The sequence below is a fragment of the Arvicola amphibius genome, chromosome 5 (genome assembly GCF_903992535.2).
Source record: "Arvicola amphibius chromosome 5, mArvAmp1.2, whole genome shotgun sequence".
Classification (NCBI taxonomy): Eukaryota; Metazoa; Chordata; class Mammalia; order Rodentia; family Cricetidae; genus Arvicola; species Arvicola amphibius.
Window position 1 is genome coordinate 111,461,598 of NC_052051.1, and position 64,668 is coordinate 111,526,265.

The window sequence follows — 64,668 nt, forward strand, 5'->3', positions numbered from 1 at the left end:
ACCACTTCTCCTAGAGGAACCAAGCCATCAGTAAAATCAGAGCTGAGCCCTATTACCAGGCAAACTTCCCAAATCAGTGGGTCAAATAAGGGGCCTTCGAGATCAGGATCTAGAGACTCCACTCCCTCAAGGCCTACACAGCAACCATTAAGTAGGCCGCTGCAGTCTCCAGGGCGAAACTCCATCTCCCCTGGTAGAAATGGAATAAGCCCTCCTAACAAACTGTCTCAGCTGCCCAGAACGTCGTCGCCGAGCACTGCTTCAACCAAGTCCTCAGGCTCTGGGAAAATGTCCTATACATCCCCCGGCAGACAGATGAGCCAACAAAACCTTACCAAACAAGCAGGCTTACCCAAGAATGCCAGTAGTATCCCGAGAAGCGAGTCCGCATCTAAAGGGCTGAACCAGATGAGCAATGGCAATGGGTCCAATAAGAAGGTAGAACTTTCTAGAATGTCTTCAACTAAGTCAAGTGGAAGTGAGTCAGATAGATCAGAAAGGCCTGTGCTAGTACGCCAGTCTACTTTCATCAAAGAAGCCCCAAGCCCGACCCTAAGGAGGAAGCTGGAGGAGTCTGCCTCATTTGAGTCCCTGTCTCCATCTTCTAGACCAGACTCTCCCACCAGGCCCCAGGCACAGACCCCAGTGCTAAGTCCCTCCCTTCCTGATATGTCTCTGAGCACACATCCATCTGTTCAGGCTGGTGGATGGCGAAAGCTCCCACCTAATCTCAGCCCCACTATTGAGTATAATGATGGGAGACCAGGAAAGCGCCACGATATCACACGCTCCCATTCTGAAAGTCCTTCCCGACTGCCAATCAACCGGGCAGGAACCTGGAAGCGAGAGCACAGCAAACACTCCTCGTCCCTCCCTCGAGTGAGCACTTGGAGAAGAACTGGAAGCTCATCTTCCATTCTTTCCGCTTCGTCGGAGTCCAGTGAAAAAGCAAAGAGTGAGGATGAAAAGGTTGTGAACTCTGTGCCGGGACCCAGACAAGCGAAGGAAAACCAGGTGCCCACAAAGGGCACGTGGAGGAAAATCAAAGAAAGTGAAATATCTCCCACAAACACGGTTTCTCAGACCACTTCCTCAGGTGCTGCCCATGGTGCTGAATCAAAGACTCTGATTTATCAGATGGCACCTCCTGTTTCTAAAACAGAGGACGTTTGGGTGAGAATTGAAGACTGCCCCATTAACAACCCTCGGTCTGGAAGGTCTCCCACAGGTAACACCCCTCCAGTGATTGACAGTGTTTCAGAAAAGGGAAATCCAAGCATTAAAGACGCAAAAGACAGTCAGGGAAAGCAGAGTGTGGGCAGCGGCAGTCCTGTGCACATGGCGGGCCTGGAGAACCGCCTGAACTCCTTTGTTCAGGTGGACGCCCCAGAGCAGAAAGGAACGGAGGCAAAGCCAGGACAGAGTGGCTCTGTGCCTGCAGCAGAGCCTGGTGAGACGAGTGTAGTCGAGCGCACCCCTTTCAGCTCAAGCAGCTCCAGCAAGCACAGCTCACCTAGTGGGACTGTTGCTGCCCGAGTGTCGCCTTTTAATTACAACCCGAGCCCTCGGAAAAGCAGTGCAGATGGCACGTCAGCCCGGCCCTCGCAGATCCCAACGCCGGTGAGCAACAGCACCAAGAAGCGGGATTCAAAGACTGACAGCACGGAATCCAGTGGAGCCCAGAGTCCTAAGCGCCATTCTGGGTCTTACCTCGTAACATCTGTTTAAAAGAGCTGGAAGGACAAACCTAGAAAAAGCTGGTCTTATCACAACTGCTGTATAGAGACTTTATTTCAAAGAAAACTTTAAAGGTTGAAAATTTTTGTAAATAGGTTTGACTCTCGTTAGAGGGGTTTTGTTCTGGAAACCATGTTTGATAGTCCACTTGGTCCTCACCGGTCATTTTGGAAGGCACTCTTGTTAGGTAGGAAAGAAATGGTAAAGCCAAGTATATTTGTACAGTATGTTTCACATGTATGTAAGTGGCATCCATCCCATCGTCCTTTAATCATCGCTTATCTTAAAATAACACTACAGATAGATGCTATATGATATATTGCTGTTATCAATCGTTTCTAGATTATAAAATAAACTTACATCAGGGAGAAATTGGTATTTATGCAAAAAATAGTCCTCGTGAATCCATCTAATGTCATAATTGATCATGTAGCTGTGAAATTCACAGTGATATGGTTCCCAGTGCACATGTTTACCCAGCCTGCTTTGCTTTCCTGCATGAATGAAACTGATGGTTCAGTTCCCGTGGTCACATGGTGTGCATGGGGTAGCTAGAGTGTGGCAGCTCACACATTTTTACCTGAACTAGAGTTTATCGAAAGTAGGTAGGATTTTTGCTATGCTGTAACTGTTGTATATTCTGGTATTTGAGGTGAGATGGCTGCTCTTTTATTAATGAGACGAGCTGTGTCTCAAACTAAATGAACATTTCAGAATAAATTATTGCTGTATGTAAACTATTACTGAAATTGGTATTTGTTTGAAGGGTCTTATTTCACGTTTGTATTAATAATTGTCAAAAGGGCCTCTTTTAAAAGCTAAATGTAAATTTTTTCTTGAGATTCTATGCATTAAGAGTAAAATTCCCTCTTACTGTAATAAAGACAATGAAGAAGATTCTTGACACTTACCCATTCCTAAAATTTATTTTTATGTACTTAGCACCTCTCAATGCTTGATATCCCTCCACTTCTTTTCTTATACGCTGGAGTCTGATTAAAGCAAATGCCTGAAATAGCACAAGACGAGGAGAGATCGGCCCACTTAGAATAATAGCTCCTTTTCCTTGATAGGATTCATACTTGAAACATTGGCTTCTGACAGGTGTCACTTGTGTCTTTCGGGCTTTACAGTGCACTGTCTTACCCGTCACCTCCATGTTGATACTGGGTCTGAAATTGATGCCTGTCACCACTCTGTATGTTAAAGTAGATTGTTTGTGACCAGGCATAATCAGTATTTTCTGATGCTCAAAGAATACAAGTCAGTGAAATGTCAGAGATAAATTTAATGCTGTTACAATAATTTTTAAAGAAAGACAAAGGTGATTGCCGTCAAGCCTGAAGACCCACATGGTCCCTAAAGCTGCCCTCTGACCTCCACACACCTGCCATGGCACATCTGCAAGTGCACACACAAAGCTCATACATTTCCAAAGGACTGCCTAGGGCCAACAAGGTGGCTCAGCAGGTGACGTGGAAGCTGCCCTCTAACTGCCACACATGCACCATAATTAATAAGTCAAAAGGTTTCTTTAGTTCCAGCCTGTTAAGGACAACTTCGTTTTTAATGGGTACAGTGGTGAGGTGTTTAGTGCCCACTTCCCATATGGCAGAGAGACTCCGTCATGAGGGGGATTGCACCGATACACGTAATTAGCCAAGAGTTTCAATTTTGTCAGACTTTATCTGAAGTGTGGGTTTTTAAAAAAAAAAAAACAATATCCCATCATGTTCTCCCGGGCTGCCATGAGCATCGGGGATGGGGATGTAGTCATAGCTGCCTTTCAGTCATAATTTCGGTTAGAATTACTGCACGCCAATTTTTATAAGCCACTTCAAGTATTTCTGTGGAAAGATATGAGGTATTAGTTAGAATAAATTGCTTTTTAGTACATGTCTTTAAAAATCAATGTTCAAACTAAAAGAAGAGTTCATTCCACCTGTTGGAGACTAAAATCCCCAGGGGCAGCCCTACTGGGAAGGGTCTGTCTGTGTTGTCCCTTGTCGTTGTTGAGTGAAACCCTCTGGCTAGAGGTGATGGCTGTGGAAGTGAAGGTCTTTCCTCCGTTCTGCTCTGGAAAGTTCACTGGGTGATGTCTTAACTGGGAGCAAGCCCAGTGCTCCAGCTGCTGCTTTAAGGGCACACTAAGCCCACTGTTGAGGATTGACCACTACTTAGCAGGCTATTAAAGGGCAGGGGCCTGTTTAGTTTTGGACTACAGCAAAGAAAGCCTAAGGTAGCAGTTTTCAGACAGGTAGGTGTGTTTGGGTCGTCAGAAGTGTTTATTAAATCACAGCTGGGCCCCACACCCCCAGTTTGAGAGAGTTGACCTGGAGAGGGTTGCAAGAACGATTTCAGGGATGATACGTGGCCTTATGGGGTGGGGACCGTGAAGAACCACTGTCCTTAGTAGCCACAGCACAGCGCTTAACACTTAAAACAACTGGACCTTTAACCTGCCCAGGAAGCTCCTTGGCAGGAAAGACCTGAATATTGAGTTGTCCAATTCCATAACCTGTGTCAACTCACAGTAGGGAGTAAACTCACCAGACTAACAAACACGCAGTTCTGAACATGTCCACTGCATCTGAGGATCAGCTTGTGTTAGAGAGACAGCTTAGAGACCGCTCCCGTTAAAGAGCCTTACCAATATGTAGTTTGGATATGCGGTATGAGACTGAAAAGAGAAATTCGAGATGAGAGAAAATTGGTTGTAGGTGAAAGGAAAATCCTCCATTTGTTAGTGCACAGTAGCAGTGATGGACCGATGGTAAGCTTTGCAGATCACCAGGGCGCTAAGGAGGTAAAGATGAAATAAGACAGGCCCTGTGGGAACCAACCAGTACTGTTCATGCGTCAGGATTTTCTTTATGTGTAAAATGTGGATCATATTACCACAAAGTTAATTGAAAAATGAGTTTGTTGCTGAAAACGGGAGACAGTTGACAGCTAAGAAAAGAAAAGAATACTAGAAATGCAAGAATTAAACTGCCCAAAGTTAAAGATGGGTTTGCATGATCAGATGATTGACTCTACCAAACAACTTTTCAAGAGTCGAGGAGGCTGACATGGAGTGTGTCTTGTTTCTCACTTTCTAGTGAGCTTGTTTCCCTCACATGCTCCTTAGAATACTGCTTTGTAATGTGGAGATCTATGAACTGTGACTTCTGTGAACCCAGGTCATTTTCCTCCTGGTCTCTTAACTCTGGTCTATGAAAATACGTTCTGCTTTTTGTTAGACCATTGCTGCATCTTTCAGACTGTATGTTCTATATGTGTAATACTGTTCTTGGTGCTAAATATACTTTCCTCTGGTATTCAGGATAATTTTTCTCTATATTTCTGTTCACTTACTTTCTTGAAGTTACCTGATTGTTATTTTTAATTAAAAATGCTTAATGTATACTAGTGAAGGTTGCCATTGAATATAAGAAACACCAGGAAGAAGCATCTTTTGAAGGATTATCAGCCCATTTATTTACACTCTTTTGGGACCTAAACACTTTACCCCACTGATAAACCATTGAACCATGTACCCAGCCTTTCTCCTGATCATGACTGTACCTGAAGACCTATGTGGCCTGGGTTAGATAAACTAAATTGACTAGGCTAGTCAGTTTGAGATAAAAGTCACAAATTTTCTGGCCTGGTGTGGTGACACACATGGGGGGGGGGGGGGAGAGTAGGAGGGTCAGGAGTTCAAGGTCATCTCTAGTTTGGGGGGTGAAGGCCAGCCTGGGGTATATGCTGGCTGCCAGCCTACCTCCAGGCTCAGTGAGAGACCCTTTTCTCAAGGGAATAATACAGTGTTAGAGTAGGACCCTGACCTCTTCCTCTGACCTCCATGTGTGCATCGGCCTGACCACCCATGTGCACACACAAGTTTCGGCTGGCGAGAGATGTAACAGAGTATCTGCAGACTAAAGGCTGACTAGGGAGCGTGTAACAAGCCAGGGAAGAAAGAAGGGAGCAGATTCAGGAAAGAGCAATTAAGAGACAGTCGCTAGCTACTAGAATTACCCCAATTCCTAAAGTGACTGGAAGCTAACAAAGCCACACTTAAACACATCATCGTTGGGGTTGGTAATGGGGGAGAATCAAGTGTGGAAGCCAAGCATTTCTACCAGTGAGCCACACTCCCAGCCTATTCAAAAATAGAGGGAGAAAAGGAGGGGTCGCTGTCGAAAGAACTGGATTGATGTCAGATTCCCACAATACTAAATGATAAGGTTACCACAGTATTTGCATTCCTTGGAAGGAAATAAAAACATCCCATTTGTCTAAAGTGCTTTTATCATTTGAGAGTCTCTCAAGTTTCCTAAGTCCTCTAAATGACAGGCTGTCTTAGTTAGGTCACTTGCTGTGCTGAAACACCATGACCAAAGCAGTGAGGGCAGGAGCCTGGAGTCAGAAGCTGATGCAGAGGCCACGGACAGATGCTGTTTATTGGCTTGCTCGGCCCGCTTTCTTACAGAACCCAGGACCACCAGCCCAGGGATGGTACCACCCATAACGTGCCGGGTCCTCCCCCACCAGTCTTTAATTAAGAAAATGCCCTGCGGCTTACCTGCAGCCCCGCCTTATTTCTCACTTGAGGCTCCCTCTCAGACAACTATAGCTGTGTCCAGCACATAAGGTCTGTTTAGAATATCAGATAGTTCACAAAATCTGAGAGCTAGAAAAATGTCTTGAGAACTGCGATAGGGCCTCCAGAACAGACCTGCAGTAAAAACCTAGCTGCTGCTGCTCCTGCTCCTGCTCCTGCTCCTGCTCCTGCTCCTGCTGCTCCTGCTGCTCCTGCTGCTCCTGCTGCTCCTGCTGCTGCTGAACACCGAGCCAACACCAGGATAAAAATGGGTGTGGAACTCATTTCCTGCTGCCTGCTCCCCACTGAAGTCTCGTTTCAGTGAGTGAGTGTCCAGTGATAGGTTACACACTTATGATTATCTATGGAGGAGGCGAGGTCTGTAAGACATTGATTGTCTGAATCTCCTGGGGGCCCGTAGAAAGCGCTGGGAAACCAGGGACCACGACACAGCCACATCGCAGCATCAGCTAAATACAAAGGTAATAGTTGGAACCATCAGAACAGTGACTACATAGGTAAATAACTGTGCATCTCAGTCCAAATACTCCTGTCCTAGTTAGGGCTCCCATGCTGTGAGGAGAACCATGACCACAGCAACTCTCATGAAGGAAAGCACTTGATTGGGTGGCTTACAGTTCAGAGGTTCAGTCTGTTATCATCATGGTAGGACAAAATGGCAGCCTGCGGGCAGACATGGTGCTGGAGAAGGAGCTGAGACTTTTGCATCTTGATACGCAGAAATGAACTGAGACACTGGGCGTATCTTGAGCACAGGAAACCTCAGAGCCCACCCACAGTGAAACCCTTTCTTCATAAAGCCACACCACCTAATAGTACCGCTCCCAATGAGTTTATGGGGGCCAATCACATTCAAACTACCATAAACTCAAAACAGGAAAGGTGAAATGTTTGGTGATTTTAATCTTGTGCTTTTAGTCTTACACTAAAAATTAAATTATTTCTACCCATACTGGGAAACAAGGGTTAGAAGTGAGTATAAAAGCTTATAGATCCCTAAGGATTTCTCCACAGGTGACAGTGAAGAACACTGAGGGGGGGGGGGACACTGGCAAGATGTGCGTCACAACTCACTGGGACATCAAAACAAAAAGACAGTAAAGAAAGGGGGCTAACTGGGAAGAGGAAGGACATTCAGGAGTGCGAGAGGGACCAGAAGGTACTGGGGAGTTACTATCTAGATACATTATATGTGTATATTAAATTATCAGTAAAACCCATTGTTTTGTGTAATTAATACATAGATATGCTAGTAAAACATTCAATTCTTTCATCTTCTAGACAGTAAATCACTAAAACAAGGCATGATAACGAAGCAGATGAGGGAGAATGAGTTAGAATGCATAACAAGGTAGGGGAGTAACATGTTGAGCATATGATTAACCACTATCAAACTGGATAAAGTCATAAGCATATGATTAACCGCTATCAAGCTGAATAAAGTCAAATCCTCCATTAACAAAAGACACAGGATTTTCCAGAGTAAAAAACAAGACTGCAGTACCTCATCTCGCGTGCAGAGGAAGCAGCAATGGCCAGTCTATGCAGAACTACTCTGGAGGCCAGGAGTTCAACATGGCACTTGAGGCGTAACCGAAACTCTCCTTACGTGCCAAGTGACACAGAGAGAAACTGATTTAGACATGAATGTGTGCACCTATAACCCCAGCACTCAAGAGGCAGGAAAGTCACAAGTTCACAGCCTGTGACCTGGATAGTGGAGCCCTTGTCTTTAAAAACAACAACCAAACCAAAACAAAAAACCCTAGCTCAGAAGGCAGAGGTAGGCAGCTTGGTCTATATAATAAGTTCCCTGCCAGCCAGGACTACATAGTGAGGCCCTCTCAAAAAGAAAAAGGTCACTGAGCTTGGCTGTTTGAGAAAGGACTTGTTCTACAGAGAAGAAAGAGCTGCCTACAGTTTGGATTTAAAAGAATGGGTCCGGTTAAACAGTTTCCTCAGAAGGTTCCTTCATGAAGACCTTGAAGGTTTGAGGTCCAGACAGCTAATCCTGGGGTTAAGATGTGGAGATTAGAGAAAATTTACTAGTTTTGCTTATGGTGAACAGAATTTGGAATTCTTGGAGTGGTCCAGGAATGAGAGAAATGGGAGAAAGTGTAAGGAAACAGGAGGCCACACATTTGTGGTGGTCCAGAGCCCTGGGCAGGGCAGGGCAGGGTAGCTAAGAAACAAATATACACCCTTTAACTCACAACCATAGATCTTTATTTTTAAAAAAAATCTGTTCCTGACTTAATTTATTGTAGTTGGAGGCTGTTTGTTCATTTCCTGACCACCCAACCCAAAATAATCACACAGAAACTATATTAATTGCAATATTGTTTGGCTAATAGCTTAAGAATATTTCTAGCTAGCTCTTACATCTTAAATTAACCCATTTCTATTGTTTTTAGATTTTATCATGAGGCTTGTGGTTTACGGGTACAGGCACGCTGACATCTTTCTCCTCCAGTGGCTACATGGCATCTCTCTGAATCTGCCTACTCTCTCCTCCTCTATTTCCTTGGAATTCCCACCTTGCTTTACTGTTAAGCTATTGGCTGAAAACAGATTCTTTATTAACCGATAGGAATAAAACATTCACAGCATACAGAGGGGAATCGCACATCAATTATCACTTGTGGGGTTTTGACACTGTCACTTGTCTTGTTTGTGTTGTTTTGAGTGGATTTATTTTGTGGAGGCTTCTTGCTGCTATTTTTAGGTGAGTTAGAACTCTTTAACCCGGGCTGACCATGAGCTCCTGATCCTCTTGCCTCGTCTCACCACCCAGGGATTAAAGGTGTAACCACCCCCACCTTATTCTCTTGTTCTTAATTTTTAGACTATGCCCTTAACTAGTAATATGAGCTTCTCATATTGCCAATGAGTTATTAGCTGTAGGTATGCATTAGATTTCAATATTCATCATTGTTTCCAGCACATGCCTTGATGGTCTCCATCTTTGTTAATTTGGAATAGTTGGAGGATTTCCTCAAGTGCTTGCTTTTTCAGAAAGGCTAAATAATGAATAACCTTTCCAAATCTACACAATAATAATTTGGATCACAATTTTGGTCATATTTCTTCTTCCTCCTCAGAGCTCTCATGTCTGCCATTTACTATTCATAAGTTCACATCTCACAGTGGGTTTTTCCTACCTGCATCTTTATAGGAGTTATTTGTTACATTTGTCTTATTATGGATGGGCATATACATATGTGTGGTGTACATGTGTCACTGCATGTGTGTGGAGGTTAGGACAGCTTGTGGGAGCCAGCTCTCTCTTCCACTATATGGATTCCAGGGATTGAACTGTCAGCCTTGGTGGCAAGCACCCTTAGCCACTGAGCCATGGGTTTTAATTTTTATTCTCATGAAGAAAAAAAAGTTTTACTGGCATATGCATGCATAGCTGTTTATTTTTTCCTCGTCACCCTGTCTTTTCATATTAAATCTTTTCAACCTTGAGTTTTTAGTGAGTGTTCTTATACTAGCTTCATATTCCTGCTCTCTCTTTCTCTTAGCTGTCTTGGCTCTTTGCAGGGAGAAGATATTGGGCACGGATATTGAATAGCCCAGGCTGGCCCAAAATTTGATCTGTAGCCAGGGCTGACTTTGGGTTTCTGATTTCCTACCTTCACCTTCGAGAGGCGGGATTGCAGGCGTGCACCACCTCTCCGGCAGCAGTAACAGATAGCAGCCCCTGTCTCCTGAAGTGTTTCAGCAATGATTTTGAGGGGGATAAGAAGCTGGAACTGGTAGAGAAAGGCTCTCAGCATGAGCTCCTTCATCTCTGTTATTCGTTCCCTTATGCGTGGAAAATCTAGTCACTGATTGGTCTCCTTGTTTCCATTTGCATGGAAAATCTAGTCACTGATTGGTCTCCTTGTTTCCATTTGCATACTTGCTGCTAAGAAGCCATGGCAAATGAGCCATTGCACCACTGGGTTTTTTAAAGTTGGGATTAATTTCACCCCTCAATATATTCCACTATTTTCAGTCATTGTATAACACTTTTTTCACTGTGTATATTCATTGTACATGGTACTGTTACAGACAATTCATACATGTGTATATTGCATGTTGAGCATATCCCCCACAGCTCTTTAGCCTTCCCGTTGTTGCCCCTTCCCGCCTCCATTACTACTCTTTGCTCAGAGCCATGGGGTCAAACGACCCTTTCACAGGGCTGAATGTCAGATGTTGACATTACAATTCATAACAATAGCAAAATTACAGTTATGAAGTAGCAATAAAATAATTTTATGGTTGGGATCACTGTAACATGAGAAACTGTATTAAAGGGTCCCAGCACGGGGGCGTTGAGAACCAGTGTCCTAGACAGTATTGCTCCTCCTCTAATGTCATACATACATGTGACTTTATGCATATATGTATATAATATAAGAGCCACAAGTGCAGTTACTGTTTTCTGCCCAATATGAATTTAATTGGGCAATATTTTAATTTGCCCAATATGAGTATCTCCATTTGCACACATTTTCTTGCAAATAACTTCATTCTTTTTTTTTTTTTTTTTTTTTTTTTTGGTTTTTCGAGACAGGGTTTCTCTGTGGCTTTGGAGCCTGTCCTGGAACTAGCTCTTGTAGACCAGGCTGGTCTCGAACTCACAGAGATCCGTCTGCCTCTGCCTCCCGAGTGCTGGGATTAAAGGCGTACGCCACCACCGCCCGGCTAACTTCATTCTTTTTTATAGCTGAAAAAATCCTCTGTGTATATTAACCACATTTTCTCTATCCAATGTCCTGTCAATGGACTCTACATCAGTCCGTGACTTTGATATTTTGAATAGTGCTACAGTAATCATTGGTGTGAAAGGATCTCTAATATGCCGACTTAGAGTCCTCTGGGTAAATAAATACCCAAAAGCGGCTTGCCTGGGTAATTGTTAGGGCTGCCTTTTCTCCAGTCACCACAGTGTGGGACTAGCTCACATCCCCAGCAGAGTGGGACCAGCTCACATCCCCAGCAGTGTGGGACCAGCTCACATCCCCAGAAGTTCACATCCCCAGCAGTGTGGGCTTCTGTCTACACTTGTTTTTATTGTTTGTTCGTCCTCTTAGCAGTGCTAGAGATTGAACCCAGGACCTAATGGGGGAGGGGGGCAGGTTTCTACTCCGAGCAACAGCCTCAGCTGTGGCTATTTTTTAGTGACTGCAGTTTTGATTGAGATGAGATGGAATCTTATTGTTTTTTAATAGTCTCCCATTTATTTCTTCATGCATCTACATTTTTGAGATGGGATTTTGACATAATTTCAGCTTAGATGTCTGATTGCTTGTGCGGTTAATATTTGTTTGACTTCTTGTTTAGTTTTTGAGTTGTGTATTCTAGATATAAATCCTATCAGATATACAACCGCTCTATAGGCTGTCTCTTCATCTGATCTACTCTCTCCTTTGCTGTGCAAAGGCTTTTCCTTTCCTGAGGTCCCATTTGTCAGTTGTTGACGTGATTTTCTGAAGGACCAAAGTCCTACTTAGACAACTCTTGCCTGTGCCTGTTTTTCTCTTCAAGTGTCAGATTCCAGGCCTGATGGTACCCAATCCATTTGCAGCTGATTTCTGAAGAGGGGGAGCTAACGGTCTAGGTTATTTCTTTCCCACCACCATTCATTAAAGAGACTGTCTTTTCTCTAGCGTAGGTCTGTGGCATTAGGATTTGTATTATGAAAGTCAATGTACCAGTGTCCAGTGTCTACGTTAAAATTGCCATGCCCTCTGGACAGACTGTCCCTTTTAGTAGGATGAAGTCATTCCATTCTAGTGAAGTCTCTCTTGGAAGCCATCAGAACAGTAAGAGCTGCTCGTTCCTAGTTTCATCTGTTGAAGTAGCTCTTCCCATCCTCTCACCTGAAGGTTGCATCTGCCCTTGGTGATGAGGCATGTGCTTCAGAAAAAAAATGACAGGTGGACCCTGCTCATGCATTGTTCACATTTACTGTGTGTGCATGTGTGCGGGTGCATGTGTGTCACACAGCACACGTGTGATCTGAGGACAGGGAGGAAGCTGCTTCTTTTCCTGACACCAGGTAGGTTTCAGAGACTGAGCTCAGCAGGAAAGCTGGTGTGCTAAACTGACCCTGGGCATTAAACGAAGGAAGAATGGAGGCCTAGTGGGTAGAGTCAGCCGCCCTGCCCACACCAGGCTCCAGGAACGACACTCTTCCAGGAAGCGCGTGCGCTTTAAAAAGCAGTGGGAAGGAGAGCACGGCTGCACACACGCATGAATGATACTAGCATCTGTGGACAGGACACGCATGAATGATACTAGCGTCTGTGGACAGGACACGCATGAATGATACTAGCGTCTGTGGACAGGACACGCATGAATGATACTAGCGTCTGTGGACAGGACACGCATGAATGATACTAGCGTCTGTGGACAGGACACGCATGAATGATACTAGCGTCTGTGGACAGGACACGCATGAATGATACTAGCGTCTGTGGACAGGACACGCATGAATGATACTAGCGTCTGTGGACAGGACACGCATGAATGATACTAGCGTCTGTGGACAGGACACCGAGGCAGGAGGATTTCGAGCCTGATACCAACCTGGGATACATAGTGAAACTGTTACACACACACACACACACACACATATGAGTTAGAATTTTTATTTTTAGCAGAACCAATTCCCACCATGTACTAAAAGTAGGAAGTAGCAGGAAGTAAATGATGGCGACAAGTTCACGGCCAGCTGAGCATCTGCCCTGATTGGCTGTACGCGGTGCAAGGGGGAGAAACCTGATCTTACTGCAGCTCACACTTTTGGAGGGTTTTTCGTTTTACTTGGTTTTTCATCTGTAAAAGTGAACATCAAAATCCAGGCACAATGGCCTACAGTGACTATATAATCCAGCAGTTGGAAGGGAGAGACAGGAGGTCACGAGAGCTCCATCTCAAACAGAGAAAAAAAGAAAAGGTGGGACCAGAGCTCAGAGGATAAAGGCACGCTGTGGTGTATGTGCCCACATAGAATGTGAGACAGATATTGGGGTTCAACCTGAAGATCAGAAAAGCAAAGCGGCCAAACCACTAGAGAGCTCTTACCTCTATGAAATCTTCAGACTGAAAAGGGAGCGAGTTCCTGTCTCATCCTGCCTTATATTCCTCTCTAGAGCGGGGATTAAAGGTGTGCACCACCACCACCCGGCCTATGGCTAACTAGTGTGGCTGCTGGGACTAAAGGTGTGTGCACACAGTGCCTGGCCTGTATGACTGGCTGCTGTGGCTGTTTTGTGTTCTGGTCTTCAGGTAAGCTTTATTTAAATACAAGTGAAGCATCCCTACAATATTAATCCTTTAATGTGTCTTGCGGTAGCCGTTGGGTTTGGAAGTTCCTTTGTAGATGCGGGATAAACAACCATTGCTCACACGGGGTGCTGTGTTTAGATGAACAAGATGCTGGAATGGTACCGGCAGGATGGCAGAGTGGGTAAAGGTGTTGATGTACAGGCCTGAATACCTGAGTTTCATTCCCAGATCTCACAGTGCGGCAAGAGAGGAACAACACCCAACTGTGGTTCTCTGTCCTTCGGCTGACACAGGTGTGCCTGTAGAACACACACACACACAGTTTTAATGTTAAAAAGTGCTCTGCAATTGAAGAGATCAAAATACACTTTTCAAGATGTCCTTGTGCCCAAGCCTGTGTTCTCAGTTCTTTGGCAAAGTCCAGCTCCCCAAGTCTGAAAGACTAGGCTAGGGTACGGGTTCCAATATGTCAATAAAATAAAAGGTTTAATCAATGTGGCCATGTTCAGAAGTGCAATCATTATTTCAGCAAGGTGCTTCAAAACACTCATTGCTTGAGGGGACAAGTCGGACCCCATAAGATGACTGCCCCTGCCTCCTTGGGACTGGGTGATCCGACCAGACTGTGCTGTTCTTGCAGTCCAAGGTGACTGAAGAGCAGGGACACTGGCTAGAGGCTTTCTGGTGCGCCAGGGGAGGGGGTCTAGAGCAGCACATTATTGAAGCTGTGTCTGAGATGCCTCAGTTACTCCTGTCCTTCCTTCTGCCTTTACCTGCTCAGCCATCTACAGCCTAAGATGCCAAGCTTTCACCTTCTTAGCCCCCTCATAGACCTAAGTGAACCAACACATGTCTTAGTTTGGGGTTTTTATTGCTATGAAGAGACACCACGACCATGGCAATTCTTATAAAGAAAATACTTAATCGAGGTGGCTGGCTTACAGTTCCAGAGGTTCAGTCCATTCTCATCATGATCCAGTGCATGGCAGCATACAGGTAGATGTGGTACCTGTAGCTGAAGTCTTGCAGGCAACAGGAAGTTGACTGACTATCACACTCACACACACACACACACACACACACACACACACACACACACGGAGGGAAGCCTGAGCAAAATAGACCTCAAAGTCTGCCCCCACAGTGACACACTTCCTCCAACAAAGCCACACCTCCTAATAGTGCCACTCCCTTTGGGGGCCATTTTCTTTCAAACCACAACACCGCTTCAGCAAAACCAGTTTCTAAATTTAATTTCCTATTACACTCTGTAATCCAAGCTACTTGGGAGACTGAGCCTAGAAAACTCAAAGCAGAGGTTCAAGACCAGCCTGCACAATGAGCAATATAGTTAACACCTCATCTCAAATAATAACAATAATAATAATAACCTATTCTGCAATTCTGACACAGTTAAGTGAACGCTCTTGAAAAGCAGATTCAGAAGGATCACTCACATCTGTGGAACAATTTTGTTTGTTATGAGTGTTTCACCTGCATGTAGGTCCGGTGGCCTGGGGGTGACAGAACTCCTGGAACTACAGTTTTTGAGCTACAAGTTGATCTACAAAACCAGTAAATGCTCCTGACTGCTGGGCCATCCTTCCAGCTCCCACCATCCCATGGGGTGGGAAGGGGGTGGAGAGAAATAGAAAGAGAGAGGGAGGGAGATACTTTCCAGTAGAAGACACACTAGAAGGGAAGGAATCATCGTTCGCTAAGGATTAAACTTAAACAGGAATTACTTACAAATGTTCGCATAACTCATCTTTTAAGCTTTCTCAAATATTTCTCAATTTACTATTATTTATATAACCCATTATAATTATCTCTTTTTCTCCGGCTTTTTTTTTTTGTTTGTTTGTTTGTTTTTGTTTTTGGAGACAGGGTTTCTCTGTAGCTTTGGAGCCTGTCCTCTCTCCGGCTTTTTAAAAAAGCAAAGGCTCCAGTACCGCGTAAAAGTTATATTACCTTTTCCTTCTGTTTCTGTTTTATGTCACCTAAACTCTGTGACCATAGAGTCGGAATTTCCCCTTCATCGACTGAACAATGCGTGCAAAAATAGGACTCTTAGGATGTGCCCTCCAGAAGTTTAAAGATGTGTGTAGCTAAGTGTCGAACCCTTATATTTACACAGCGCACTGCCAAAAATACTGCTAATGCACCGCTCAGAAAATGGACCTTTACCAAGTCGAGAGCAAGCTGAGCATAGAAGAGCATTTTCCTACGATCTAACCGGAGCCGGCTCCCAACTCCACTGACCCCCCTTGGTGGACGGCCCGCTCTACCCGGTGAGCACCCCGCCCGGTGTGCAGCCGGCGGAGGTCACTCCTGAGCGCCAAGGGTCCGGTCACCAACCGGCCTGCACGCTTCTCGCGAGAAGACAGCCGCACAAGCCACGTCACTCCGCGCCGGAACCAACTTATGAGGGACAACCCGCAGCCGGCCGCTTTGTGGGTAGGACTTCCGCCGGAAGGGTGGTCGGCCTGCGAGCTCCGAGTCAACTTCCGGCTGGTGATCTGGGGTTCGGGCTGGCGGGCTGGCGGGGCCGTGGGGACGCCCGTGGAGATGGCTTGCGCGACCGCGCGGTCCCCGGCCGACCAGGACAGGTGGGTCCCCTGGAAGGCTGGCCGCCGTGCCGCCGGGCTCTGGCTTTCTCCCCCGCCGAACCCCGTGCACCGCGCTCCGCTGCTGCTGCGGCCGGCTGTGGCTGACGTTAGAGAAAGTCAGGCCGCGACGATCGCTGCTGCGCTAGTGTCGCTTTCAGAGAGGCTCGCCTGGTGTCTGCTGAGTTTTTCCTTGTCGTGTAAGAGCGCGTCCCAGCCTCGGGAACTCTTGACGGGCGGTGTGTCAACTAACAGTCGCCGCATTGTTCTGTGTTGAATAATGTCTCTGCGATGACAATGAAGTTGTCCGCTTTAAATGACCACTTAAGTTACCAGCTGTGCTTTTTTGTGTGTTTTGTGGCAGGTTTATTTGTATCTACCCCGCTTATTTAAATAATAAGAAGACCATAGCGGAGGGGAGGCGGATTCCCATAAGTAAGGTGAGTGGGTGACGTCGGCCGATGAAGGCTTGGGGGAGGTCGCCTCGTTATGGCCACGACAGCCCTTTGAGAGTGAATTAAGAGCACAGTAGCCAAGATTTGCAGCGTCTCCCATAACATTGGTGAGACCAGAAAGGCACGAAAGACACTTGCAAAATGAAATGGGATTCGTAATGACCTGTTTGTAAGTTAAAGGAGGTGCCTGTAGAATTCTCACGTTTGAAGACCAAGATTATGACCGCCTTCTCAATAACAGCACAATGTGCTTGATGCAGACTCAATGTTTTAACGTGAGTTAAAATAGGAATAAAGGTTTGTACGAAGTGCAGCTTTGTTGCGTTTTGTCTAAGGAGTATGAAGTCACTTTCAAGTTAGTACTTTTGGGAAGTAGATGTAGGAGATGGGGTGTAGCTCCGTGGTATACCCATTAGTCCATCATGTGGAAGCCCCGCTAAGTGAGGGCACGATTAGGCACGTTGTTGGAGTTAGCTGATCTGTTAATTTAAGATTAGAAAAATGCTCAGTGCTAAATGAGAGATCTCACAGATTTTTTTTTTAAAAAAATAAGAAAGGGTTTCTCTGTGTAACAGCCCTAGCTGTCCTGGAACTCACTCTGTAGACCAGGCTGGCCTTGAACTCCCAGAGATTGGCCTGCCCCTGCCTCCTGAGTGCTAGGATTAAAGGCATGGACCACCACCACCTGACTTTTAGAGTCCTTAAGTTTTATAAACAAATGAGGTCTGAAACAAAGAATTAGCTATTTTTATATGAATATCTCTTGTGTGGCTGTTACTTCGAAGAGAAAAATCCACTTTGCCTCTTCCCAGGCACTGTTGAGATAATACACATCTTGGCACCGTGACAGACTTTGGATAACCACTTCCAGATGCTCTCTGAAATTTTCATTTTTTAAAAGAAAATTCATTGGTGTGTAGCTAACAAACTTAACAAAAGTCTGTACATGCATAAATTGAATAGTTTTCATACAGGGAGCAGAGCTAGTTACAGCACCCATATTTAAGAAACAGTATGCTTGGCCAGACGGTGGTGGTACATCCCAATACTTGGGAGGCAGAGGCAGGCAGATGAGTTGGAGACAAGCCTGGTCTACAGAGTGAGTTCCAGGACAGGCTCCAAAGCTACACAGAGAAACCCTGTCTTGAAAAACAAATAAAATAAAATAAAATAAAATAAATTTTTAAAAAAGTGAGTATGCCAGAAGATTCCTTCTGTCTCTGTCTCCTCCCTGTTCCCACTAATGAAAGGGAACATTGTTCTGATTTCCAACATAACCTACCTTGGGCTGGTTCTTCATTTTCTATGTATGGAATTATTCATTGTGTACTTTTTTATCTTTTTCACAGATCTTTATAAAGTTATGAAATTCATTCATACTGTTACTGGAATTTTTTCATGTTTTGTTGCTTGAGAATGAATGGATGACCTCAAATAGGCCAAGCAAGTGCTCTGTAGCTAAGCAACACCCCAGTGTAGTTTAACTCTTAATTGCTCCAAGCACCATTGACAGTTTTTGTGCTTTAAAGATGTATTCTATTTTTATTGTTGTGTATATATGTAAGTGTCTGTGTGGGAATGTGAAGGCGGGGACCATGATGGCCAGAAGAAAGCAGATCCCTTGAAGGTGGGCTGTGAGCCTCCTGATATGGGTGCTAGGGACTGGACTTGGGTCCTCTGCAAGAGCAGTACAAGCCCTCAACTGCGGAGCCATCTCTCCAACCCCTGTTGACATTTCTGTCAGATAATTGTAGGCGACTGTGCATTTTAAGGTGCATGATAGCATCCCTGGCCTCTACCTGCTAGATAACAATTGCCTTTCCTGAGTTGTCTTGAAGCAGAACTGTCTCCCAACATGACCAAATGTTCCTGGAGTAGAGGGTGTGTAAACTTCCCCTGCTACAATGTATTGCTTAGCGGAACTGCATTGTGTGGATCCCACACTCCTTTCTTCTGTTTCTAGTTTGAGGCTCTTACAGATAGTGCTGTGTACTAAAGAGATGGCTCAGCAGTTGAGAACACGTACTGCTTTTGCAAAAGACCTGTTCCCAGCACCCACATGGTACCTCACAACCCTTTGTAAATCCAGTTCCAGGGGATCCATGGACTCTTCTGGCCTCTATGGGTACTGTACAAATGTAGTGCACAGACATGCACATAAAATAAGTAAATACTAAAAATAAGTAGGACGAATATACAGTGCTACTATGAATATGCTTAGCTTGCCCTTTGCACTTCTGTGGAATATGTGCCTGAATTGCAGGGCCATAGGGAATCGTATGTTCAGCTTTAGGAGGTAACAGTCGGTGTTCTGGAATGCTTATATGTGTTCCCTTTAACCAGCAGTTTGCATTTAGCTTCTGCTGTGTTCAGAATATCATGCTAGGTGCTAGGGGATGTACTGATAGTGTCCTTTCTCTTATACATTTTATGTTGGAAGAGAAAGAAACACACACCTATGTTATTCCTGAGGATTTTTAAAATAAATGGACTTAATAAAAATGGACAGTAGGGTTTGGTCTGTGTTTTGTTTATAACATTAGAAATGATTTACACAACCATATTTACGTAAAACTCAGCTGTTGAGTGGTTTGTTTTTTTTTTTTTTTTTTTAACTGTTCAGGCTGTAGAAAATCCTACTGCTACTGAGATTCAGGATGTATGCTCGGCAGTTGGACTGAACGCATTTCTGGAGGTAGGATGTGAGTCTCTCATCACTGTTTTATGCTCACCTCCTTGATGTAAAAATAACTCTCTGAAAGTCTATTTTTGTTTTCTTTTGTTGGTGTTAGAAAAACAAAATGTACTCCAGAGAATGGAACCGTGATGTTCAGTACAGAGGCAGAGTCCGGGTTCAGCTCAAACAGGAAGATGGCAGCCTCTGTCTTGTGCAGTTCCCGTCACGTAAGCTTTCAGAACGAATGACTAGGGCTCTGGGTTAGTTAGACTACACATCTGTAGCCCCAGCACTTAGGAAGTTGAGGCAAGATTGCAGCAAGTTCAGTGCCTGCGTGGGCTATCGAATGAGTTCAAGACCAACCTGAGCAACTTTGTAAGGCCTCGTCTCAAAGTAGAAAACTTAAGAAATCGAGAGATGAAGCCAAGCAGTAGACTGCCTGGCCATACACAGGGTCCTGGGCTCAAGCCCCGTAGAGCAAACAAGTAAATGGAATCTAAGGAGCAATATTGAAGAAAACAGACATGCTCATAGTGTGGTACCACTCATGTCAATTTAAATATTAATACTACTCTTTACTGATGAATATATGCAATAATACTTACTGATAGAAATGCTTTTTGAAAATGGACTGGAAGGGCTGGAGAGATGGCTCAGAGGTTAAGAGCACTGGCTGCTCCTCCAGAGGTCATGAGTTCAATTCCCAGCAACTACGTGGAGGCTCACAACCATCTGTAATGAGATCTGGCGCCCTCTTCTGGCATGTATGCATGTAAGCAGAATGTTGTATATATAAGAAAGAAAGAAAGAAATTTTTGAAAAAGTATTTTTTTAAAAAAAGAAAATGGACTGGAAGCTAAAATACCCAGTAGTTACCTAGTGGCAAGGAGTAGAGATCGAGGGACTAAGAGAGCACTGAGGGCTGGGAGAGGACTAGAGGTAAAGGTGTTGGACCTGCGTTCAATCCCTGTAGCCCATGTGAAGGTGAAAAGAACGAACAGACTCCACAGAGTTACCCTCTGGCGTGTATGACTACACACACACCAAATGCGTGAATGCATACACAGGATGATGGTTTTAGTTCAAGAACAAAGAATAACATCATCTTTAATACTTTTAATTTTTAATGTATATATTTTAAAGCTGTTCGCTCCGTTTTTCCCTTTAAACTCTTCAATTTTAATTTAATTAACTTATTTGGTTTCTTGAGACAGGGTTTCTCTGTGTAGCCCTGGCTGTCCTGGAACTCGTTTTATAGACTGGCCTTCCTCAAACTCACAGAAATATGTCTGCCTGGAGGGGTGTTAAAGGCATACACTATCGGCCAGGCAGTGGTGGCACACTCCTTTAATCCCAGCACTCGGGAGGCAGAGGCAGGTGGATCTCAGTGAGTTCGAGGCCATCCCAGTTTACAAGAGCTAGTTCCAGGACAGTCTCCAAAGCTCCAGAGAAACCCAGTCTCAAAAAACCAAAATAAGGCATACACTGCCACCACCTGGCTAAATTCTTCAATTTTATTAAAGTAAAAATGATTACATTGTCAGGCTAAATTGACAGTGTAATTGTTTGGTTTTAATGAAATGGATTGGTTCTTAAGTATCACTTGCTACCAGAAGCTTAAGATTCTAATTCAATATAGGGCTGGGGAAAGTGCCTCGGTGGTGAAAACTCACCTAGCAGCACACACTAATGTGGACGGAGGCTGCTTGTTCATTTCCCAGCCGCCCAGACCCAAAATAATCACACAGAAACTATATTAATTACAACACTGCTTGTCCCATTAGCTTATGCATATTTCTAGCTAACTCTTACATCTCATACCAACCCATCTCTATTAATCTGTGCATCACCATGAGTCGTGACCTACCCGCAAGGTTCCAGCATCTGTCTCCTCCGGTGGCTACATGGCGTCTCACTGACTCCACCTACTTTCTCCTCTACCTCTGCTTGGTATTCATGCCTTACTCTATTCTGCTCTGTGATAAGCCCAAAAGAGCTTCTTCATTAACCATAATAAAACATTCACAGCATACAGAGAGGATTCCCATACCAACAGAAATGCTTTCTGGTTTGCGTTTCTCCTCAGCATTTTCCCTTACTGCCTCAAAGGAACAAAACTTGGTACACACACACACACACACACAAAAACATTTTGATTTGAAAAACAGCTAAAAATGTTGAAAGACAGTAAAGAGACATCAAAACTGTGTAGGTTGGTATGTTGAAGCAAAAAAACATAGCTTGTAGTTCAAGCAGGAGTGAGGGGGGGGGGAGAATATTTGGGCCTAACAATGAGGTTCATTGTTACTGTTTTTCTAGGCTAAGAGCCCTGTGTTTCAGTGAAAGGTATATTGATGCTCTATTTTTGATGTGTTTAATCTGTTGAGGTTCATGCCAGTTGCTGGTGCCAAGACAAGAACTCTTGGTTCAGACTAGTGTTGGAGATGGAAGTGCTCACTGAAGCCTCCAGTGTTGCTCCTGCTCTTACACCCTGCTCAGGAGGTGCCCCTTGAGCAGACCACAGTCCTCGGCCATTTGATTTTTAAAATTGCTGTCCAGTTTCTAACCCAATGATGTTCAAGTCAGTGACATGTTATGTCTTATTTCCAAAGATTGTTGCACTAAACCTTGCTTCCGGTTTTTAGGTAAGTCGGTGATGCTGTATGTAGCAGAAATGATACCCAAGCTAAAAACAAGGACACAAAAAACAGGAGGTGCTGACCCAAGTCTTCAGCAAGGAGAGGGCAGTAAAAAGGGGAAAGGGAAGAAGAAGAAGTGAGGTGTGAACGCAAAGCACACGTCCTACTGAGACATGGGCATCTGTGTCTGCGGGAACAGCTTTTGTGTCGTTTAACTGAACTGTGAACATGCCTCCCATCTTCATCCCCAGAGCTAACGATGAGATAAGTTTACATCAGAAGTTTGCATCTAGCTTTTATACTGTAAAAAGGAAAGATTGTGTGTGTAGAAGAAAGAAGAATATTTTTAACAGATAATGACTGTCCCATAAGTTACTTGAAATCCTGTATCTGTTTGTCCTCTCTGTAAACATATATTTCAGGTAAATAAGTTTAATAAAATTTGAAATACACATTTTGTTCACTTTTTAAGTTAATGAAATAAAAAATTAAACTGACTTTTGTAGCTTTCACTTATGAGGCAGTTAATACCAGCGGCGGAGGTGGATGAGAACAGAACTAGCTGAGGTGTGGCCAGTGTAAGTGAAGCAGAGGACGGTCGGGAGGGCAGTGGAAGCTGCACCCTTAACCTGCTCTTCGCCAGCAGTTCTCCTGGAAGCTCTGAGCTTGCTTATCTGTCAGTCTTACGGCCATTGGCTCTGGAATGGAGAGAGCTCAGGGGGTAAAGGGCTTGCTGCACAAACACGAAGACCTGGATTTAGATCCTGGTGCCCACACAAAAGCCAGGTACGGTGTTGTGGGTGAAAGACAGACAGATCCCAGGGCTGAGCTCCAGGTTCAGTGAGAGACCCTGCCTCAAAATATTATGGGGAGTGGAGGAAGACACTTGATGTCAGCCACTGGCCACCTCACACACATGTGCATGAACACACATCACATACAAAACATGTCAAAACCAATGTGACATCACGTGCTATAACATCCTGGAGGTGGAAGCAGGACCAGAAATTCTCAGCTACATACATATTCAGAAATGCTCTCAGCTACATACATATTCAGTTCCGGGTCAGCCTGGACTACATGAGAAATGGCCTCCAAACAAATCAGACATTGTTTCCACCAGAGTTCTCAAAATGACCTGCGCTTGAGTACCTGGAAGTCCACTTTCTTTGAGGAAACTAACTCGGAATGTGATGTGGGAGTCCCCTCTGTATGCTGTGATTACCATTAAGGAATAAAGAAACTGCTTTGGACCTGTAGCAGGGCAGAACTTAGCTAGGCGGGAAAAACTAAACTGAATGCTGGGAGAAAGGAGGCAGAGTCAGGGAGACGCCATGGAGCCACAGCCCGAGACAGATGTGCTGAAATTTTGCTGATGGGCCGCGACCTCGTGGTGATGCACAGATTAAAGGAGATGGGTTAAATTAAGATATAAGAGTTAGCCAAGGGGGCTGGAGAGATGGCTCAGTGGTTAAGAGCATTGCCTGCTCTTCCAAAGGTTCTGAGTTCAATTCCCGGCAACCACATGGTGGCTCACAACCATCTGTAATGAGGTCTGGTGCCCTCTTCTGGCCTGCAGACATACACACAGACAGAATATTGTATACATAATAAGCAAATAAATATTTAAGAAAAAAAAAAGAGTTAGCCAATAAGAAGCTAGAGTTAAGAGCCAAGCAGTGATTTAAATAATATAGTGTCTGTGTGATTATTTCGGGACTGAGCAGCCAGGAACCAACAAACAGCCTCCAACAACAGGAATGCATTTCAAACACTTGGTGTGGTGATGGCTTGGAGCTGTTGTGGCGCCTGTCCTCTGGCACAGCATAACTGCTCTGCTTCCCTCTTGAGCTCTTGAGCTCTTGGCTGCAGTGGGTACCAGCAGGAGGCCTCACTGAAAGCCCATCCTAAAGACATACAGGGAGTTAGGGGGTACTCATGGATCCCACCCCTCCCAGAGGATGTTGGCAGTGGCTGGGGTGGGGCAGTGGCAGTGGCGGTGGTGGTGATGTTTCCTTCTGTAGTATAGTCAATCATCAGTCACCCATGCTCCTGTAAGGAACCTGTTGTGATGATTTGAATAAGAATGTTTTGCATGGACTCATATCTGAATGCTTAGTCCTCAGGAAGTGGCACTACTTGTAAAGGATTAGAATATGTGGCCTTGGAGGAAGTACATCACTGGGGACTTCAAAGGCCCAAGGCAGACCCAGTGTCTCTTCCTGCTGCCTGCAGATCCAGACAGAATTCTCAGCTACTTCTCCAGCACCATGTCTGCATGTGTGTCAACGTACTCCCCACCCACGATGTAACAACTAAGCCTCTAAACTATAAGCAAGCCTCAATTAAATTATTTTCCCTCTGAGAGTTGCCTTGGTCATAGCCAGGCAGTGGTTTAAATTAATTTAAATTAAACTAAAGGGTTAAAGGGTGCAACCCTTTAATCCCAGCACTTGAGAGGCAGAAGCAGGTGGACCTCTGTAACTTCTAGGCCAGCCTGGTCTATAGAGTGAGTTCCAGGACAGGTTCCAAAGCGACGGAGAAACCCTGTCTCAAAAAACCCAAAAAAGAAAGACTTGCCTTGGTCACGATGTCCCCTCTCAGCAGCAGGACACTGGCTAAGACACCAAACTCATTAGCTCACCAAACAGACTTGAGTGAGATCATTACTGTGAACTGTTGGTTTTGTCTGGGGTGAATAGATGTGTGCTCATCTCCCCAAGAAAAGTTCATCTAACAACATTTGCTGCCTGGATGTGGAGCACGACAGAGCTAAGGATGAGTCTGGGGGTGCACTGTCTCCACTGTCAGTGAAGAGCCGTGCAGCTGGGGTATCTGAAGGCGGGGTGCTCGCAGGGCGAGTCCCAATATTGTCATCTTTTCAGCATCAGCAGTGGCATTGCTCCTGTCCCAGGAGAGGCATGCAGCTAAGCAACCCTGACGAAGGTTGAATGTCCCTGGGAAGAATCCCAAGGGCAGCAAAGGAAAAAACACCTCCCAAATGAATGGGGCCCACCTGGTGAGCACAGAGATGCCCCCACAAATGGCCGATGACTAAAGAATATATTACAGGCCTGGAGAGATGGCTCAGCAGTTAAGAGGACTTGCTACCTACCCTTGCAGAAGACCCAGGTTCCAATCCCAGCACCCACATGGCAACTCACAACCTCCTTAACTCCAATGCCATGGTATGCAAAGGTATGGTATGACCTCTGTGGGCATCCAGCACACATGTGGTGCATAGACACACATGCAGGCACTCGCATGAATTTCTAAAGAAAACATACATATCTTACAGTCCTTGAAAGTAGTGTATATGGGACGGGATCTTAAGTAGGCTACGATGTCAGTCAGTGCTGTGTCCTGTGCTCTGGGCAATAAGACGTGCAACTGAGGCTGAGGTATTCCTGGAAAAAATTCCCTGTGTACAGGAGGAACAGACATGTGCAGAGACAGACGTGCAGATGTTAGCTGTGGGGGCCAGCCATGGAAGCTAAGTCTGGGCAGGTCACTCAAAGGAAGTTCTTTACTTCCAACCATTATTATCACCTGGGACTCTGGTCATCGATGAAGATGAATTTAAATGGAGTCTGGAGTCTCAATAGTTTACCCTGAGACAATGCCTGGCAGGCTGAGATTGCCCGACCCCCACCCAAGAGCAGGCCATTCAAAGGAAATGCCTGTCATTCCAAGAACTGTAGATAGGATCACCTGCCAGTGTACCTCACCAGGACACCCCTAGACAAATGTCAACCAATCAGGGGTCCTGAACCTTAGAGACCCCTCATCCCCACATTTACTACTATAAAAACCCAATTCTAATTGAGCTCGGGTTTCTCCGGATATTCCAATACCTTGGACATGCGGAGACCGAGTTTGCAAACTTGATTAAAATAAAGGCTCTTTGCTTTTACATGTTGGCTTTTGTGGGGACCCCATGGATTTAGACATAACATTCGCATCCACACTGGCCTCTCAGTTGGCCAGAAGAGTGAAGAAAAAAAAAAAGAGATGGAGGCATTGACTGGCTCTGCCTCACAGTTGGGGTGCACATGGGAAAGTACAAACAAGGTCTGTGTCAGTTGTCCCTTCCTGGAGCCCAAAACTCAGAATCAGGAAGCAAAGAGGGAGTAGAGGGACAGGAGACAGCCCAGGTCTGACCGTACACACAGAGGAGGGGACAATCCATGGTACAGCATGAAGGGCACTATGAGAGAGAGAATAGTTTGCCTTCAAACTGGATGGCTTGGAAAAGACTTAGTTTGGGTACAAAGATTCAGGTAGCCAACATTGGCCAGAAACAAGCTGAGGCTGAAGGTGACCTTGAACTAACACCCCCCTCCCTTCCTCTTCTAGAGGACTAGGATTACAGGCCTGAGTGCCACCAGTCTGGTGTATGTGGTACTGGGGACTGAGCCCAGCATTCTACCAACTGAGCTACACCCCAGCAGAAAAAAATAAAAGAATGTTGTAGTGATTAGCTGCGCCCATTTTCCCAAATATTGTTTATAAATGTTCTTTTACATTTAAAGGGAGATATGATATAGATATGAATAATTTGCATTGGTATAGATTTTGCTTTATTGATAGAGATTTAAGGTCAATTTTGTTATATGTATATGTATTTCTGATACTGATTAAGGTATTGTGATTGTGTAGTTCATTTAAAATGTAATGTATAATTAGGAAATATAGGTTGTTGATGGATAGTCATCAATAATGGTTAAGCTTGTAGTCATGTTAGATATTCTATATATAGAGAGATATATTTCAGTTAGATAGACATTCTTCATATCTTTCAAAGACTGCAAAATATGGCATTTAATGTTTTAATAACTTAGGAATTTTCATGATAATGAGACACATCTGCTCCTGGCAGCACCAATCTACTTTAAGAAGATGATGGGCATCGAAGAGGATCCTTATGGAGTTTGATAGCCATTTGGGCAAGAAACTGCTCTTGCCTGGACTATTGCATAAACTGGACACAGAGAACCCTCAGAGAGAGGACTACTGAACTTGCCTAAATGTGAGATGATTCTTTGGGGTTCCTGATTCATGAAAGAGTCTGCGAGACATTCTACAGGACACAGCAGATACTGACTGAACTGCCTTTGAAATTTCCTGCTTTATGGAAATGTCTGCTGGAAACTATGGGCCTATAGGCTGAAGATGGATGCCCCAATGCTACAAAGGAACTTTAGGTGACTGTCCAGGCAGCAAGATGTCTCTCTGATTTCTAGAGTTTTGGAAGTAGCTTACTTCTTGTTCACCTAGGTAATATTATATCCTTCTGGAGTCTTTGATGGAGTTGAAGAATAAATAGTTATAGTTTTCCTTAGTTATGATAAAAGATAAAGTAGATATAAATATTGTAACTGTAATTCTTGATAACTGTTTTGTTATATGTAATTTTACTATGTTAAAGTGAAAGCTTTTCTTTTTTTGTTTAAACAGAAAAAGGGGAAATGATGTAGGTGTGTCTTCTATCTATCTGATGATTTCATTGGATAATTAATAAAGGAACTGCCTGGCCCATCTGATAGACCGGCCCTTAGGTGGGTGGAGTAGACAGAACAGGAAGAAGGAAGTGAGGTAGATGGCTCAGTCAGATGCTACGCCTCTCCTAAGTTAGACAGACTGCCATGCCTCTCCTGAGAGAGAGAGATGCGATGGAGCCAGCCACCAGGTCAGATGTGCTGAATCTTTCCCGGTAAGACACCATTCGTGGTGTTACATACATTGTTAGATATGGGTTAGTCAAGATGTGAATAAGAGGCTGAAAATAATGGGCCAGGCAGTTCCTTTATTAATTATCCAATGAAATCATCAGATAGATAGAAGACACACCTACATCAGAATGTTTTTATTATTGTGTGTGTGTGTGCGCGCGCGTGCGTGCGTGCGTGCATGCATGCACGTGCATGTATGAGCATGTGGGATATGTATATAGAAAGAATGACTTGCAAGAACCAACTCTCTCCTTTCACCATGTGGGTCTTGGAGACCAAACCCGGGTTGTCAGGGTTGATAGCAAGTACCTCTATCCACTGAGATATCCTGCCAGCTCCAGGAAAGACTTCATTGTTTCGTATTTTATTTACTTGTCGTATGAGTGTGTGAACATGTGCTGTGGCACACATGTAAAAATCAGAGGACAACTTGCAGAGGTCGGGTCTCTGCTTCCACCATGTGGGTCCCCAGGGATCAGACTTAAGTCATCATTACTGATGGCAAGTGCCTTTACCCACTGAGCCGTCTCATTAACCTAAGATAGAAATAGAAAAGAAAGCCTGTCACAGCATGGCTCTGGAGACGGGGCATGGGTGCAGGTGGAGTTTGGTGAGTGCTATGGGAAAAGAGACACTGAATGCCGTAAGTACCCATCTAATACCTGGCAAAGCAACTGAAGGAAAGAAGGACAGTGGGAGAGAGGGGAGGAGGGTTTATTCCGGCCCACAGTTCCAGGCTACAGTCCATCCTGGGAGAAAAGTCCGGGAGCAGAAGCTCAAGGCTTCTTGCCATCACACACCCACTCTCGGGAAGTGCTGGCCACTGCGCTCAGCTTCCCTTCCTTTTATTTAGCTCAGAGCACCAGCCCATGTGATGGCACTACCCACAGTTAAAGTGAACCGTCCCACCCTAGTTAACCTAGTCTAAGTAATCCTTCATGGGCATGCCCAAAGTCTGGTCTCCTTGGTGAGTCTAGATCCTCTCAAGATCACAATATTAGACAAAGACTGTGTAATCTGAGGTGATAGGAGGAAAACCAGCCCCGGACGGATTGGCTCCTAGGAACCGTTAGACAGTTGGCTGGCACCAGCTGAGGACCCATCAGTACAGGGACCGGAGGACAGTGGAGAAAGGACCGTCACGACTGAGAGAAGGGCTATGTGAGAGGACACATTTGGTGCCCAGTTCACTGGGCTGGGGTTGGACTGTCTTTACAGGAGAGCTAGAAAGTTTGGTGGACTCAAGAGACAGCCCAGCGGTTCAGAGCACTGGCTGCTCTCCCGGCACCCACGCAGCAGCTCACAACCATCTTTACTCTGGGTCCTGGGGATCCATTGCCCTCTTATGACAGCCTCAGTCACTAGGCACACACATGGTGTACAGGCATGCACACATGCAGGCAAAGCACCCCAAACATAAAACATTAAAAATTAAAAACGTTTGATTCATCAGGAACCGGGACTGGTAAGAGGCCTTAAAGGCTTTGCTGAGACCACAGTGCACCATGACCTTTATTTATTATTTATTTATTTTTAAATTTTATTTTGTTTTTTCAAGACCGGGTTTCTCTGTAACTTTGGAGCCTGTGCTGGAACTAGACCAGGCTGGTCCTGAACTCACAGAGATCCACCTGCCTCTGCCTCCCTAGTGCTGGGATTAAAAGCGTGCGCCACCAGCGCCCGACTACACCATGATCTTTATATGATCTTTATAAGTAAGAGCTGTGCAAATTCATCTTGCACAAGCAAGTCTACCGGGGAGGAAGCTGCTCACCCAGCCCAGGGCTGTCCCAGAGCAGGCTGCATTCAGGCTAGAGACCATCAAATCAAAGTCACTCTCCCCCTGGCCTTAGTCAGAGCAATGCTCACAGTGGTGGTGGGCAGATGCCTGGCAGCCCTGTGACCACGTGCCAGGATGAAGACACAGGATGGTTCATGGAGAATGACCACCGTGAACGGGGAGGGCTGGGGAAGTGCCCCCCACCCATACTGTACTCCACACTGGTGAGCGGGGAGGGCTGGGGAAGTGCCCCCCACCCATACTGTACTCCACACTGGTGAATGGGGAGGGCTGAGGAAGTGCCCCCCAACCATACCGTTCTCCACACTGACACTTGGAGAGACAGTTAATACAGCCGAGGAATCTTCTTGTGCTCTGTTGGACCTGACCAACATTTACCGTCTTGGCTGCTCTGTCCTGAGGTTGGCTGGAGCTTGCTTGAAATGGTGGGTGATGGGCCTTCAGTGACCCTGCATGTGGCCACGCCCCGTGTCCTTTGCACGTGCGGCCTTAACTCTCATCTGCAGAAAAAGAGGATTTCATTCTGTTTCCTCCCTTCCCCCACCGTCATACACATATGCCTGACATCCTGTTCTGCCAGTACACTTCCTAATCAATCACTACCCATAGGTGTTATCATTCAGTCCATCCGGAGCTGAGTCCAGGGGCTTCTACAACCAAGTGTGGAGAAGGCTTGGGAACGTAACTCGGTAAAGTGCTCACCTAACAGGTGCAAGGCTCCTGGGGGGAAACCAAGAAAGGAAAAAAAAAATGAAGGGAGGGGAAGGAGGGAGACTATCAAAGATCCACTAGCACCTCCCCTGGGAATCGTGGAAAGCGCAGTAGCGCTGGTCTAGCCTAGACTCCAAATGCACTTCAGGCTCCCTAGGCGACTCTTACACGTTAAAGTTGAAGAAACTGTGAAGTATGTTGTCATTGTTTTTTTTATTATTTTCTGAACTTATTAGATTCTAATTATAAAATATATTTGTTATATTAAGTGGAAACCTGCTGTTTTCTTTGAAACTCAATATTTGGTACTTTTATTTGCTCAGTTCTAAAAAAATATGACACCAATTCACCTGTAAGTTATCAGTTGTCAAAATGCCCTCTCAGAGCCGGGCGGTGGTGGCGCACGCCTTTAATCCCAGCACTCGGGAGGCAGAGGCAGGCGGATCTCTGTGAGTTCGAGGCCAGCCTGGTCTACAAGAGCTAGTTCCAGGACAGGCTCTAAAAAAGCTGCAGAGAAACCCTGTCTCGAAAAACCAGAAAAAGAAAAAAGAAAAAAAAAATGCCCTCTCAGGGCCAGAGAGGACCAGGAGGAAAACGCTTGCTGCAGGTCTGACAGCGTGAGTAGGATTCCTGGAACCACAGGCTGGAAGAGAGAACCGACTCCCTTCATCACATTATCCCCAGACCTCCACGCATGCATGGCCACATGTGCATGCTTGCACATGCACTACACACACACACCACACACACACACACCACATACACACACACACCACACACCACAAACACACACACCACATACACACACACACCACACACACCACATATACACACACCACACACACCACATACACACACACACCACACACACCACATACACACACACCACACACACACCACATACACACACACCACACACACACACCACGCACACACACCACACACACACCCCACATACACACACACAACAGCCAAGAGTAATGGCTCACATCTGCAATCACAGCACTAGGGAGGCTGAGACAGGAGGATCACCGTGAAGTCAAAGGCATCTGTGCATCTAGCAAACGCCCTGGCCCCAGCAGCCAAGCATTTGCTTCCCAGCAGCCAACAGTGCGGGCCTGAATGCTACCCAGGAGAGATGGCCCCAGGAGCCTCAGCACCCCTGTGACTCTCATATCCACCTCTGACAACTGATGAGGTGCAGAGGTACGACAAGAGAGGACCAGAGAGAGGACTGAAGAGAGGACCGAGCAGCAGGAACTCACGTTTCTTTCCTGCTTTGGTTGCAGTTTCTATCTGGAAGGCCGACTTCAGTGGGTCAAGTTCCTCTCAGAACCCCCTCCCCCAAACTTGTGCGCCAACAGTGCTCCCTTGCACCAGCAGTGTCTGAGGTCAGTGAGCCCAGTGGAAGGGACACCAGGAACCATACTACCCTCAGCCTGGTGTGGAGCACACCCACAGAACTGGCTACATCTAGCTTTCAGAGAACAAGTTCCCCGACCTGGTCCTTGAAGGCAGCACCCCATCATGGCCAACACCTTTTTTCTGTACTGCAGAGCTCAGCTAATTCTGCTGGACCATGCTGGATTCCCAAAGCAGATACACCACACTACAGTAGTGTAACACCTATGGGGGCCCGGCGGTGAGGACATGCCCGGGATTTGGACTCCTACAGCAGTCTAAAGTCAAAGGGTATCCCCCCCTTTCAAGATGGCTCCTGGTCCCAGCACCCTGCGTTTGCTGGGAGATCCCAAAGTCAAGCTACTGTGCAGTCCTTCCAGAAGTGTCCCACAGCCCTGAGAGCTGAGGTGCTTCCCGGTTGCTGTAGTTGCTGGCACCAGTGTTGGGAGCTCACTGGGCCCTGTCTCTAGAGCTAGGCGGTAGGCGCTGGAGCATTTTCTATGTTGCTCTGGATCACTAGATCTAACAAGTTCCAGCGTCTCTCTGGAGTCCAGCGTTCTCCAGTATCACCCACCTTGCGCCTGACCTTTCTGTGTGGAGGTGAGGCTACATGCCTGTCAATCATTTTATCTCCTGGCCTTTACTGTGAGAGTTGTTGGTTTTATACTTAGAAGCCATAAAAGCTCACAGGTCGTTTTCAAATATGTTTACTTGCCTGTCCTACTGCACAGAACTGTGTTAGTTCAGGACCTGAACTCTGCTTGTCCCACCAAACACCGTGATCACAGACACACAAGAAAAGCAGTTGTGCTATGGGGTATTTGATCACATCAGAACCCAGAGATTGCGTTAATTAAATAAAATCAGCCTTGGGTGGAGAAGAGCCAGCGACTAGTTAACAGGAAGCAGCAGCAGAGAGTAAGAGGGAGACAGGAAAACGGACAGAGAAACACACAGGAGGTAGCGAGGAGCGATTTTGAATCTGGTGGCTTTTTTGGTTTGGGACGGCAGAAGAGAAGCTCTCTTTGAGACACTGGCTAAGGAGGAAGGTCAGTCAGTTGCTCCTCAGCCTCTCTGAGCTAGCAGATTTTCACCCCGACACCTGACTCCTGCATCTTGGTAAAATCTCAAGTTTGAGATTTAGTTTAAAAACAACACAGCTATAAGCTCTGAGCAGGCTCCCACTGCCCAGAGTGCATCCTCTACTGCAGCCCTGTGTGGCTTTGGTGCTGGTAATGAAATGTGGGCCTCACACCATGCTCAGCTCCACCACAGAATTGTGTTTCAAAGAACACTCATGGATTGTAGGGGGAAGTTTGTTTTCCCCTTCTTCTCAGTCTTGGTCTCTTAGAATACATAGAATTTAGAGACCCATGTCGGAAGTGTTGGGGTGTGGGGCCACACACCTGTCATCCTTGGGGAGGTTGAGAGAAATGGTGGGGAGGCTGGCACTCTGAAGGCTAGCCAACCCTACGCAGCACACCTCCTGATGTTTACCACAGTCACATATATGCACTGTTACCGTGGGAACACTGAAGTGACGTCCCGTGGGGGCAGACTGCAGTGAGTTGTCTCCCAATCCACGCTAATCACGGGTAGATGTGACCGGGTGGACTGCTCTCCTTAGGAGCCTTCCTTTTACACACCAGCCTCTACAGAAGTACAAATCGAGGCGTGGGGTTAATAAAATTCAATTCTCATTCAACTATTAGATTTTACTTTATTTTGTGGGAGGTTTTTTTTCCTAACCCAGATTTTAGCAAAATTTCAAGTAAATATGGTGAAGGAACACAGACTGTGGCTAGTTAGTTATGGGAGGACAGTCACTCTGTTCAGATCATGGTACTGCAACACGTCCCGAGGTCAGAGGGGGCTTTGTGTGTAAGGGCACTGGCCACCAGCCCTGACAGCCTGAGCCGGCCCACCACATGGTTGAAGGAGAGAGACAACTTCTGTAAGTTGTTCTCTGACCTCCACAAGTGCACTGTGGCTTGTACGCCTACGCCCACACATCTTTCTCTCTCTCTCTCTCTCTCTCTCACACACACACACACACACACACCAACCACAGAGTATAATAAAAACTTCTTTAAGATACTTTGAGACCAGATAAACATAATCTTTATTAGAGTGTATTGTCGTAATTCTTCTCTAATTCTTACTTTGTTCAATCAATAAACTGTCACAGCTGTACACGCACAGGAAAGAACAGTCCACACAGGTCAGGACTCTCGAGGTTCAGGCAACAAGGGAGTCTGGGAACACAGAGGAAGGGATGCAGCACAAGCACTTCTGTCTGGTGGAGCACACCAGGAGGACAGGCAGTATTTACGTAATGACTATGATCACGTTCTGCAGGTGTGGACAGAGGGCTCTTTCCCCAGAACAGCAGCGATGCTCATCTGAATGGCTGAGGCAGGGAAATGACTGCCGCACTAACTGTCTGGAATATTTAGTAGGAATTCTGTACTTTACATGCCTTTGAATATCACTCAGATGCAAATAAATGCTTTGCCTCCAGCCAGACACAAGCTCAAGCCATTTTCCATTCTCTGAGTTGTGCTGGGAAAGATGGGCAAGCAGAGGTCAACTCAGACCTTCTCCCATGGACATCCACTTGCGCCGCGGGAAGCGGTGACAGGGTCCCTGCAGAACGCACTACGAAGGAAGCTGGAAGCAGAAGCGGGCATGTCTATGAGGTACCTTGAGTTGGTTTTAACAGAGTATGGAGAGAGGAGAGACTAAGACACTTGCTGCCCAGTTTTGAAGGTGAAACAGGAATGGTTGACATTTCAGCATCAAAACCGGACAAATGTACAGCAGGTGAGATGCTATTACCGTTTCTGCAGGGAGCCGGAGTTGATCACCGGTGTGGGCATATATTTCCATTTACCACTAGTGTGGCACCTGCTCGACAGACTGTCCGGGCATGCAGAACATGACACGGCCACCTTCCTTGCTGCGTCACATCTTACTGTGCCCGTCCATGTGTTACTCAGCTGCAATGTTACCTGGACGCTCACACATGAGAACAGCACCTTCAGCCTTAGCAGGTGCCTCACAGGTTACAGGGCCACACTACCTTCTTCTGGCCTCTTCCTCTCAAGCACTATGCATGTTCTAGCCAAGCAAGCAGTAACATTCCCCTGTATATACGCACAAATATATATACACAAACACACTAAAAACACAGAACTATAAAACCATACACCACACAAAGTAGAATCATAATTTCCTAGTTGTCAGTACCAGAAAATGCATGCAGGGGAGCCCTGCAGAGCAAAGCTTATGGACATCCATTTCCAGTTGTTTGGAGTATAGTGGCATGTCTTCCTACTCAGCAAAATATTTAAAAATGTTTAGATATTGTTCACTGTGTTAGATTTAAATGAAAATGCTCCCTACATATATGACAATAAAAGCAAACAGCTTACAACACATTCCATTTTTAATACATCAAAAGGTCTCCAAGGCAACATAGTCATAGCCTGTGCCACTGTCCCCAGTGTGACGCGGAGCGCTGGGGAGTGACCCACAGCGGGTAGGGCCGTCAGCCAGGCTCAGGTGCTCTTCTTCTCGTCTCCCAGTAGGTTCACCGTAGCTTTCTTGACTGTGGGAGAAAGAGAATCGTATCAGAGGCTTTTCCAGTGTGAGCTCCACACCGCCCTGGCTGCTAGACGACGGAGGCTCGTGCACAAGGCTAAGAGGGCTTCCAGGAAATGGACAGAGTGCCTCTTTAGAGCACAAGTCCTCAAGACTTAGGCAGAATTCTTGAAGGTCCTCCAGTCTCAATGCTCGTATGACATCATCATCTGAGCTACCACCTGTCCTGTCTCCTTCAGTCATCAGAAGCAGCAGAGATTGTCATGGTGATCACAGGAGGAGAGAGGGCCCACACCAGCACTGGAGACACCTAGACTTGCTCACTGTGCCACTATTCCCGCCAGGACAGGACGTGGCGGGTGAGATGGAGGTGGGCAGAGTCTTCCGGAAGCTCCAGTGAGACTCCGCAGATGGCAGCTCTTTTTGATGGAGCCCAGAGTCTCCTCATGACAGCAAAGAATCATGAAGCTGTCATCTCTGGCCAGGTCAGGACACCCTAACTACACTGCTGATTTCCTTCCTTCAGTGCCCCACCCCACCCCAGAGCTGAGGACTGACCGACCAAGAGTCTTGTGCTTGCTAAGCAAACTCTACTGCTGAGTTAAGTCCCCAACCCCCTCAGTCCACTCTTGAAGCAGCAGGCACAGACGCCCTGCCCTTCCGCTCAGCCTCCTCCAGCTGCCTTTCTCACACACAGCTTAAGCCAATGCCCTGCCCATGGCCCATAGGCGGCCCCATCTGCCCCTGCCCACCTCTCTGACCCTGATCTGCTGTCTTTCCATGTTTTCTTCATCGCTTCTACCTCCAAGCTTCTTCACAAGCAGTTCCTAGACAATCTACCCTCAGGTTCCCTATGCTACTTTTTCAAGTCTGACTCGGGACAGCCTTTGTGACAGCTGATCTTGATTTTCAACTTGACACACCTGGGAAGAAGGAACCCCGGCTGTGGAACAGCCTCTATCAGATTAACCTGTGGACGTGTCTCTGGGCGCTTTCTTGATTCCTAATTGATCCAAGAGAGCCCCACCCACTGTCGTAAAGAAAGGTAGCGCTCAACACAAGCCTGGAAGCAGGCCAGCAAGCAGCACTGCTCCCTGACTTCTGCGGCCAGCTCCTGCCTGGGCGCCCCTCAGCGATGGGCTGTAACCTGTTCAGATGAAACAGACTTTTCCTTTCCCGAGCTGGTTTTTGACCCAAGGTTTTATCATTGCAACAGAAAACCAAGTTAGCACAGCCACTTGGTGATGGTTTCCTGATTTCTCTAGTTTAAAAAGCTGCTCATCTAGCTTCTGCCTCCCAGATGCTGAGATCAGCCATGTGCCGCCACACCCAGCAGCAGAAACGATTAGAACGGCACACTAACCAGGTCAACCTGAACTGATCACACAGATACTCAGCTAACGGTAGGTGAAACTCTAAAACATCCGCTGCAGTGGACGAGCCGTTTTCTATGTCATGACTGAGGCTAAGTGTGTCACTGAGGAAGAAGCAGAGGAATCAGAGGGGACAGGGTGACCAAAAGTCTGCTGTGTGAGCCTGGGATGCACATCTCCACACTGCACCGAGTTGTCCCTAAGCCTCACCTTCTTTAGTGATGGCATCTGCGGTCTCTTTGGCTTTGTCTTTCACGTCCTTCACCACGTTGTCTACCTGGGACTCGTGCTTCAGGAAGACAGGACGGATGATGCGCCGGTAGAGCAGCTCGGCCCCGTTAGACGGGCTCGGGGCCATGCACCACAACAGGAAGCCGCACTGTGGGGAGAAGAGCACTGGTAAGAGGGGACCTGGGCACTCTGGGACCACACTCACGGGGACCTGGGCACTCCGGGACCACACTCACGGGGACCTGGGCACGCTGGGACCACACTCACGGGGACCTGGGCACTCCAGGACCACCCTCATGGGGACCTGGGCACTCCGGGACCACACTCACGGGGACCTGGGCACTCCAGGACCACACTCACGGGGACCTGGGCACGCTGGGACCACACTCACGGGGACCTGGGCACTCCGGGACCACACTCACGGGGACCTGGGCACTCCGGGACCACACTCACGGGGACCTGGGCACTCCGGGACCACACTCATGGTCCCACCACTCTGACATCTCTACTACATTTCCAGATTTTCTGAGGGCTAACTGGAGGCTTTTCTTAGACCGAAAAAAAAAAAAAAAAAAAACCACAACCACTAATGAACCAGCATGAGAAACACACAGAGACTGTCTCAAAAGAGAAGAGGAAGAGAAGGGGTTGGGGATAGAGCTCAGGTGCTACAGTGCAAGCCTGGCACAGTCAAAACCCTGGGTTCAATTCCTAGCACCGCAAAACCTAGGCATAGTGGTATCAGTCCATAATTCCAGCACCCTATGTAGTTATCCTCCGCTACACAGGGAAGTTAACACTAACTTCCTGGAATATGTGAGACCATGTCGAAAAGAAATAAATAGAAAAATAAAACAAATAAGAACGGGGGACAGAGAGAATGACTGGAAAAGAAAGGGAATATGAGATATGAGTAGGTCATAATAAAACCCATTGTGCTTTAAAACTTGTGTATTGCATATGATCTGAACACGGTGCACATGTGCGGGTGCAGTGCACTGTGGAGGGCAAAGGTCAGCATCCAGGATCAGTTCCCTCCCTCTACGGTGGGTCTGTGAGCCAAATTCAGGCTGGCAGGCCTGCACAGCGAGCACTGTTAGCCACTGCACCATCTTAGCTGAAATCCTTTCTCTTAACATGAGGACCTGCTAATAAAAACCAGTACACAGGGGTGAGAGGGTTTGCTGCACAAGTGTGAGGGCCTAAGTGTAGATCCCCAGCACCATGTAAAAGGCTGGTGTGCGCATGAGTGTGCGTGTGTGAACAATTGCAGGTGAGCACACATCCTACACACAGATGCACACACACTCAGCAGCAGGCTGAGGACCACTTCTAACACACAAGTTTGAGGTCAGTGTGGAATATCCTTTACACTGTGAACATACGTCACTGTGACTGGTTTACTAAAGAAGCTGACTGGCTTATAGCTGGGCAAGAGAGACTGGGTAGGAGAGCCAGACTGAGAGAATTCTGGGAAGAAGAAGGGCAGAGTCAGAAGAGTCGCCAGGAGATGTAGAGGGAGCAAGACATGCTGGAGGACAGGTAAAGCCACAAGCTAAGTGGCAATAAATAGATTAAGAGAAATGGGTTAATTTAAGTTAGAAGAGCTATTTAGTAATAAGTCTGAGCTATTGGCTGAGCATTTATAATTAATGAGTCTCCATGTTGGTTATTTGGGAACTGGTAGGCAGGAAAGAAAAAGTCTATCTACCCAACATGGGGCAATGTAGATCCACATAAAACCTGAGAAAGCTTTTTAAAAAAAAAAAAGGATTCTGACCAGGATCTATCCCTGGTGCATGAGCTAGCTTGTTGGAGCCCACTCCCTATGGTGGAATGCCATGCTCAGCCTTAATGCAGGGGGAAGGGGGCTTGGTCCTGCCAGAACTTAAATGGGCCAGACTTTGTTGACTCCCCATGGGAGCCCTTACTCATAGGGAAGAGTGAATGGGGGGGGGCAGGCTACTGGGGAGGTAAGGGGGAGCAGGAGGAGGAGTGGGAGGGAGGGAGAACTGTGGTTGGAATGTTAAATGAAATTTAAAAAATAAGCTTTAAAAAGGATTCTAAACACACAAAAATAGAGTTAAGCGTGGCTTCTTAGTAACTGCCTTTTCTCAGTAGGTTCTCTTTGCTAGTGGCAAGCAGAGGCAAGGCTGCTTTAAGAGATGGCTTCCTGGCTCACTGCTAGCAGCAAACACAGGGTTTATAAGCAAAAGGCAGTGAGCTACTTGGTGGAAGTGTGGACCCAACAGCTTCCCAGAGCTGGGATGGTAAACGTGGCTCCTGCTGATACCTCCACCATGAAGCTAAGCTCTCAAGAAACCAGCGGGGGGGGGGGGCAGCCACCAATGCCCTGTGCTAAGCTCAACCATGTCATCAATTACATAGCAGTTTAAGATTTGCCTTATGCGATCAAAAATCAATACAGATGCTCGGTATAAACAGATCCAGACAGAAAAAAGTCTATGAACAGGTTATAGTATGTTTAAATATGTGCGTGTGTGTATGTGCGTGTGCGTGTGTAGGCTTCGGAAAGAAAAAATATACAGTCATAGATTTAAAAAATAATAAGGTCCTTAAAAGGGAATAAAGTAATATAAAAGCCACATAAAGATGAAAATGCACAGGACCGGAATACTGGGTGTTACTGTGTTGTCTCTGGGTTTGACTGCTGAGGGGAAATAACAGCTGCTAAGGCACACTGGGCTATGAAAACTGCTGGAGTAAACCAACCCATACATTTTAAAAATGTATTTTAAAATATTCAAAATGGAAGTCAAAAGATATGTTACTGTGTGGAAGAGGTTATGCTTTTATTTCCACAGAAAATGAAAGGCTGTGAATTCATTCTAAGTTAAAGATGATCAGGTTTGATCAAGGGAGACCCCCTGAAAATCCTGGCTACAAACATAAAGAAATAAACCTAGAACTACAAGACACGTGATGTATTATTTTACCTGCTCAAACATAAAACAAAAAAAATCATCTTTGGCTGACTTGTGTACAATGCACAGTCTATACTTATATTAATATAGATAGCCGGGCGGTGGTGGCGCACGCCTTTAATCCCAGCACTCGGGAGGCAGAGGCAGGCGGATCTCTGTGAGTTCGAGACCAGCCTGGTCTACAAGAGCTAGTTCCAGGACAGGCTCCAGAGCCACAGAGAAACCCTGTCTCGAAAAACCAAAAAAAAAAATATATAGATAGATAGATAGATAGATAGATAGATAGATAGATAGATATAGATATGTATGTTACCTTTAGAAGTTTATGTATTTTCAGAACAAGGGGCCAGACGCCACTAAAAATGGATGGCCCAGGTGGTCTAGCATCCAGAGCAGCTTCAGCCGCTGGCTGAGACGACCCAGCCTCACAAAATACTCCAGTCAGGACTTAACAATCATCCTGATTTTCTCAAGGTTCCCCAAAGATTCTAATGCCCCAGACATGAAGTATTCTAGAGATCTATGCCCATATTCCCAAAAGATGGACTATGGAGTTTTATTATCATTTAATTTTCAGGAATAAATTATTCATGGAGAGACAATCACTTCAAAAGAAGGCATCAAGGTGAAGTCCAAATGATTCACCAGATTAATTAAGACTCACAAGAGGTCTGTTTCATGAATTTAGGCAACTCCACATGCTTGAGTCCTTTTCCTGTTCTGTAGGGTTTTAGGAAAATCATGATCTTTTTAAACGTTTTTCCTTACATTTATTCCTTTACTTCATGTGTACAAATGCACTGCCTGTGAATATGTATCGTGACACATGTGTATACAGTGCCCACAGAGGTCAGTTCGCTCTGGAACTGGAGTTATGGAGCCACCATGTGGTGCTGAGAATTGAACCTGGGTCCTCTGGAGGAGCAGCCAGTGCCCTTAGCTGCTGAGTCTCTCCAGCTCCGTGATGGTTTTCTCAGCTGGCAGTAGAGCAGCAGCATCGTCCAAAGTTCTCACTATTAGTGGAGCTCTCTGAAATGCCATCCACCCACAGAGACACCACTTTTGGGAAATCCAGCCAGGCAGATTCTCTTTTCTGCATGAATTAAGGCAAGGCTAACAGATGGGACCAGAGTCAAATGTCTCCAGTTCTGTCTTCCATGTGATTACTCTGTAGAATATACAACCAGTTATTCACTTGGTCTTTCCTGGTGCCCTCTAGTTTCTGTCCTGAGACAGTAGTAAAATAATTACTGCTCTCTACCTAAATTCTCGGCATTTTCCAGTTCTCATATTAAAAATTAGGTTACTTACTGTTCAACTCTCAAGGCAATACTCAGCCATCAGCTTTCAAAACCCTACCTTAATTTATGTAACTATTTTTCATACAGATGTGATATCATTTTTCATCAAACTCTCCTCCAAGCGCCAGCTGATAATTCCCCCAGAGGCAACCACACAAGCCCACTCTTACCCACAGTTCAGACAAAGAGCACATATTGCTTTTACTGGACTGCTGTGACATCAGCACTGACACAATGAATCCATACACGACAAGTCAGACAAGTCTGTCTGGCTGCAATGCCATCACCATCCAAGAGCAGGGATACACACTGATAGTCAAGGACCATCCTGGCAAGAACTTAAAGCTAATGCCAGAGAAAATATATTTCAAGGGCTGGAGATGCAGCTCATATACAGTACTTGTCTAAAATGCACCAGGCCCAGGGTTCAATTGCAGCAATGGGGAGGGGGAGAGGGTGGAGAGGAAGAAGAGGAGGAAGAGGGAAGGAGATGGAAGGGGAAGGAAGGGGAAGGCAGGGGAGGAGATAGAGAGAAGGGGAAGGGAGAGGAGGGGAGAGGGAGACGGATTTTATATATCAACTTTTCCTACTATGCTACAATGAACTGGTCAGACACTTAAGTCCATCATTTATGTTCTGATGACATGAAAGTAGAAGAGAATGAAACATGGAAAATATGCTCAGAATACAATAAAAATGTGCAAGCAATGGCTTTACGTAAATCTGTATAATTAAGGAAGGAAGAACGTAAGTAAATCTAGTAAATCTAGTAAGGAAAACCTTTGCAATACAGCTACAGAAAGGTGACAGGCTAAATTTAAAATTAATTGCTCAATAAATAAATAAATTAAATAAAGATTTCTAGCCGGGCGGTGGTGGCGCACGCCTTTAATCCCAGCACTCGGGAGGCAGAGGCAGGCGGATCTCTGTGAGTTCGAGGCCAGCCTGGTCTACAAGAGCTAGTTCCAGGACAGGCTCTAAAAAATCTGCAGAGAAACCCTGTCTCGAAAAAACAAAAAAAAAAAAAAAAAGAAAAGAAAAGAAAAAAAAAAGATTTCAAACTGTGCACAATAATTTGAGGTCACCTGAACAACACAGTCTTTTGGGGAAAGTTTTTTTTAAAAAATGACTGCTCTTCCTGAGTCATAAATAAAATGAAAAAGAGCAGGGAAGGGGGTAATATTTGCCTGCTTTCAGGTCCTACTAAAGTATCCTATTTTCATTTCTGGTCCTCTGACAAAAAGCAACTCAGGGAGCCAAAGGGTATGTGTAAGCTGACAGGCTCATCACTGGGCAATGGCAAGGCAGAAACTCCAGCAGCAACTGAAGCAGACTCCAGGGGGAGCACTTGCCGGCTCACTCACAGGTTCAAGCTCAGCTTTCTTACACAGCTCAGAACCACCTACCCAGGGAAGGGCACCATCCACAGGTGGGCTGGGCTCTCAGACAACAATTAGCAATCAAAATAATCCCCCAGCCAGGAGGTGGTGGCACACGTCTTTAATTCCAGCACTCAGGGAGGTAGAGGCAGGTGGATCTCTGTGAGTTCAAGACCAGCCTGGTCTACAGAGTGAGTTCCAGGACAGCCAGAGATACACAGAGAAACACTGTCTCAAAAACATCACAAAAAAGAAAAAAAGAAAAAGAAAGGAAGGGAGGGAGAAAGGGAGGGAGGGAGGGGAAGAGAGAGAGAGAGAGAGAGAGAGAGAGAGAGAGAGAGAGAGAGAGAGAAGAAAGAAAGAAAGAAAGAAAGAAAGAAAGAAAGAAAGAAAGAAAGAAAGAAAGAAGAAAAAATCCCCCAAAGGCATGCCCACAGACTAACCCACTGAAAACCACTTCTTTGGTCACTCCAGACGGTCAAGTCAACAAGGACAGAAAGTTAAAGTGAGACGTGCAGTAAACAGAGCACTGAAGTGGCAGCGGGTGCGCTCTAAGCCCTGTGCCTGCAGGTGGAGACAGGCTTCCCCCAGAGCACGCTGGCTACCCAGACTAGCAGAAGGGATGCGCTCTGTTGTCAGAGCCTCCGCCTCAGTGAATGAGATAGGAAGCAATGGAGGAAAACATCAACTCTGTCTCCACACACTGTGCCCATATATGTGAACACGGACACACACACACACCCCGAAAAGAAATGTTATCATGTTCTTCCACAACAAAAGAAAAAGCATCCTTGTGCAACCCTCACGCGCTGTGAACATTTCCTTGGGGCATCATTATGACAGCGTCATTTTTCAATTCAACAGAAACTCTCAAATGTCTGTTCTAATGACAGCGCTGCTCGCTGCAGTATGCCACATGCCCAATTCCTGCACACTCCTCCTCACCAGGCATTTCCAATTTCTCAACTGTCTGCCAGGCCAGGCTTGGTGGCACACACCAGCATTTACTCACTGCGAAGTCACAAGAGACTTCTCTCAAAAACAAAACAAAAATCTGTCAATCTAGTGAACAAAATATTTGAACTCCCTGTGTGGGTTGGTTTTTGTCAACTACACAAACCTGGGAAGAGGAAATCTTTTCGTTTTAATTATTTTTTATTTTTACACGTCTGAGTGTTTGCCTGCATGTATGTCTATGCACCTTGTGTGTCTGGTGCTGGGGGGGGCCTGGACTTGTAAACAGTTATAACCTGGCATGTCGGTGCTGGGACTTGAACCCAGGTCCTCTGCAAGAACCGTCAGTGTTCTTATCTCTTCAGAAGAGGGAATCTTAACTGAGAAGATGCCTCCACCAGATTGATCCCTAGACAAGTGTGTGAGGCATTCTGATAACTAATCCATGTGGGCGGGCCCAGCTCCTGTGCCAGTGTTCCCCAGGCAGGTGGTCCTGGTTTGTATTAGAAAGCAAGCTGAGCAAGCAAGGAAACAGCGCCTCTCCATCTCTGCTTCAGCTGCGGCCTCCAGGCTCCGCCCTGGCCTCCCTCCAGGTGGAATGACTGGCAGCTGCAGGGTGAAAAGAAACCTTTCCTCTCCAGGTGGCTTCAGCCACGTTTCAACTAAGAGTGCCCGTGCCCCACGTCACGGGGAGGCTTCTAGGTCACTCAGTCACTTTTTTCTTTTTAATTAAATATCTATATAGAAATTCTGCCTGGTTCTTTCTTCATTTACAGAAATTCTGTCACATTTTGCGATCAGTTCCTCATTTGATACAATGTTGTAAGTAGATCCTCCTGGTCTGTCAGGATTCTGACAGCTTTACACCTGCTCTCATATAGAAACTCAGTTCTTAAAATGTTTATTTAGTCAAATTTATCAATCTTTTTCTGTGATTTTTGCATTTCTTCTTATTTCCATACCTTGAAGTTTAAAAAGCAAAGCAAAGCAAAACAAACAAACAAACAAAAACTCTTCTATATTTTCCAATTTTAGCACAGGAGACTGTCTGGAGGTTCTGGGAGTGGGGGCACTCATCAACCTAAAGTCAAGATCTCCCCACTCCTCAGGCCCTGCCAGATACAACTCACAGGCGTCTTTGAGGGTGCGGAGGGGCAGCTGGAGAGGAGTCATTCATTTGCTGTTTCCTCGGCTGCCTCAGTCTCCCCAGGCTAGAACTGACTCACCCACCCCAACTCCAGCATAAATGGGTGTGGCCTTTATTCCACAGCTGGACAGAGTTTATGAATCCCTTGGAGGAAAATTGGTTTTTAGACCAAAATAATAAGATACTTGATGAGTACACTGTTTCTAAAGAAAAACAACATAATCAGTCACAGACTCTGTCAGGAGCAAAACCACAAGTGAATAATGCAAAATCCACAGCAGATCGTTTCCAGCTCAAAGAAGTGAGCCGACCATGCAAGCCTAGTGGCCAGAGCACAACTGCTGACCGTGCCCTCTGACCTCACAAGTGCATACTCACGCACACTCACACAAGTCAAATAAAGTAAGAGCCTAGCAAAAATAAGCTTGAAAATTATGAGAGCTGAAAATAAAAATCCCAACACACGCATTAACTGCAGAACAGCTGTAACTATATGCCAATGTTATTTTATGTATGAGAGTTCAGCTTATGTGTGCCCGGTCCCCATGGAGGCCATAAGAAGCATCAGGTCCCCTGGAATTACAGACTGTTGTGAGCAACTCTGTGTGAGCTGGGAATGGAGCCTGGATCTTCTGCAAGTGCAGCAAGTGCTCTCACCCCCAAGCAATCTCTCCAGCTCCAACAATGGCTGTTTTTTAAACAAAATTCAGGTTTTTTTTTCCAAAGTCTTTCAGAACGACTTGAACCTTTAAACTATGCCGCGTGTCTTGAGCAGTAAAATGCTTACAGTGGAACGGGAAAGAGGCCAGCCTGAGTCCTCAGAGCTGGACACACCACCCTCTCCAGCCTGCAAAGTCTGCGCTCTGGGAACGGAGGCTTTAGTCACATCACACCCACTGACTGGAAGACACCCAGGGAGCCATCGAGGACAGCTTATCATCCAGGGGAAAACCCACCACCATATCCACGAAGTCAGCAACCTTCTCCCTCCATTCACCCCTGGGCAAGCCAGAAGCCTACAGAGATCCAGTTATGAGTCTCAGTTTCCTGTCCTTTCCCCCAAATGTTGGCAGCCTGGGTTAGTCCTGTGCCAAAAAGAAGGTTTGGCAGGGCTGAGTTGACTACCGCAGCAGCCAAAGTTACCAAGATGATTTTCCCAACCAACTGGACATTTTCTTCTCCAAGTCTATTATGAGAATTACATGTTTTCCCCCAAATAGTAACTCCTTTTCAGCACCAGGAACACTGAGAACATGCTGACGCTTCTCTCTTTGTGTGGTACGCGTCACTGCATGAAGATGAACGGCAACACCTGTGTCAGGTCACAGTGCTCTCTTCCTCTTCACAATCACCAAACACAGCTTTGGACACAAACTGCCCTAGCTCTTCCATGGCCTTAAACGGAGGAGGGAGACATGAATCCTGCCTTCTTGGCTATAATGGGAGACAAGAGCCACTGGGATACAACAGCTAAGCCCCTGCTCCTACTATTCCTGGTGTAAGGGCCCTGAAGTGGAGTCTGAGAGAGAGAGAGAGCAAGGGAGGCACAGATGTGGAGGGACAGCCGTTTAGAGGTCACGGTACCTTCAGCATGTAGTAGAAGGGGAACCAGGACAGGAAGAGGTCAGAGAAGAACTCGGCAATGCTGAACACACCGTACACCACCCAGTACGTCAGCCACTGGGTGTCATCATCTTTGTTGGGACTCTCGATGGCTTTCATCCTGAAAAGCAGCACAAAAAGAAAATACACTGTCAATTAGTGAGATCCATTATTCCCCCACAGCCCGCTCTCCAACATCAGGCAAATGTATGAACTGCAGCAAACTAACTCCAGCTCTCGGGAGGCAGAGGCAGGAGGATCTCTCTGAGTTCCAGGCCAGCCAGGGCTACATGACAAGACCCTGTCAAAAACAATAAAAAATATATAAAACCTTGATAATAACCCATGGGATATCTTCTTTTGTTTTTTCTTTTAAAGAAAGGAACTGTACTGTAGAGAAGGGAAGCGGTATTGCTACAAGTAGCACAGCTGGGCTTGTACCCAGGACCACCTCTGAAGCCAGTGCTTACTTCACTAGAGCAAGCCACTTCCTTAACTATGAGACCAATTCCCCACCAGACTGGACAGACCTAGCACAACGTCTGGAGCACGGTGGACAGTTAATCTTTACCAGTTAATGCACATACAATGGGCAGGCTGGGCTTTGGAAGGTACCACTGAGATCTTGTCCTGTACTCAAAAACTGGTCATACAGCACAAAGAGAGAAAAGGTCACGGTCTCAAAGTCAAAATCCCCAGAAGACCATGCTATCCTCCTGCCTGCTTACTTGGGCAGGGGAGGGTTCCACCAGACATGACAGGATGGTGGTCTGAGTTGGTGTTCCAGTCCGCTGGCTCACCACCTAGAAGATGACCATCTACGCTCACCCAGAGGAGCTGGGAAAGCAGTGTGTCTAGTTCCTTCGTGTGCTCTATTGTTCAGCCTCTGGAAGGCAGAGGGCAGCTGCGTGCCCTCAGAACGCTGCACAGGAGCCGGGTGTGACGCCACACACCTGCCACACCGGCACTTGGAAGGCGAGGGCACGAGAATCTCAGTCTCAAGTCAGATTGTTGTTTCCAAAGATAATAAGAGGTCTGGGAAGATGGCTCCGTGGGTAAAGCACGAGCAAGGGCTGTGTGCACAGCGGCCGCGGTAACGCGTGTCTGACCCCTCACTGCTCTAGCAGACAGAGACAAACAACAACACTCAGTAGCCCACTAGCCACCTAGCATGGAGACCCTGCCACAAACAAGGAGGAAGGCAAGGACTGACACCTGATATTGTCCTCGGACCACTACAGGGGTGCCATGGCAACCATGTGCCACCCCCCCAACACATACACCAAAGATGACGGAATCGTATCAAAACGCATTCCAATTCAATTGAAAGATTATTGAAGCTCCACACAACACATTTTAAAGGGGGAATGGTCTATTTAAACACATCTTAGATATTCAGAAGCCTTTATAAAGGACAACAAAGATGTCCAAGATACACTGCTGAGTATAAAACATTCTAACTTGTTTGTGTGAAAACAAGACAGCAAAGGAATAAAAGATGTGCTGTGTGTGCTGTCATGTGCTGTGTGTGCTGTCATGTGCTGTGTGTGCTGACAGACCAGCACAGGTACCCAGAAAGATTTCAGAGTACAAAGCCAATCCTGACACTGGAGTAACAGACTTTTACTTCCTTACATCTCTGAGATGAGTGTGAGGAAAGGAGCAGAGGAGACTCCATGCGGAAAGCCCTGAGCTCCACACGGTACCACTGCCTCCTAGGAGCCCATGCTCTCTGGAGCTTCACTAGAAACAAACACTAAAGTGAACACACTCACTTAACTTCTCTCTTGAGGAACTAGCTAATAGATTTCCTTATAAACAGTCTTCTCTAACAATGTCACGACCTGTGCTTTAGGGATTAAAAGCCTTCAGTATTATACACACAGAGAAACCGAAGAGGCGCAAAGCCTATCAGATGAAATGGACTCCTCTGAACTTTCTACTTAATGAAATACCAAGTATTAACTACGCTCAGTCAGGATAGCAGGGCACCCTGCATGCCTCGCTTTGCACCACGTCCCCACCCTGCCTCCACTACTCATTCTAACCCGGGGCAAGATTCATACTCTCTGGGCTTTAGCTTGCTCACCTACCAAGCGATAAACCTTATTATGTTTCTGTGACAATTACAGAGTTAGTATATGCAATGCATTTATAAACACTGAATGGCACAGAATAAATCTTACATTTATTTATAATAATTACAGTATGAATAATAATTACAGTATGGCAATAGGGAGGTGAGAAACCAGAAAAAGACCAATAGCCTTCTGACTACAAGCTGGTAGAAGACTACAAGCTGGTAGAAGACTACAAGCTGGTAGAAGGAATGTTATCAGTTAATAATGCTAGAAGGAGAATACACAATTATAGATAGATTTTAATTATACTCCAAATCTATGTGCTGCAAGAGTAAAGAGTTAGCTGAAACCCTCAAAGTCCCGTTTGCAGGTTAGTACGAACATTTTGGATACTGGCGAAACATTCTTTGGGCCAACTCCAGAAGATACACTGGGAAAATTATTTTCTTTGGTATTGAACTGGTACAGATATACACACAAGGGCACTCATGAGCCTCTTCCAGCCCTCTGGGGCTCAACAGGCAGTGCTGGCTGGCTCCATCCTTCTTGGCCCACTTACTTGTTCATAGTTCCACAGCTGGGTTTGTTTGCTTGTTAAAAGAAAGCTGGGAGCTGGGCGGTGGTGGAGCACGCCTTTAATCCCAGCACTCAGGAGGCAGAGGCAGGCGGATCTCTGAGTTCGAGGCCAGCCTGGTCTACAAGAGCTAGTTCGAGGACAGGCTCTAGAAACTACAGCGAAACCCTGTCTCGAAAAAACCAAAAAAAAAACAAAAAAAGAAAAAAGAAAAAAGAAAGAAAGCTGGGAACTGAGATTGTTCAAAGGACAGCATCAAACACACAGGAAGAAAACCAAAGGTGAAATGGTCCCGAGCGCCCATCTTTGCTCTCTCCCGAACCAAATGTCACCAAGAGAGCAGAAAGCATCCCCTGATCCAGACGTGAATACGCTGCAAGTCTAGGGTGATAAGGATGCATTCATCCAGGTGCAGCTGGATCACATGCCTCTCCAGTAAGGTTGCTGACAGCAGAAGCAGCTCTGCAGAAGGGGCAAGGAGGAGCACGTGGAATTTACATGTGACACCCAGAGGCTAGGGCGAACTCAAAGCCAGTCTGTACTAAGTAGGGATACCCCAAATAAAAAACGACGCTCTTCCCGATTAGCCTGTGTGTGTGCTTGGGTGAGGCGTCTATCAGAGGGGAGTTAGAGAGAACAAGTGTCAACGGAAACAAAAACTAAGGAAACAAATGGATTTAAGTTCTTTCTGTTGCTCCTCTAGACGGTGGTCTGCATCAAGACAAAGCTACTTCCTTCTGGCTGTCAGAAACTTGCTCAGGTGGGCGAAGGCAAAGGTCTGAGAAGCCAGGGCCGTGGAAGCCGCTGGTGCCCTGGTGTCCTGCTCCCAATCAGGAACTGGAGAGAGGAAGCCAAGTCTGTAAGGATACACTGTGGGTGCCAAAGTGAGCTTGGTTGTCACCGAGGGTGAGGGGAGATTCCTGAGCTGACAGATTCTACTAGGGCTCAGTAGTCCCCAAGAGCTAGTAGAACCTGAGAGCTTTCCCATCTCTCTAAAGAAGGTGACATCCAACAGTCTGCTGGGAGCCCAGGACTAAGGTATGCAGGAATCCGTCCATCTTCCTGCTCCCCGTGTCCTGTAACACAAACACAAACGTACTGCTCTGAAGAAGCAGTGCTCCAAGACAAACTAGAGCCTGCAGAACATGCTTAACTTCTGGCCATGAATGAAGGGTGCCAAAGAACGCCAGCAGGAACAGATTACCACGAGATGCAGGCCGTCCTTGCCGAGAGCTTCTACTGAGTTGGATCCGGTCAAAGTAAGTCTTCCCCAGTAGCAAAGAAATGATCAGTCCCCATCCCGAAAAAGAAGAGAAGGAAGTGGATTTAAAATCCAAACCTTGTCAGTCCAAGTTAGTCAGACTCTGCTTGGGGGTGACCTGCTCCACTGAACCAAGGTAGAAAGACCACAAGCCACACAGACTCACCATACTGAAGAATAAAACATCCCCGCTCTTTTCAACTGTGAATAACGGTGGTTTTTAGCATATGGTTTAAGCACAATGGAAAAATAACAAGAAATAACAAAAAAGAGTATGGGGAAAAGGAAAGAAAGAAAACAGTATTTGGAAATACTCAAAATTCTTAACTTATCTCAAAGATCCATGAAGTAAAGTTGGGAAATCCGAAGTATGACAAAATCAGTTTTCCCCTGTAAGCTATAAAAAGAATGACCCTGAATTCAGCCATTACAGAATGCTGCTCCCGTGACTCTCTACACACAGGAACAGAGTTTTACCAATGTAAGCTGGAGGCTGGTGAAGCCAGACAACTAACTCAGTTCCATCCCCTGAAGCCAACGGTAAAACAGACAGGGCTTGTGCCTGTGATCCCAGCCCGGCACTGCAACCGCAAGATGGGAGGTGCGGTGCACTATCAGACCACTAGCCACTCGCATCCAGCACCCTGCCGGAAACAAGAGAAACTGCCACAAAACAAGGTCAAGGAGGGGAGGGCTGCAGAGCTGGCTCAGCGGCCAAGAGCCCTTACTGCCCTCACAGAGGAGCTGCACTCGGGTGGCTCACACCTCCGGAGTTCTCAGACACCTGCATCCACACACACACACACCACCCACAGATACTCTCACATGGACACAAGCTTGTGCACACATATAACTTAAAACATGAAAGATTAACTTTTAAAAATTCTAAGGGGTAAACAGATGACAGACATGTCCTCTGACCTCCACACGCGTTCATTTGGCCTCTCTACACCCTCACTGAATACAAATAATTTCCTTTAAGTTGGGCAGTTTGCCAAACAGTAGCACAGCTGGTGATCCTCAGCTCCATGTTAGCAGGCCTCTGTTGACTCACACGCTTAGAGACATACCACATTACATAGGTCGTGTGGTATGTTCATAGTTCAACAGTTCAGTAAAATGAATAAGCTTCATCGTTTTGGGGGTGGGGAGGCACGGGGTCTCTTTAAGTAGCCTTTGTCCTGGCTGTCCTGGAACTTGCTTTGTAGACCAGGATGGCCTCTAGCTCAAAGAGATCTGCCTGCCTCCGAGGCCTCCCAAGTGCTGTAATTAAAACACGTGCTACCACTGCCTGGGTCTCCTTTTGCTGTTGCTTGCTGTTTTGTTTTCAGTGAAGAATATGTGTTTTCAAAACAAGAGATATGACCAAGAGAGCAAGAAAGGCTGATAGCAGAATGAGTCAGACAATCAAATTAATTCGCTTATTTACTGTTTATACCGTGTGCCGCACACCAAACAAAACAACATAAACGAGATGGTAGTGTTCAGTAAATTTCTTAACTGCGGAGAAATTATTTTCTCAGCTAACTTTACAAAAACAATGAAAAATAGAACTTGTTCCTTTAATGTTTATTTTTAAAATTCTTATTACTTATTTGCTTGTGGGGTGGTGGTGTTTACTACGGTGCACAGTGAGGGTCAGAACACAGTGAGTCTGTTCTCTCCTCCCACCATGTGGGTTGCAGAGAGTGAGCTCAGGTCACCAGACTCGGTGGCCGGCGCGTTTATCTGCTGAGCCGTCACATCTGCTCTCCTTTACTCTAATATTTCCCTAGAGGATCCAAGAGCCAACTTAATGACAAGGACAATGCGTAAGTAAGTCCACAGGTAAATCACACCAGGACAACCACTGTCAATAAAACCAAAGGCCGTGTAACTAAGTATGTCAAGTATGGTGTCATAAAGTTTAATTTCAGCCAAGGGGGATGGTACATATCTAAAATTCCAGGACAGGAGAACGGAGGCAGCGGGTAATGAGACCGGACAGAGTTGCTTATTGAGACTGGTCTCAAAAAGCCAGGCACTGGGATGTCATCAACAGTAGAGTGTACGAATAGCGTGAGGCCCTGGGTGCATCCCCAGAGCCTTGATAAATTAAAGCCACGTGACAGGTAACCAAGAGCAATTCTAGCATGTTCACAAAACACAGAAAATGCCTCCATGTGTAGGTATATGGGGCGAGGGGCACCTTACCTGAGAGATAGGAAGACATTCTGCATAGTGTGTTCACAGAGCTGATTTAATACAAAAGCTAACACCAGAGTTCAGTTTCCTTCACTACATAAGGTCACTGCATGAAAGTCCACATGGGAAGCATCTAACTAAGATTCAGATTAGGGATCCAGGCTCCATGGGGTCACATACCAGTTCCCACCCATGAACTGCTGGAGGGAGCTATGAACCCCAAGATCCTGAATTGCTTGTAAACAACTTCTTTTCCCCTGCTCTGAGACAGCCTGCAGCTGCTCTGAGCACAAGGCCCTCAGAAGTTCCTGATGGTAGGAGAGTGGTTTCTGATGGGTTTGGCTGGGGCATAGCTATCAGCTAAGGATCCCTATATAAGCTGCCCCTGAACACAATAAAAGGGGCATTCTTGTAGAATTCAAGGATGACCCGTGTCTCTGTCTGTGAGTCTTTGTGTGTTTCAATCTCCAGCCCCTTGCCCAGTTCACAAACTGTATGGTAGTGCATGGAGCGCAGATGGGCGTGGTGTGCTAAAAACTGCAAAGTCTTGAGCCAGTTACTGTCACTTCTGCCCCTGTCTGTAAAGGTGGGAATTACCATACTATTTACATAACAGAATTGGTATAAACATTAGATGAACTGTATTGCGAAGGCCTTGGACAAAGATATATGTAATTTTCAGCTAAATAAAATGCTACACAAGTGCCCAGCAGCTTTGTGAAAATAAAACTCTCAGGGCTGAAGAGACGGCTCCGCAGTTAAGAGCTCTTACTGCTCCTGCGGAGGACCAGAGAACAATTTCAGCACCCTGGGATGGCTCACAACTACCTGTAACTCCAGCTTCGGGTGGCCCAGCCCTGGCCTCTTCAGGTACCCACCCATGTTCACGTATCCCCACATGGACTCACAATTTATAATAATAAATCTCTATCTCCTTCTTTCCCTCCCTCCCTCCATGTGTGTTTGTGCCCATCCCTGGGCTATCATTTCTCCTTCCTCAACTCCTTTATTTTTCTCTGGGGTATGTAGGGTCTCAGGCTGGCATCAACATAACCTTGAACTCCTGATATTCCACCCTCACTTTCTAAGTGCTGGGATTACAGGTGTGTGTTCCCGTGCCTGACCACAGAATGCCATTTCAAACTAAAAGGAATATGTGTTAGTTCAGTGGTACTGGGCTTTAGTAACATCCACAAGACCATGTTCAACCCCTACAGGACAGAAAAGAAAACTAAAATATACTAAACACTAAAGGAAGGTGATACATATTGACCTTTAAGGCTGAATTCCGGCAGCTCTAGGAAAGAGGCAGCCTGGGTTTTCTAAGCACATAAGAAACCAAAGGAGAGAAAGATACAGTTGCCTCTGAAGAATCTTAGACCAAAAGCTTTTCGAGTAGGACAGAAGACCAGCCTCCCTACTTCTTCTCACTGCAGGGCAATAATAAAAATAGAAAATCAAGTCATTAGACTTTGCCTCACGATTCCACTTGTACAGAGAAGCAGGCACAGACTCGCACCCCTGGCTGAACCAGCATGGCACCAGCCACACTGCCCAAAGGTCCTCACAGGTCAGGTCTCAAGCATGGGCTTGCGTAGGAAGGTGCAGAGTCCCACTCAGAGCTGGTCTCAGGACCTCTTGAGTGAGTGTTGTCATTAAAGGCAGGGCTGCACTGAGTCACAAAAGCCACAAAGCGCACGATCCCGCCTATGAAATGCTCAGAGCAGATCCACAGGAACACGTTAGCTAAGGGTTCCCGGGAACTGAGTGGGGAGACATGGGAATGACTGTTAATGATCCTTTTGGGGGTGACAAAAATATTTCAAATTAGACAGTAGGGCTGTTTCCACAGGCTGTGGACATGTTGGGCACGAAGTGTACACTGGCCTATGGGGGAAGATGTGGGTCCATCCTTACAAGTTCTATTGTCTGTTGTGGCAGAGGGCGGAGACGCAGGTGAACCTGCCAACAGTTCCTGGGAACAAAACAGGCTGGAATTCGCTTTCAGGTGGCCAAAGTGTCCAGAAGCACAGAGGTTAGGGAGCTCAAAGAAACTGCACAAAGAAAAACAGAATGGCCCCAGGGAAGCAGGCCTGGGAGGAGGCCCTGGCCCCACTCATCACTGTTTCCAGGCCCCCCCACTCACTGAGTCCTGACCTAGGGCCTGATGCACCTGAGCCTCACCCATGAAGTTCTCAAGGGGGTGAGTAATGGAAAAAGGCAGGCAGCCAAATGAGCTTTTCCAAATTTCATTTCCACACCCTGCAATCTCTAGGCCTAATACTGACCTTCAGATGCAATCTCTGTGCCCCTTCCTTTAATGGGCACAAGGGGAGGAAACAGCAAGAACAAAGCAGAAAGGCAAGGAAAAAAGGAAATAAATTCTGGCAGACCTTTAGCCAGATCACCAATCCCTTCCAGAGGACTCAGCAGCCATTTACAGTTTACCTGAGAGCTTCTATCACGTGACCCGTTACTTACACCCTCTCTGATGCAATCAGGAAAAATACAACCATCTGGAGCGGACGGGTGCACCATTCACCGCCAGCTTTGCCCTCAGCAGGCCTACACCCCTTTGGAATCTCCCTCAGTGCTCTTCCCTGTCCCACAGCCAGCTGCTGCAGCCTCAGGCCGTGGCTCCCTCCGCTGCCTCTGCCAGGCTGGCTCCAGCTCATTCCTAAGTCCTAAATAGCATTGCAGATAAATTTCCAAAGAGCCATTCCTGTGACTCTCTACCACACAGCTGCCTGCCTCTTTTCTTCTGAGAGCTCACCATCAGGCCACTACTTTACCTAATTCTTGCCTGCTCCCCGGTGGCAGAGTGCAAATGGGAGTGTGTGTCTCTCTCGTACGGCAGTATCTAAAGGGCACCAGCACCTGGCATATGGCTGACGCTGACATTTGCTAAGCAGATGAACTTCAGTTTTGAAGAATAACTATCTGGGGGGACGAAGAGAACGGTAAGGGGAACAGAGGGTGACTGGGTGAAGGTGACCACTGGGGCCTGAAGCTCGGTACCCCACAAACTGGTTTGATGGAACCTAATACCCAATGTGACAATTCTAAGAGATGGGACCTTGAGAGGTGATTAGGTTTAAATGCTCTGCTTGATGTGAGCGGCTTGAGGAAGCTTGTTTGCCTCTTATGCCACATGACTATGCCACAGGTCGGTGCCATTTCCGAAGCAGATAACAGCTATCAGATGACCAAATCAGCTGGCAGCTTGGTCTTGGAATTCTCAGCCTTCAGAAATTAGAACAAACTCCTAAATCACTTCTGGTTATACTAGCCCAACGCAACTGAGACCAGCAGAAACGGTGATGGTGGTGGTGGTGGTGGTGGGTGAATAGGGTTAATATGGCAGTACACAATGCGTGTGTGGGTCTGTCTGCATGCCCATGTGGAGGCCAGAGCCAGACTTCCAGTGTCCTCCTCCATGTCTCCATGCTACTTCCTTGAGACAAAGCCTCTTAGTGAACCAGAAGCCTGCTGTTTCAGCTAGACGGCTTGGCCATGAGCTGCTGGGATCTACCTCCCTCAACCCCGAAATGCTGGGGATATAGGCACATGCACATATATGTGCCCAGTTTTCTACGTGGGTGCTGAGTACCCATACTTGCACAACAAGCACTCTGATCCACTGAGCCATCTCCCCAACCCCAAGAACAATGGCCTGAGTACTACTCAAAACCACCGTTTGTTGAAGACCTTCTCTCGCCGGGCGGTGGTGGCGCACGCCTTTAATCCCAGCACTCGGGAGGCAGAGGCAGGCGGATCTCTGAGTTCGAGGCCAGCCTGGTCTACAAGAGCTAGTTCCAGGACAGCTCCAAAGCTACAGAGAAACCCTGTCTCGAAAAACAAAAAACAAAAAACAAAACAAAACAAAAAAAAAAGACCTTCTCTCTCTTGAAAAACTGTACAATCACAATAGTCATGGTTAAACAATGAACAGACTTAATTAAATTAATATTGGCTGCCTGGACGTTTTCACTGACTTGGGTCTGTATGCTTTTTACTGTGTACAGAGATCCCCCTTTTCTTTTCCCCTGCCCCCCTACACAGAGCAGATCACTGAGGGGGTCTCTAGACTATTCTCGGGAACAGAAGGCCATTTTTCCCTCCCTTTTGCCCAGTCTTCACACTTAAAGGCACTTGTGTGGTGGTTGTCATTGCCTCTATACCAGAGGCTCTCAACACTCTCTGCACACTAGAATCCTCTAAAAAGTAGAAAGGATGGATAAGCCTTTCAGACCCCCAAGCCGAGGCCATATCCCAGACTGCGTAGATCAGAACCTTGGGGGATCTACAGAAAGGCCAGTTCATACATACTAACTACATACATATTAACACCAGTGGGAGCAGTATTATAATCTCTGAATATTACTTTCTGGGTTTTTGCTGAAATCATTCAATGTCCTTTATTACATCTTTAGTGTTTTTCTAACTCTGACTAAAATTTACTTTGCCTCAGAATATAAAAACTAAAAAGAAAATAAAGCAGATGTACTTGTTGACTAAAATAAACTCTAACCCTGGGAAATGTAACCCTCTCTACTACATAGAAATGATCAGCTCTTCTGCTAGAACTTCTAGCAACAAAAGGAAACATTGAACATCTTGTAAGTATAAAAAAGCCAGTAATATGTAGACAATGAAGGAATAAACAAAAGAAATAATAAGGCTAGAAATGGCAACTTAAAAATCACTTTGACAGCCAGGACTACACAGAGAAGCCCTGTCTCCGAAAAAAAAAATCACATTGAATATGGCTGAGAATAGCCCAGCCTAAGATTACTTCTAGACAAGGAAACACACAACCTAGTTCTGTCCCGCCTTTAGTCATATGCACTTGTACTCGTACATGTATGTGGACCTACATGCTCCATCTACAATAGGTGTTTTTTTTGTTTTGTTTTGTTTTGTTTTGTTTTTTGAGATAGAGACTCACTTCATGGCTTGGAACTCTCTATGTAGACCAGGATATCCTTCAACTAAGATCCTGCTGCTTCTGCCTTCCAAGAGCTGGGATTAAAGGTATGTGCCATTGTGCCCAGTTTAGAAACAGATTTTTAAAAAAAAAAAATTAAATTTTATTTTGTATGTTTAAATATTTTGCCTGCATGTGTATGTATATGTAACATGTCCGAGCCTGGTGCCAGTGGAGGCCAGGAGAGAGCTATGAGTCCCCTGGAACTGGAGTTAGAGCCAGTTATGAGCTGCCCATCAGGGTTCTGAAAACCAAACCTGGGTCCTCTACAGAAGCAGCTAGTGCTCTTTACTGCTGAGAAGGCTCTCCAGTTCCAAGAAACAGACTTAACTCTCTACAGCTCACATAAATAATCTATTCATGCCAACAAAGAAGCTATGTTTATCGCACATTTATGTCAAGTAGGACTGACTAAGGAAAAAGAAGGTGATTATGTCATCAATGTTTTTAAAAAAAATCCATATTCTGGGGGACGGCGCAGTGACTCAACGGGCAAAAGGCTTCCGCCAAACCTATAGCCCCAGTTCAACCTCCAGAACCCACATGGTGGAGGGAAACAATTCTAAGACACACACCTGAAAACACCTCAGAACGTTACCTTTTTAAAAGAATTACAAGTTAGACACCCAAACAGAAAGAAAGAGTCCCAAACGGAAAGAGTCAGGTCAAAGAGGGCACTGCAGGGTAACTTTGTTACCACACACATAGCTATTTTGGACAAGGCTGTTCCGAGCATTTAACATCAAATATCACTAAAAGGGCTTCTCTACCTTTACTGCAGTGAACCAATTTTCCTAGTCTGCCTTAGTGGTCCTTGGTACCATCACAAAACTCACATGATGCCTTAGCAGGTAACACCCTTCTCAACTTGGAGCCTGAGGGTCTCCAACTTCACAAGCAAGCATGCCACATTGGTAGCTGGCCTTTATCCAGAACAACTAGCTTCTCAAAACAAACTTGCAAATCTAGCTGTGGTGGCACTGCCTATAATTGTAGCACTGGCCAGACAGAAGCAGGAGCGGAAGTTTACCGTCATCCTCAGCTACACAGCAAGTTTGAGGCCAGCCTGGGCTATTTAAGACTGTCTCAGAAATGAAACAAAACAAAACAGCAATAAAACATTTTCTCCCTTCCAGCATATGTTAAGTTCCAATCTGGTCAGTGACAGTCACGTGCTATAATATTATCTGTGTCTTGGCTTCCGAGTGAAATGTTTTCACCTTTATTTTTATCACTATGGCTGAGAGGATTCAGAAACCAAATGGATGAAACCACCAACTTTGTTACACTATAAAACAAAATTCATTTGTGGAAAGAGGAGCAATTCTGATTTGAAGAGAGAAATGACAAATTCAAAAATAAACATTAAGTTATAAAATAATAAATACTCATTAAATCCTAATCTTATGGTTCATTTTCTAATTATGTGAATAATTTATATAACTATGGAGCTACATTATAAATGTCTTTTACAAGGTTTGTTATGGTGTTTCCAAATTTGCTTTTGATATTTGGCCTTGCGGCTGGAGAGAAGGCTCAGCAGTTAGGAGGACAGGCTGCTCTTCCAGAGGACCCGGGGTTGATTCCCGGAACCCACATGGTGACTCACAACTGTACAAAGCTCCAATTCCAGGGACTCCAACACCCTTTTCCAGCCTCCTCCAGTGCCAAGCACACATATGGTGCCCAGACACAGGCATAACACCCATACACAAAAAATAAAAATTAAGGAAAAAAGCCTTGAATTTTTGTCATTTCCTTTACTCATCTGTTGTGGGAAGCAGCAAGCAAATGGCACGGGGCACGTGGAGGTGAAAGGGCAACTTGCAGGCATCAGCTCTCTCGCCTGCCATGTGGGTAGCCAGGGACTCAACTCAAGGTGTCAGACTTGGTGGCAAACAACAAACCATTGAGCCAGCTCACTGGATCACTAATTAGCCTTTTTAAAAATCAAAAAGCTAAGCCAGGCTGGTGATTCACGTCTGTAATCCCAGCTCTAGAAAAAACAGTTAAGGTGAGGTGAGGTCAGTCTTTGCTGTAAGTATCACAGATTCTAGGCACATCAGGGCTACAGCGTGAGACCCGGGATCAAATAAATAAAGCCGAAAGTCTTCCCCTGCCCAGACTATAACTCTTAATTATGAAGGTTCTAGCTTTCATAATTGGGTTTTACTGTGTATAAAGACATATGGTGGGAATAACCACAAGTCATCAATGGGATGCAGTTCACTCCCAATACCTGTTGAAGTCTGTCTGCCAGAGAGCGGAGGACTGAGCTCCACCAGTTTGTGCTGCCTGGATAAGGTCAAGTTGTCAGTATACTCTGACAAAAATAAATAAATAAATAAATAAAATACCTTTTGGCTAGCTGAGAGGAGATGGGAGAACAAGTTAAGGCTCCCAAATGTGTAATCTTAAGCAGTCAGTACATTAACCTTATGGGACTTTGTCTCAAGAACCTGGGCCAAGCAGCTCACAAGCCCTGAATGTGGAGGGCCGTGGAGGGGAGCTGGCTGCAGGGCGAGCCACTTACGAGATGTAGGCAGGGTATCCGAAACCTATCAGGTTGCAGAGCAGAGAGGCTCCATAACCGAACACCAGATACAAGGCCACCAGTCCGATGACACCTGGAGAGCAGAGGAGAGAAGCGGTTGGGTGACCCTGCGGACATTCTAAAAAGACAGTCCCCGCCCACACCCACACTTCGAGGTTAGGCCTTTTCTATGCGTTTTCCTCCTGCCTCGATTACCGGAGAGAAACCGACCATAAGGAGGTCCGGCCTGACCATTCACAGGGAGCTGTTTGGGTTGGGGACCCTGGGGAGGCCTCTGCCTCTCCTCCCTGGGCACGGCCCTCCTGGGCTGGGTATACAGAGCATTCCCCTGCCTCAACTCTTTGGACAGTGCCCGCCTGGGCTGAGCATACCGAACAATCCCCGGCCTCAACACCCCGGGGAGCGCCCGCCTGGACTGGGTATACAGGGCAGTCCCCTGCCTCCCTTTCCTCCCAGCTGGCCCGCACGGTGCATGGGCGGGGAAGCCCCGCTCGGCCAGACCCAGATCCCGCGCGCGGAGGTGGATTGTCCACGCCAGGCCCGGCAGCTGAGGGGTCCAGGAGGTGAGGGCAGGCTCCTCCACCCAACGGGACACCGGCCCGGCAGAGGCGACACGTCAGCGTCCCGCAGCTCCCGGCTCCCAGGCCCCGCTCCACGCGCCAGGGGCCTCCCGCCCGCCCTTCGTCCGCGCCCCGCGCCGCTACCGGGGACCCGCCGCCCACCGAGCGCGATGAAGCTCCGGTTCACTCCGGTCTTGGCCTCGAGCTTGGCCAGGAGGTCGGTCACGCAGTTCTTCTCGTGCAGGAACCGATCGAACCTCTCCCTCATGGCTGCAGACATGGCTGGGCCGTTCGCGCCGCCCGGGATGCTCGGCAGCCGCCTGGACGCGGAACCCAGCTGACCGGGGCGGGGCGGGGCGGGGGCGGGCGGCACCGCGGCGCGTGCACGAGGATCCCGGGAGCGCGCCCCGGTTCGCCCCCGCCCTTCTGGCGCACTTCCCACCCCGCCCCAGTCCTGCTCTCTGCGCAGCTGCCACGCCCGATCGGGCCTCCGCTTCGGCAGGGAGGTGCCCCCGCACCCAGTAAACAGCAGGAGGTTCCTGGTGCCCGCCTGACTTTTTTTAAAATCCAACTGGTTGCAAAAAAGACCCAAAGGGACGGGCAACCTTGACGTCTGCAACAGATTAAGACTAGTCTGGTGGATACACTACTGAGCCGAACCTACGAAGGCATTTTTAACCTAAAAATGGAAATGGGTGCAGGCCTGCTCCCCTCCTGGGCCAGGAATCAGCATAGTTTTGAAAACTCGCATAGAGGAAGCTCACGTGCCCTCTTCTGGGGCACAGCGTTTTCAAGCTCTGCAGTTGAGCCTCCTGGTGGGCTACTGTTACCTGAAGGTCTAAGGGAAGGGAAAATGCAATGGTAATCTTAAATTCCCTAACGGCGCAGTTATCCTGAAGAAGAGGTAGACCCGGAATGTGAGCCTCAAGACCTCTCTCTAGTTCTTCCAGCGTTGGGCGGCGTCCCAAACTCTTCCTCCACCTAACCCTAGGCTCTAGTGGTCTTTCACCCATATTCCTTCAGAACACTCCAGAAATGGCCCTTTCTCCTACTCCTGCCAAGTTTTCCTCATTGCTTAAGACTCGAAGGCCTTTAGGGGCTGCGTAGGAACCCATTTCTCAGTAGAGAATGCGAGGTCTGGCGCATAAACTGGCCCCAAACGTTCTTTGTCCTACACCTCCACTTCAAAATTGATTTAGTTCCTATGCTGTTTTCTGTGGGGTAGATACCTTGCTCACTCCATTTTCCTTATCTGCAAGTTCTTCTCCAAATTTTCCCTGAGGGTCTTAAATCAGCTCTCTCTGCTGCCCCCACCAATATCCAGTTAATCATTGACGAAATTGAACCATAATGTTAGTAGCATTATTGTAATAGTATCCACGCCCAGCTGTCCATTAGCCTACAATTAATTCACAATGTTGCAGTCAGAGGCACCAAATGCGGGTCAAAGCCAGGCATGGTTGTGCATAACTGCAATCCCAGCTCTTGGAAGGTGAGGCAGGGGGATCAGAAATTCAAAGATAGCCTCAGCTATATTATAGGGAGTTTGAGGCCAGCCTGAGCTATGCTAAACTCTTTTGGAAAGCAAGCAGGTAGAACTAGGGAAAGGGCTCAGGGCTTAGGAGCACCTACTGCTCTTGCAGAGGATAAAGTTCAGCTCCCAGCAGCCACCTTATACCTCTTGTCCCAAGTGCTCCACGCCTTCTGGACTCCGTGGACCCCTGCGCTCACATGCACACACAGATACAAATAATAATTAAAAATCTAACAACAAAGAGATGTCAGTGTTTTCCAGAATAAACATTTGAAAAAGTGTGTCACACTGTGCTGTGTCTGTCCTTCCTCCAGTGACTTTTTGTTTCCTAAAGAATGGCCTCATGCTAGGCAGATGGCTCAACAGTAAAGGGCTTGCCAGGCGAGCATGAGGTAAGAGCCACGTGTGATAGCATCTGTGTGCCCTCACGGAGGAGGTATCTTGCTGGAGCTTGATGGCCAGTCAGCCTAACAGAATTGCTGAGCTCCAGGTCCGGGGAGAGACGCTGGCCCTCAAAAGAAGCCGGAAAAGATCTGAGGGAGACATGGGCTCTCAAGAGTAGACGCTGACCCCTGTCCTCCATACACCCTGTACATGCACACCTGCTGCGTGTAATGCAGGGGTTCGAACGAGGAATGTCCCCCGTAGGTTCGTGTGTGTGTGTGAACACTTAGTCCCCATTTGGGGTTAAAATGAATGAGAGAAATATTACCTAATGTTTGCCTTTAGATAATTGAAGTCAGACTGGGGAAGCACGAGGACCCTTCGCTCATGCGGTCATCACCAACCTTTTGTAGAGGAGAAAACACAAGCGCCCTGGCCTAAAAGACAAGACAAGGCTAGCAAGGCGGCTCAGGTGGTAAAGACCTTGCCACTAGGCCTGACAACCAGAATTGGATCCCTGGAACCTTCATAAGAGAGAATCAAGTCCATCAAGTTGCCCTCTGACCTCCGCACAGGTGTACGGCCTGTGTACCCCCTCAGTCGTATACCTACCACTAATAACAAGTAAAACTCTTTTAAAGTAAAAATTGCCATGCTTCATTTAATACATTTGAATAATTTTTTCCTCGTTTATCTTATTTTATACATTTTCTATTGAAAATAAAGGCAAAGCTGTTTACTATAAATTTCCCACTATCAAATAGGAAGCCAAGTATAGAAAGTCAAGAACAAACCAACATGAGACTATCCTCTAGCTCAGCTAAAGTAATTTTATTCTGGATGAGCTGCCATGTGTCATGGCTATTGCTTACAAATCCGTAGGTTTTTTTTTGTTCAACAGGCGTGAAAGTGTCCTTTGCTGCGTCCTTTCGTTTCCTAGTTGCACCTGCACGGGGTCATCCAGCAAAAACAAGCCATTGGCAGGTTGTTGCTCTGTGATCATGACTGGTCCGTCTAGTTTTGACAAACCCTGCCTTTAGATTTCTTACTTGGCTGCAGCTGTCCACTGGCCCTGGGCTATGGGTCCCACCCCAGAGAACAGTCTGGATTTGCCTAAGAGTGTCCAGGTGGCGTGCAGTTTTGACTGCCTCCCTCCATGCCCCCAGGGTGTGTGGTATGTGTTACTGTGTACACACGCTGCAATGCCTGAGCCGGGGCCGGAGGAGAGCTCAGGTGTCTTAGTTCCCGTCACTCCTCTTATTCCTTCGAGGCAGGGGTTCGCACTTAACCTGGAAACCTGGAGTGGAGTGAGGATGGTGGCCTGCAAGCCTGGGGAATTTTCCTATCTCTGTCCGCCACAGCACTAGGGTTACAAACACTTGTGGGGCCATGCCCAGTTTTTTTTTTTTTTTTGCTTTTGTTTGTTTTTTAATGTTGGTACCAAGAATTTGAATGGAGGGTCTCCCACTTGCACAGCAAGCATCCTTACCCACTCCAGCACCTCAGAGACACCCAGTTCTCTTTTCACTGAAGAGGAGACCGAGAAGTTAGTCTCATGCACTTTTCTTCATGACTGGCCATCAAGGAAATTTAGTTCACATGAACAAAGAAACTGCTGATCAGCATTTTTATTTTCTATCATAAATGTGGTGACTTAACGCAACATAAATACATTATATTAGAGCTTGTGTCGGAGGTCTGACCTGCGTCTTACTGGGCTAAAATCAAGGTTTCATTTTCAGGGCTTGGATCTCTCCTGGAGACTCAAGGGAAACCCATTTCTTTGCTCCTTTGAGCGGGGGACAGAATTCAGTTTCAGGAGTTGTAAGACTGCAATGCCGGCTTCCTTCCTCTTTTTCAAGGCTAGCAGTAGTGGGGTGGATTCCTTTCCTACTTCAAATCTTTCTTCCCCTTTCCCCTGTCTTGTCTCTGTGGCCCATCTATTTTTTACTTACACTTTTTAAAGGGATATATTTTTATTTTATGTGTATGAGTGTTTTGTCTGCATGTGCACCACAGTGAACTGTGCCTCATGCCTGCAGGAGACCAGAAGAGAGCATTGAATCCCCTGGAACTGGAGTTAACAGATGGCTGCGAGCCACCGTGTGGGTGCTGGGAACAGAACCTGTGTCCTCTGCAAGAGCCGCAAGTGTCCTCAACTGCTGGTCATCTCTAAAGCCCCAGCTTTCCTCCTTGTAGGTTGCTTTTCTCTGGTATTTGTTGCGCTAACAGAAAGCTCACAGTTGTATAACGAAATATATTTACAGGTTCTGACTATTAGGACATTGACCTTTGGGGAAGAGGTTCGCTATTCTGTCTACACAGTGGCCTTGCATGAGGCAGCATAGGCAGCCTCCAG

At 46.4% G+C, this 64,668-nt stretch overlaps 3 protein-coding genes across 3 annotated transcripts in view; 2 read left to right on the forward strand and 1 right to left on the reverse strand.

Moving 5' to 3' along the window:
* Apc (APC regulator of WNT signaling pathway) overlaps positions 1 to 5,143 on the forward strand; it is a 96,997-nt gene extending 91,854 nt beyond the window's left edge. Inside the window, exon 17 of the mRNA XM_038332074.2 lies at positions 1 to 5,143. This exon is cut by the window's left edge and continues 4,840 nt beyond it. Coding sequence (XP_038188002.1) covers positions 1 to 1,728 — 1,728 coding nt within the window. The 3' untranslated portion in view covers positions 1,729 to 5,143.
* A 10,939-nt stretch (positions 5,144 to 16,082) lies between these two features.
* Srp19 (signal recognition particle 19) lies at positions 16,083 to 22,462 on the forward strand. The gene is made up of 5 exons (XM_038332075.2): positions 16,083 to 16,242; positions 16,604 to 16,679; positions 19,318 to 19,389; positions 19,487 to 19,598; positions 22,017 to 22,462. The coding sequence occupies exons 1-5, from the start codon at positions 16,202 to 16,204 to the stop codon at positions 22,148 to 22,150; spliced, it is 435 nt and encodes a 144-aa protein (XP_038188003.1). The 5' UTR covers positions 16,083 to 16,201; the 3' UTR covers positions 22,151 to 22,462.
* An 11,288-nt stretch (positions 22,463 to 33,750) lies between these two features.
* Positions 33,751 to 60,736, reverse strand: Reep5 (receptor accessory protein 5). Its single transcript, XM_038330537.1, has 5 exons — positions 60,554 to 60,736; positions 59,811 to 59,904; positions 46,173 to 46,311; positions 36,842 to 37,010; positions 33,751 to 35,265 (listed from the first exon to the last, which is right to left on the reverse strand). The coding sequence occupies exons 1-5, from the start codon at positions 60,669 to 60,671 to the stop codon at positions 35,216 to 35,218; spliced, it is 570 nt and encodes a 189-aa protein (XP_038186465.1). The 5' UTR covers positions 60,672 to 60,736; the 3' UTR covers positions 33,751 to 35,215.
* Between the last annotated feature and the right edge of the window lie 3,932 nt (positions 60,737 to 64,668).

Bases quoted from the DNA above. Each gene is read 5' to 3' on its own strand.
- Srp19 (XM_038332075.2), top strand. From the start codon at position 16,202: ATGGCTTGCGCGACCGCGCGGTCCCCGGCCGACCAGGACAG. The intron at 19,390-19,486 runs GTAGGATGTGAG...TGTTGGTGTTAG, and splicing joins GACTGAACGCATTTCTGGAG to AAAAACAAAATGTACTCCAG. The intron at 19,599-22,016 runs GTAAGCTTTCAG...TCCGGTTTTTAG, and splicing joins TCTTGTGCAGTTCCCGTCAC to GTAAGTCGGTGATGCTGTAT.
- Reep5 (XM_038330537.1), bottom strand. From the start codon at position 60,671: ATGTCTGCAGCCATGAGGGAGAGGTTCGATCGGTTCCTGCACGAGAAG. The intron at 59,905-60,553 runs GTGGGCGGCGGG...TCTGCTCTCCAG, and splicing joins CCGGAGCTTCATCGCGCTCG to GTGTCATCGGACTGGTGGCC. The intron at 35,266-36,841 runs GTGAGGCTTAGG...TTTCTCCCACAG, and splicing joins AGATGCCATCACTAAAGAAG to TCAAGAAAGCTACGGTGAAC.